General features: G+C 38.2%; 4 protein-coding genes across 12 annotated transcripts in view; 2 read left to right on the plus strand and 2 right to left on the minus strand.

Annotated features, from left to right (window-relative positions):
- Positions 1–5,575, plus strand: part of LOC111255518 (uncharacterized) — a 185,383-nt gene extending 179,808 nt beyond the window's left edge. For all 5 annotated transcript variants that reach the window (XM_086974890.1, XM_086974893.1, XM_086974880.1 and 2 more), the window contains exons 6-8: positions 2,058–2,378; positions 3,971–4,120; positions 4,503–5,575. In XM_086974890.1, coding sequence (XP_086831016.1) covers positions 2,058–2,378; positions 3,971–4,120; positions 4,503–5,102 — 1,071 coding nt within the window. In that variant the 3' untranslated portion in view covers positions 5,103–5,575. The remainder of the gene's footprint in view (positions 1–2,057; positions 2,379–3,970; positions 4,121–4,502) is intronic.
- A 3,885-nt stretch (positions 5,576–9,460) lies between these two features.
- LOC111255519 (uncharacterized) lies at positions 9,461–33,869 on the minus strand. Its single transcript, XM_022817564.2, has 9 exons — positions 33,672–33,869; positions 30,777–31,066; positions 30,479–30,628; positions 27,948–28,171; positions 27,000–27,279; positions 15,469–15,581; positions 15,035–15,170; positions 14,700–14,872; positions 9,461–10,845 (listed from the first exon to the last, which is right to left on the minus strand). The coding sequence occupies exons 2-9, from the start codon at positions 31,063–31,065 to the stop codon at positions 10,645–10,647; spliced, it is 1,566 nt and encodes a 521-aa protein (XP_022673299.1). The 5' UTR covers position 31,066; positions 33,672–33,869; the 3' UTR covers positions 9,461–10,644.
- Positions 33,870–34,280: 411 nt separating this feature from the next.
- On the plus strand, positions 34,281–43,298 carry PCNA (Proliferating cell nuclear antigen). Its single transcript, XM_022817604.2, has 3 exons — positions 34,281–34,467; positions 36,225–36,777; positions 42,718–43,298. The coding sequence occupies exons 1-3, from the start codon at positions 34,392–34,394 to the stop codon at positions 42,872–42,874; spliced, it is 786 nt and encodes a 261-aa protein (XP_022673339.1). The 5' UTR covers positions 34,281–34,391; the 3' UTR covers positions 42,875–43,298.
- A 28,436-nt stretch (positions 43,299–71,734) lies between these two features.
- The window catches only part of LOC111243197 (uncharacterized), a 144,160-nt gene continuing 143,805 nt past the window's right edge, over positions 71,735–72,089 (minus strand). For all 5 annotated transcript variants that reach the window (XM_086977492.1, XM_086977493.1, XM_022788399.2 and 2 more), the window contains one exon: positions 71,735–72,089. This exon is cut by the window's right edge and continues 338 nt beyond it. The gene's annotated coding sequence lies outside the window, so the exon portion shown is untranslated.

A 72,089-nucleotide genomic window follows, 5' to 3' on the forward strand; every position in this document is an offset into this window, starting at 1 on the left:
TGGTGCCCACTCCGTGAGGTCAGGATCATTATAAAGACTCGTAGTAATCGAGGTGCTTGTTAACCTAACGGTCCAAGCCGCACTCCAGTAATCAAACCGCGGTCGAGTTGCTAGTATGAATCAGCTTTAAACAATACATTCGAGTACTTTACTACTGTTTGACCGTACATAAATGAGCGACGCATAGCGCTCAACCGCGTGTCGCCTCATATTGTATCGACGTATGTATCTCTCTATTTTTGTATTCTCGTAATACGCGTGAAAATCGTCGTTGGCCTGTGTAGATGAAAAAGCAAACAGTGCACCACACACGTCTAACACATCCATAGACGTATGTCGTGTTGCTCATCGTCCTTCATCAGGAAGTCGCTGCTAGATATCGCATTGGGTGGAGCCGTCTGATTCGATGCCCCCTTCTGCACCTCCTTTCTTGCTTGCCAGAAGCGTTGGCTATCATTCGGTCCGGTCGAAACATTAAGACTAGTCATGCGTTCTGGCGCTAAGTAAAGGGAGGACTCATCAATGACATTTAGAAGTAAACTTTTCCTGACCTATTTACTAGCTGGTCGATACATCGAATGCCCTTTTAATATATCAATATTGTGCTCGACAGTATTAACATAAATTGGGCGTACGAATGCAGAGGTTGTGTGCGGGTTTGCCTGCTGTCCTGGCCGTATGGCTACTATGGACGAATGGTTCCTTGCAGGCAACGAAAACCTGTTTGGTACACTCCAGCCGGATGTGTTATTTTCGTCTGCATCGTCTACCATCAGTAAAGGCTTGTGAACCACTGGAAATCGGGCAAGGTCACGAGTCCAATACGTTATCCGAACTCCCAGACGGTTCCTCTCTGCTTCCCTAGGTATCCGTTCATTCGACCCAAGCTAGTTCAGTCTATTTTCGGCTCGTGACTCCTTTTACTCTGCTATTGACGAATCTCCCATAGACACATGTTTGTACAAGCGAGCAACTATATATCCATAGGAATATGGTCAGCTGTCAAATTATGAATGCAAAAACTTCTTTTTTCTCTCGAATGTACTGACAGGCTTATCAGCGGGATATCGCAAAAATACTAACCGAGCTAGACTGGAAACATTCAGCATTCAGTAACAGAAGGACACCCGTGAAAGTTTGATGGGCATTAATGCCATTGAGCAGTAACATTGACCGCGTATTGTATATTTTTTCTGCGGTAGAATTGTGAGCTAGGAGCAATAGAATCGTATACGTGAAAGATCGCGCGGTTAGTCGGAAGAGTGTACGTTTCTGTATTTGTTCCGTTATAATCCGATGGGAATAAAAGTGTTCATTAAATGTGCTATTCATTAATCTGACAGCCTACCGGATGACAGGCATAAAGAGCAATTCGATGATGTCTTATCTTGTGAAAAAGACTGCTTAACTGATCAGGACTTGCACAATGCCTCTGCAGTACTGCAAGAAGTTAGATGAGCATTTTCTCAAGACAGGAGTGCGAAGATAGCACTTCGCATCGATGACAACGGTATATTCCAACCTTTTCACTGAATGCAATTAATGAAACTTGCGAGTTTTAGGTGCTATATGGCCATGAACTATTACTTAAGAACACGGCTGAGCTCAGTTATGCTGACATAACTGTTCATAGCGGAAGAGTTTAGCTGCACATAGGCGCAAGAACGTGTGTGATCGGTATATATTTTTCTCACGAAAATAGCTCTTATGACTAAATTATATAATAATACACATATATATACGAAAAACATGCTTAAATATTGGGCTTACTTACTGTAGGTAACTTAGCAGTCGCAAGATGGCATACCCTTTTTAGAGGCTCTTCTATTTCATAGCAATTCAGAATCTAAATGTGTTAGAAAGCCAACTGATATAAACTGCTTTACTTTTAGACGATCCTTAATGTCCTTTAACTTTGAACAAACATTAAAGTGTAAATTGGATCAAACTTCAGCTTTCGTACGAATATTATAGTTTTCTGTTATTCAGACAGATTTTCCTAAACAACTCTTTTAGCTCGTGTTAATTTTGTCATTTGCTCTGGTCGTACGCTTAAGGGTGAACGGATGGCATACGAAGATAAGTTGTCTGCAGTTTGTTTCGAGAAACGACAGCTTGAAAGCCATGTGAGGGCACTCCACGTAAGCTGTGTGGCGGGTGGAGGTGGCACAGGCACTGCTGGGAGCTCTCTAGGAACCGTAGTTCCCTCCAGGAGTTTGGCCGCTGCAGGTGTTGTCACAGGTCCTGCTTCCGGCCAGGGATTGCCCGCAGGATCAACAGGATCTGCTGCGGCCACCAATTCTGCCAGCAGCGTTCATCCAGCGGTCAATTCTAGTCATCTCGGGTCGTTTCATGACTCTCCCAGCATAAACGATAAGGTTCGTTTATATGAATGCTTACAAAATATTATGTAATTTTACGATAGTACAGCTACTAAGTTATTTTTCGTTTTAGCAAATTTCTTTTACTTTCACCATCAGATGGTAAAAATATAATATGCTCCCGTGTATAAAGATGCTCTTATAGCGGTCACCTAGTCACCTAGCCAAATTGGGTCACATTTTCCGTTTGCGAAAAAAAAACTTCAGAAGTTGTTCGAGCTTGACGTGCAAAACTAGCTAAAAACCTTATTAGGTTTATTATCAATCTCGTATGCAAATAGTTCTTAGAGATTCGGTCTAGGTTTATCAAAATACTTAATACTTAATTTTAACACACCAACAAAGAATTAGAATTGTTATAACACACTCTTCGCAAATGTTTTTAAGAGATTAATTAGCTTAGGATAAAGACCAATAGTGCGACCCTTTTTATAGCAACAGTAAATGTTTAGCCGTAGAATTGTTAAGCAATCACCTTACTCAACCTTTACACATATACATTTGAAAGAATGACTGTCACACTCCAACATAGTACAAGGAAGCCATTGAGAACAAATGTTATTTGTTCTCAATGGCTTCCTTGTATTAATATTATAAATACTTTCCATATACGTGGTATAGAAGCAAACTTCGATGAAGGATTCTGTACATGGATGGCAGTACACATCCGTTGTATATGTCTGCTTGTCTATGTTTGGAAACGTTTCACCGAAGAGAAAGGCAACCTAGCGTTTCTATGGGTTGGCGTCAACAAGTCTGTTGCCACCCAGAAAGTAAAAATGTAACCCCAGAAAATGGATAATGCTAACTACACCTTGCAGGATATGTTCATTAAAGGGTACGTTATCACTATTATGCATATCTACGAAAACAGTGTGTTATTTTACTATGCATTTTGCCTCGTTAAGTTTGCCCAGTATCAGTAAAGCGGACACTTTCTCTCGGAAATAGCCAAACATTGATTTCGACAATAGAACGAAGCCTATTGAATCACGTGTTTTATTCTTGTAGGAACCGTCTAAACAACTGGTTACGTATAAGTAGGCTCTATATACGGTTGGACCTAGATAATATTTTGCCATAAAATACACAAGTAACATTATCTTCGGCACCTTGATACCATCTGAAATGACCCGATCCGGTGTACATTGGCGACATATTCGTACGACCTGTTTCACTCCGATTTCATGCCGCATTTTCCTATTTAGAATAACAGTCAAATACGGCAACATAGAATCTATGAGGAATTTTCGTGTTTACTAATGACGCTCGTAAAAAATGTGTCACGATGTTATTGGAGCCGGCAGCATCTCTCAGAGTATGCCAGTCCTAGTACAGAGGAAATTAAAAAAAAACGTGCCTTTAAGCACAGACATTACCTAGACAGGCACATGTACGTGTAGTGCTATTTAAACGAACACCCTATCTAAGTGTACAGGATAACTAACGTTATTGAGAGCTATAAAAACATAGAAATGCTATTAAAAAAGGAAAACAATACACAAATATGGAATAGAGGAATATCGTATGGTGAACAATAATAGTTCAAGTTTTAAGCTCGTGTAATTCAATTTCGATTGTATGTCTAGGTGTCCCGTGTCCTTCAGATAGACAATCCTTTGGAACTGCAACGCCAGTTGATTGAACACATCATGGATAATGCGGCTCTAATTGACAGACTGCGAAAACTAGAGGCCACGTGGGCGAAGCGACATCATGACTGGGCAAAGACCGAAGAGGTAGGTCAAAAACTATAGAAAAAAAAAAGACAATTTCTAGGTAGCAATATCTGGGGCTGCCTATAATAGATATTTTTCTTTCTAACTAATATATTTGATATTGCTTAATATAAAATAAAATAGATTGGCATAGGTTGTCCTGGTATGTCAGTTTTATCCATTTTTACATCATCTACGTTAATGCTAAAATATTCTATGCTTCAACTTTTGTCTACACTCAGCTGATTCGAATTTGCTGAATCTGTGTTATCTATAGTGCGTGGTAATCTTGTAATTAACGCAGGTTTTCTGTTTTTTAGACACTTTTACATTGTTTATATCTCTTTGTTTTCCTATTCTTATCGTATGCATCAATATACATCACGCTGTTATTCGCTTGTAGGCGCTGCAATCGCACGTAGATGACTTAATGGGTGAGCGGGACGAGTGCATATCCGCATTACGAAAAAACCAAGTTGATTTACGAAGACTTCGTTCGAGACTCACGTTTCTTGAAAGCGCCGTCCACAAATTTGACGGAGGACCGACGCACGGGACTCACGACGCTCGAGAGGCCCTCGATCAAATCGATGAGATGGAAGCTGCCCTCCCATTACCGCCATGGATGCAGAGTTCCTCACCCCGTCTCGTACAGAGCTACCATAATAATCTAGCAATCGGGCTAGGCGAACGGAAAAGCCCGCATCATTCGCTACCCCCACGGGTTGGCGTTAACCAAGCGGCCAACGCTCATCTATTCCGCAATGAAGGCCCGGCCTCGTTATTGAGTAATCAGTGGCGCCGACCCGGAGCTAATTCACCGCAAGACCTTATGTCGGTACATGACGATCTAACGTCGCATATCGATCAGATATGTTCCGAGTTCGACCCGCTCAGTGGTAAGGAGGGCCAAGCACCGGGAGCCACACAGGGTCATGACTACGACTCCTTAGACTTATCGATGCCGCTTCAGCCAACGAAGCTTCACAGCGCGCTGACTTAGTATACTTCATTGAATTCTGACGTGAAACGCCTGATTATTAAAATAGACAAAGCTCTATGGCCCATTTAGAATAGGTAGGTAGTAGATAGATGGAATCGATGCCTGCACCGTATCTGTGGTGATAGAATACCTCATTATAATTGAATCCTGTAAACAAATTTCCGAGGATCCGATGCTTAATGATCCGGTATCAAGCCTTCTTTATATCATCCTGATTGATCCTTTTGGCAATACGTAATCTTCCCCATAGGATGCTACTAATTCGTTTGATGATAAATTACACTCTATTAATGCAATTATTTCTTGTCAAAAACAAGATCTCGTATTGTAGCAAAACGAGCGATCTTGAAAAACTATGACAAGATGGAATGACACACCTTTTCCCATATGGTAGTTGTTCAGAGATGATTTACGTACACAGGTGATTTAATTAAAAAAAAAAAAAGGAAATGAGGGAACCAACTTGCGGAAAACTGATCCAAGCGAATATAAACCTCGGTATTGACCGTCGTACCATGTAATCTATTTTAACAGCTTTAGAACCAAATCGTCTCACACAGCAAAATGATCAGCGAGACATAAATAAAAATACTATAAGTAAAAAGTGAGTACGAGGCCGTATACCAAATACATACGCGCTTGACATGGGCGTAGCCGGTCGGCTGTCTGTCTATAAGACATCATGACAAAAACAATAGCTGTTGAACATCATGTTTTACACAGAAGCATACACATACATACACACTCATATATCAAATGAGGGAACAAGATATGAACTATAAATAAATGCTGTTAACTATTATATTCTGTTAGGACGACGACGACGACTAGATTGATAAATGAGCGGGTTCGGATAGACAAGACTTCGTCGGTCCTGAAGAGCCTACGCCGGATTTACTAGCATAACAATAAGTCTGCGGTGATTACTGTGTAGCTTTCATGTTAATTAATGTATATTTGTTGTTAAGGTTTCGGCGGCACTGCCGACAGGAGATTGACTGCCGCAATTTTCACTTTCGTGGCTGAATCCGATTCGTGGGTGGTGAGATATTGGTCGTTTGATTTGAATTTCTGCACGACTACTTTATATTATTTCTATTATTAGTATTATGACCACCATATTGATTCGTACTGTTTCTGCTTTATACGTATACCGTTAGAACTGTAGAATCGAAATTAGCGTAGCTTCATTCTAATTTGTGGATCCTGATCTTCTACCACACTATATATATATAGCTGTTGTAGCTTTGTGAGTTCTCGGATGTTAAATAGCATTTGTCATCTGAATCCTTTTACATATCTGCACACGTATCAAGGTACCACATATGTTGTGTCCATTGAAGATGCACCGTGGATGTTGTAACCAAAGACCTGCCGTGTCTTCACTGTCCGCTCTTGAAGCTTCGAACGACTTTTTTGGAACTAACTGCTCGAAATAGTTTTATCTTATTTTTAGCCATCAGATAATCGGGTTGGCGACCGCGTGGTTACTAAGCATCGGGTGAATTTTTCATAATGAACATCTGTTCAGTTAGAAAATAGCCATATTGTTTATAAATTTTCACCTTGAAGGAACAATTGTTTAGATCTTTTTTCAACGCCCGTGGTTCGCACAAATCAGTGATTTGCGTCGCTTCGTCGTATTATCTATAGTCCTACAATTACCTCACCATACCTGTATGTTGATTCCCCATCTAGGAACATACTTTTTTTTTTAGTGTTCTTAGATTGAGCCCGTTGCAATCACATGGCTGAGTGTTATTATTAAAAGTCGACTTGCGAGGTCGCCAAAACAGTCACAGATTGACATTATCCTCAACGCGCGGCGAATACTAACAAGCAATTACAATAAAACTGACACTGATGGACATAAACAAACAAAAATAAATAGGACACCCGAACGAAATAAGGACGAGTTTACTCGAGAATGTGACATGGCGACGCGATATATATATATATATATATATCGAAAAATGAAAAAATAGGTTTAGGTACTCTTGGAACCCAGTTGTACTGACACATCTGCTATAGTTGTCGCACAGCTTAGCCACAACCGCTGTTATGGCTTTTGTGGTTCGCCCTTGTGGGTAGATTATAAGCACTGAAGAAGCGTGAAGATTTACTCGTCAGCTAGAAATCTTTAGAAGTTTATTATTGAATAGGGCGACGACGATGATGATGAAAAAACGTGAAAGATGACTGTTATTATTATAATTATTATTGCAATACAGACCAACGAAGAAAGTGAGACAGGCGTATTTGATTTAGAGCGAGCGAGCGAGCGATAGAGAGGCAGGGATGAATAGACAGGCAAATACAGTGAACTGATATGGAAAATAGGACGACACAAGCAAGAATGAAAAAAATTTTAGAAAAAATGCTGTCATTATAATATGATGAGGAAGCTATTGACAACAAATACGAACAAGACGACACCAAGGCCAGGAATCTACAAAAGCAGAACTGCGTTTGTGTACCGTAGGCGTGTACGACACGTTCCATTGAAGAAATGGGAAATATCGTGGATTAGAAAAAAAAGAAAAAAACGATATTATTGATAATGTCATACTCAAGGAGATAACTAGCAGATGGATGGTCAGGACAATGATAGTACTTCGGTCACCTGCGCTGCGTCGCCGGTGTGTACATATTAATAATAATAATATAAAAAAATTATAAATACAAAATCAATAGACTAATAATAATAATAATGGTGAGGCAAATAAAGCGAATCAACAAAATGCCCGAAAGTCACCAAATAAATAATCACTTTTTTAGTGGTAGAAAACGTGCTATGCACTTATTGCATGAAATGTGTTCTTACAGATAGAGCTAGTGAATCGTTAATGGCAAAGTATTTATGCATAGCTTGTCCATATAGCACGTTCTGATAATTTTCATCATAGTTTTATCTTATCTAGACATAGCGTAATTTATAAACAGCGTATGGGTTTTTCAGGACAAAAAATTAACGTCTAGGCTACGAACTTTACGTCTGGTAGGCACTCTAAATAAAGGGCTAGACCCTAGTACGCAACGAAGTGTGTTTCTGGTCGGGTTTAAACATAGACCACAGTGTGTCCCTAAGATCAGCAGATAAACATGTTACCCCTTAAGATATCACTACGATCTCTTTCTAACACGCATTTAAACTAAGTATCGTTATGTAAATGTAAGTATTAAGCGATTTTTCTTACATGTATGCACAAAGGTATCTCGATACACGTATCAATTAGTTGCTATTCGCTTAGAGGACGACTTCAGTTTAGGACTAAACAGCTAAACAACTGGTACTTAAGTATTCCTACCTTATAATGAATTTTAAGTGCTTCCTCTCTGGCGCGACACTGTTATACTGACATTTATCACACTCTCATCCAATCAGCACAAATGCTCATCCAGTCTTATACAGATGTATGGTTGTCTGAATGCAAGTTCGATCTTGCTGAAAGGAGTACCGTGGCTTATCAGTTGACATGGTATCGAAAGACTAGGATCGTCAGAAATGCACTTTTACCCTGTTCTAATTAATGACGGGGTTCTAGAATTTGGCATACAGAAACCTGTTTCTATACCTCTTACAGTTGCGTACAATATGATAAAACATAAATTTTAGGTAACCAAGGATATCCTGGCTAACAAATTCTTTTGGTCTAAGGACACTAGACAGTATCTGCGCTTATAATCTAAATAACAGCCTCGTTCTTATGCGATAAACGAAGCACCAACTATTAACTACAATTTCTCGACGCATATTTTATACAACCGTAGTATAGAATGAAAAACAAGATGGCACGTCGTGGTACTGCTCTGGTACCCAGAGTTGTTGATAGCATACGCCGGTATTAAGCCGTAAAGATCGGTCTAGTTCCTACAGGATGTAATAAACTTATCGTGCTATGCCTCGGATTCATTTTCATTTTTCTAGCGAACATCGCATCACAAATTCATGCGGTCAGAACCCGGGTTATCATGGACGACTAACACTAGACAACTGGAACAAATGGACCGCTCTATAGCGTCGTTTTTGTAGCTAAAAAAAAAAAAGACATCAAGCAATTAGATTTATATAACGGCGCGGTTTTGAATGATCATTAGCAGTAGAAGGTACATTTACGACCTACTTTTTTCATATTTTTTTTTAACTCTTTACTTTTGACCTCGTAATTACAACAATCATCGAAAATTTTGTAGCGGGAGCTTTAATCACAGATTAAAGACCAATTGTAAACTGGGCGTTCTCTTGGCTATTGATTGATAGATATTTCCTGTAACTAATGCGAAATTACCGACTATGGCTAATGCAGTCTATGCAGGATTCATTGAAAGTGCGGCTAGTGGCCTAAAAGAAAAGATACTTTCTCAAGGTCACAACGGTGCCCCATTGTGTTTCATGTTTATTATATTTTCAAAAGTGACTAAATATCTCCGGAATTGTTGATAATTTGTCGAATGAACATAAAATAAAAAAACCTTATTATGAGTGATTTTCTGCAGCTGAATAGAAATCTCACGTTTGTCCAACCAGAAAGAAACGATCTTTTTTTATACATTATAGACTGCATGCATGTAGCAATAATCAATTAATACAACTGAAAATAAAACAGTTAGGCTCGATACAGACCCAAACAATGGAAATTCGTTTGTATGAAATAGGTCCTAACCGATACTAATGCGACTACTGTGAGGCGTTCTAAAATTAATGGGTGCCCCACGTACCTGACCCAATCTGAAAGTCAACAAACGAAAGGGGTGACAGCGGCCCTTTGACCTGCGAAACTAGCTTATAGGTTGAATCTGATCATACCAGAGCTTCTTACTTTTGTTATTAAGTGAACAAGGAAAAACCGCTAAACGGATGTTTAAACTGGACTCTTTTTTTAAATATACTAGTCAATTCAGCTTACTCAAATTCAATGACTAGTGAAAAATACAATAACAAATACCTTATTCTTTTCAGTTAAATGAGCCTTTTCCCACTTTCCAAGTAGATTAGAAATTGCGTTATGTCCTTCCTAAAGGACACTAGATCGTCCCAATATTGTCTATTACTGTTATTTATTACGTATAAAATAACTGTTACATACCTATAGTTAGCATTTCTCTGTATCGTAAGTTGGTATTCACTACAACATCAGCCATTCGATCCCACACCAAGTTCTGAGGCCGAGATAACAATGCAATAATACTATATATAATTTTCATTCAGCAGAAGACAAACGTACGTAATTGAGAAAAAAGCGCAACAAAAGCGCAAATTTGCTGGATGGAGCTAGGAGTTAATCAAATAAAATATAAAATACTTCCTCATTTTAAGATTCAATTGAAGTTCTGCTTTTTGTTTTCAGTTATCACGCATCACCTTCGTACATCACCACACGCTTATTAAGTTGACCCTATATCGATTGACTCGAACAGCCATTGAACTAAAGCGCTATGAACTGCTTAACATACAGCAGCTCAATCCCAATTACCGAATTTGAATATCTCTATCCATAGAACTTAACTACTGTAATTGTTACCAGCTTGAGAACTTTGACATCTATTTGCTCCGGGCCGCGTGTCGCCAATTCGACGATCGACTCAATCTGCTGAACTTGGGAGCGTGCGGTCTGTATTCACGATTACGGAAACCTGTATTATGTTTAGAAGCTCTGTTCGCGATATCTCTGAGATGCGCAGGAATCTCCTGATCAGCTTGAGCTAACACACTGATAAGACCCTTCGCGAATGGCGCATCCGCCTGAAAATGCAAACCATATTGCATATACTTACTTTTTGTTTAGCCTGCTAGTTTAGCACGACTTTTATGGCACTATTACGTGTGAATTTTTAGTTGACACATTGTAACGGGAAACGACTTTGTGTTTAACGTATAGACCAGTTCGTCTGTTAACACGACGGCAACTAAATTCAGCTTTACTTCGGCTTTGTTTGTCTGTCTGTTTGTTTATTGTTGTTGTTATTCTTGCTGTTTTTAGAGTCTTTACTGTGTCCTTGTATAAAGGTAATACTTCTGGTAAACTTCGTAATTCGTTCACAATGGCGACGCTTTGCTATGTATAACGATTGTTTAATATGGGTTCCTCCGCTTAGAATTTCGTAAAATCATGTTTAGCTTTGCTCATTTCTTTAATGTATTGCCAATCTAATATTTGAGTTCTCCCGGCGAGTTGCACACATCAGTGAGAAAAGTATGGCCTCTACAATCCTAGCCGATAGTATATCGCAATGAAGCGGCACCAACTGGAAATGATACAAATTAATGTACTGACGTTCACGGCCCCATATTTTTGCTGTCCATCATAGCTGAATATAGGTGAATTAGATCTGGGTACAGTATAATGATACTCAGGAAAAAATATACTTACATATATTTTATTTATTTAGAAAAAGATATTGGACACAATCCTATGGGGCCGTATTTGCTCTGGCAAATCTTTGCCTTATAATCTTTGTTTTCTTGAGATATCTAAATATGTTACACATTACTAAAAGATATCGAAACATTTTCCCGTACTGGGACGTAAACGCAATGTAGACCTTGCAGGTCACAGGGTGTACTATATTATGCTTGTATGTATTCCCATAGGACAAACACTCCTCGATCCAAGACCAGTCTAATCCGAAATTGCGTATTCATATAGAAAAATTTGACAATGAACTTTTGTGAAATTCCTCAATGTTAGTTTCTTACATCCCTATCAAGTTGCAAACTGATCCTTGAATTTACGTAAAGCAATTTGTTTTCTTTTTGGCTGCTTTTCAGGCTAGGCAAATTGCAAAGATTTGACCATAGAAGATCGATCAATTTAGCCTGAAAGGCTATGTCCTTCGATTTCGACAAAGTCGCACAGAGACAAATATATCGTATATTTCGCTGGCAAACGACAGTTTCTACAGACAGAGATCAGCAGCAGGCTTTTTACTTACACAGCTTCGCAATATCACTATTCTAACACTATTTTATGCTATGTACTTTAAAGTTATCTCTAATCGTCACTGTTTTATATCAGTTCAATTTCAAGTTGAAATTGTGGTTTACGTGACTGACCAGGTCGATCACGCATATTACAGATGTTTTTAATGAAAGCCTATAAATATAATTCAAAAACAACTACATCGTGCGAACTTAAACATTTCCTGTGAAACGTGTATGAAGCTCTCGATAATTTTACTTTCTAATCATAAAAGGAAGCTTCCCTTCGTTTCAAGTTTAATAGCAAGTTAGCTTATGGCTCTAATACGCGGTCATATACCAGGCACTGATCCTCTTGTACTACTGCTTCTAGTCCTGTCTACGCTATTAGAAATACTACACAGAAAAACAGTATACTTTGGTTGTGCTTAGTAAACCGCTACCTAACTAGAGCTAAAATTCTTCGCTGCTTTCTTCACTGACCGTTTAGCACAGTGTCACAGACTGAGCAGGAGGTTCCTATTACTTACGTTCTATGATTGTAGCACATTACTCATTCTTCTTTCCGCCTCTAGCCAAAGCCCCACTTTAACGCCTTTGGAAACGAACAACGGCAATAGGATAAGGTGTGTATGAGAAGAAGACTAGCTGGCCTTGGGCATCTAGACGGAATGAGAAGAACTGCTTGAGGACTTACGTAACAACACCTGACTATGCGCGCGAACGCAACAGGAACTCTACAGCCCACCTGTACAAACTACTTCAGAACGATGGACATAGGACTACACTGAAGTGAGCGGTACCCTCTGAAAAGGCACTATTTCATACGTCTTCAACGGTACTAGTAGCAACGTCCGAAAATGATGGCACCCCGCCCCCTTTCTCTCACATCTAAGCGTTTTTTTGCCAGTTTCCTTTTTACGATGTTAAGTAGCTCCAGTTAGGGCCTAACAGCGGGTTCTAAAAAGATGCCCCCAGCGAGAAGGTCTCAGCAGCGCCGTCGGCCGACTTAATAATAAAGCAGCAAGGCACTTCTCTGTTTTGCTTAAGCCTCATTAACATAAACGCAATGATATGCAGGGATGCACAGCGATATCAATTCACAACGAGCATTTAAAACAAACAAAGCATAACGTACAAAAAGTACGCGGTCGCTAGAACCGCATCGTTTAACAACTCATTGGTATGATCTTTTTAGCTTTGTTGCATTTTTTTCCTTTCGTGTAAAGAGTAGATAAGGAAAAATCATTGGAGACAAGAAAAAATACATACGATTTTGAACAAAGCAAATAATCCTAAAAGCATTGATTTTAGCATTGTCTAACAACGAAAGCAGTTAAGCGGGATTAGAGGGGAATGCGTCCATATATTACAGACTGCGACATAGCAAAACTTGAACAAACTTTATAAAAAGTTACTTGCGGATTTCGCCATCACCATCAAAAAGGAGCAAACTTAACAAATGTTTGCGTTACTTCTCTACCTACGACAAAAATATAGCTCTCACGAATAGTAGCGAGCAAGAAAGCATCGACTTAACACTCCTTAATAATGGTATTGAACGCGACACTTCATCTTCATGCCCGAATGCACTACGACGCTCAAGTTGTCGCTTGTTAAATAGGCACACAAAGCCGCCATTCTTTGTCTAACGTGAAGATAAGCACATTTAAATTCTATGCATTATAACAACAGTTAAGTAGATTTCAACGCATGTAAGTTATCCTGTCAATTAAGCGAAGTTCGATTAACAAGCAACGAATAAACAAAGTGGTTAAACGCGTAAGAATTGTGACGAAGTTCAATTGAATTGAACTTCGATTTCTTTGCTTTCTGATCGTTATGCTTGTCTAGTCCTCATGAATGATCCCAGCAATTAAGCTATCAAAGGATTTAGACCATTTTATTAATTGAAAATTGTCCAGAACATTTGTATCAGAATGGTCCGTATCCTGGCACATGACAGCCGGATTAGCCGGGCTATTTTCTTTATTATTTTAGCTCTTTTCTATGCTTCGTTCACAACAAATCCGCTGGGGTAGTCAAAGAAGCGTGCGCATGCTGAATAACTTTGTTTCTTCTAGACCGACTGACACTGTTCAATATTATATATATATATATAATAATAACCTATATATATATATATATATATATATATATAGGTATATATATACCTATAATATTATTTTTACCCAGTACAGGTGTTGCGTATTGCAAACTATGGTCGTACAATGCTAAGAGCAAATAGACAAATCTTAGATTAGAACCCATATCCATAGAAAGGTACATTGGCGAAGCAGTTGCCTCGAAACTTATCACTTTACGTGCTGTTTTTAAACAAGTTTATCGTAGCGTCAGACAAAACATTTGTTAGTGTAATGCTAAAGTGTTACCGTAAATTTTCAAGTAATAGAGACGAAACGAACTAGTGATAACGAATTTCGAAATTCGTAGTTCCTGTATCAGGCCTGGTAAGCTTGGCCTACTCACTGGCAGTCGGAATTCGCGGTCCAGGCCACGCTGGGAATTTAGGATAGCGCGAAACGTCATCTTCGATAACGTAAGATACAGAATTATATGGAACTTTAATTAATTATTGGCACAGTGCGCTTCCCAACTCAGAGCGTTCTAAGTTCAGAGCGTCATCCGATTATTCGCCATAATGATAGGTCACTCACCTCGGTAAAAAAGGTTATCGCCTCGCCCTTAGATCCGCTTCGGCCAGTTCGTCCGATACGGTGTATATAATCTTCAACTGTCTGTGGGAAATCAACGTTAATCACAAGGCTGATGTTTTGCACGTCAAGACCTCGGGCGGCCACATCGGTCGCGACCATCACATTCGTAGTGCCTACGTAATCCACATAAATGACAAACATATCATTATAAATGGTAACATATCCGGAATCACTGTGTAACAATCGGCAAAAACGACGAACACTTTTAAGAGCAGTAGCATAACGTCTAAGAAGAACCAGATCGGCCACTGACTACAGTAGAATATTCTATTTACCCTTGAAATGTTGAAGTGACCTCTCTCGTTTAGCTTGGCTGAGATCGCCATGAGATTCAACGCAACGAATTCCGGACTGAAGCAACTCTCGGGCTATCGACGAAACGGTTCGCTTTGTGCCGGCGAATATAAGGATCTGACCACAGAAAATAGGACCCAGTGAATTTCTATCTTGTGGTCCCTAAGGAACCAAACTTGACTTTAGCATAACAATGGAAAAATTGAAATACTGAGAGAGATCCTTTAATTTTATAATTCAGAGCACTGCGGGTTAAGTGGTAGTATCATTTCTATTCGAATTTTAGAAAAATTAATATCACGGAACCGAACCGAGCAACTGTCACTAAATATATTTGTTTTGTCAATTTGATTTACAAGTTGAATACTTTATACGATCGGCATAGAAAGCCAGTCTTAATTGTGGGCCAAGCTACCTTATGAGTGGGCCGTGAATGAACAATATCGAGAAGCATTGCACGTTTTCTGTTTTCCGGTATAACTCGGACTTCCTGCTTGATGTTCTCATTAGCACATAATTCGGTCGAGCCTGTAATGAGTACCAGAACAGAAATCACAATTGGTTAATAAGTTACCGCAGGCCCAAACAACGCCGCCACTGAACGCGCACGCGCAGCCCGTTTACGCTATAACAGTTTGATTTAAATTAATTTAATTACGCTAATTCAATACTTCCAAGTCGGACTGCCTTTAGCAGTATAGGAAAACGTAAATGGAGTAGAGATTTTCAAGAAATCACGCCAAGCTAATATTACCTTCGTGCATAAAAAAAAATTTGATAAAAATATTTAAAGCTTAAAAGATCCTTTTTTCATATCTGGCTTCCAATTGCAACGAAATCTTTCTGGCACGCCGGTTTTTTTTTTTCTGTTAGATATACATCAATGATACAAGTAATAATACGGAGCTACACTGGGCGTAAGCATTACGCGTGAGTACGGACTCTTCTAATATCACTGCCGCCACTTGTGTTGTCCGATATGAGGTAAAAATCCATCTCCATAAGAAGAAGTTCAATGGAAAAAAAAAACGAATATTTTTCATTGTTTTGATATGTGCTCCTTTGTTTGGGGAAACACACTCCGTTACGCTAAGAAGCATCATAATATGCGGCGCTTCCTTTTCCTGGAGCATTAGCTCTTGGATATTTGGAGATCTCATACATAAACGCATAGCTCATACTTCAGGACGTGTAGGCTATAATGGTTTGGATAAGGTTTCGGCAGTGATATTTCCAGCGACCTAACGATTAATTATGGTAATGCTGACGATGCTGCTGTCACAAATGGAAAGGGCTACAGTTTTGTTTTTTTTTCATTGACAAGAAATTAATGATTTTCAGACTAATGCTCATTGTTGTTCGGTAACGACGGCCACATGAGTAAATAGCATGACCTAGCGCTTCAAAACGCTGTTGCGTATTTGTTGTGTTGTTCGCTGTGAACAATGCTAACTTGTGTCCGACCTGTGACGATGTGGTATTATATATATCAGGCAGGCCTCCGCATAGCAGAAAGTGCCGCGCACAAAATCTGTACTAGATATTCTTCAACAGACATGAAGATTATTTAGCTTATTCTATTACCATAACTCTTACTGCTGTTACTATCATCAATATTTTAAGCACCTAAGGTATGAGTCATTCATTCCTGGTGTTTGAATATTATTCCGCCGCACGGAAGGTGCAAGTGCAGACAAAGTATCGTCCACAAAAGCCGGTAGAGAACTTGAATCGAGGGGTGGACTCATTAAGATCTTGAGCAAAAACGCTTGTTCCCAAGCCCAATGTTTACGGCACTATCGCGCAATGCATGGTTAAGTCTATCGTACTTCTTTGTTCAGAAGGGCATAGGCATCGTAGGTCCACATCTTACTGATGCCGCAGATCGAACGGCCAACAATCGAAGGAAAGGGACACGAAATACAGCAGTTCACGTTAGAGGTGACAATCTGCGACGTAAATTTGTTCTTCACGAGTTTTTGGCGGGTGACTGAGTTGGGCCCGATTATACAGTGCGCTTCCTTCTGGATGACCCCCCATTGTAATACCTCATGCTTCAAATTCGGGGTGTAACAATACATAAGGAGAAGAGATTGAGAGCACGCTGCGGATTAAAAAGCTTATTACGATTGAAGCATTGCAGTCTTTAAGGCCTTTATACCTTGTTTTGTGGAAAAGTTTGAAAAAAAGACTGATCCTGTTGCCTGTGAGCTTGAGCGCGGTCGGATGGTCGGTGGGGAGAAGTCGTTCTGCAATAGCTGAAGATATTTTAGGTCGTTTTAGCTGAACTTTTTTAGTGAACGAATTTAGCTGCTTCACATGGGCGTACGAGAAACCTCACGTCATTTGCGAATAATAACTTTACGGAGCTGCAATAATCAAATACTGTGTACTTTAGACAGGAAGTACTAATGTATTGTAGATAGCAGCAATATGTGATTTCGACGAGATGCTGTCGCCAAATTTCTGTCCATGTTCATATCTTAGAAGTCGTATCCATACGAAAGATGTCAGGCCACTACATTTTTTACAGAAAAATCGAACCGCCGGAATTTACCTATGTGTTTTACAAAATCCGCAGTGGTACGATCGGTGTGAAAGAATAGATAGAATGCCTGAAAAAATCGTACGTCTCCCAGTAAGGCGGTGCATATGCGTACACTAGCTAAATCGTCCAAGACTGACAGCTTGTAAGTCTCACTATGTTTTAGAATTATCACATGTGGCCGCCGAACAGCCCAGATTAAAACCCGTTTATTATTATTACGCTTATTACGTCAAAGCATCCACACAACTGCGACAAAAGAAAACTTTCGAGCGAGTCTAAGGTGAATTTAGGTCCAAAAATCGAAGCTGAAATCAAGACGTACAAACGCCATATCGAATACGCAAGACCGTTATACCACTGGCACTATTAACGCATGCAAAAAAAGTCGTTGCATGAGCTTCTAGGTGAGCACGCCAGCGAATTATTATGTAACGCTGTGTTCGACACGTTTAAAGGGGTTCTAAAATTTGGTATATGTAACTAGGGCTAGTAGCCTGTTGTACAGTTAACTCATGTAGCTGCTTAACCCAGCTACTTCCTACGACTAATATGATTACTTCCATAAATGATTTAAATAAAGGAACAGGTCGACTTTATCCATTAAGCTCTAGATTCTGCCAGAGAAATTAATCTCTCAATTTGCACCCAAATTCAACGACTATAAGTAAAATAACGCTGACACAGTGCATAACTAACTAACTAACTCTTATTATTTTCCACTGATCAAAAACATTTCGGTTGGAAATTAAGATCTAACTAGACATCGTAGACAGAGGATATCAATATAGCCCTGTTCACTACTGGTGGAAATCAACACGTTGCTTCGATTCGTATGACTTACAAACCATATATATATATATATATATAAGATTATCAATTATATATAAGGTACCAATTTATATATATACCAATGGCAAAGATACAAATTATATAAGATACCAATGGCAAATATGTGCGTAGCGTCTTGAGGCCACTCAATCGCAAGCCAACCAATAGACAATGATGTAAGATATACAATATTTGTCCATATATAGCGATATATAACATAGGGGTATTTGTCCTTCACAACAAACATTTAACAGCGATCGCAAATAGGTACATTCACGTATGAAGAGGTTCTGAGAAAAGTCTTCAGTATAATTGACTTTTATATGATTGAAGCATATATTACCGTCGTAACGAGCTGCATACCTCTTGAAAAGCCTTTAAACTTTAAATAAATTTAGTGTACATATATATTAATCATACTATACAAAATTTAATTTCTCATCTTTAGACCAGCTACATCTACTGTCAAACAGACTACACCAAGGTACCTAAATGAAGTCACACTTTCTTATGGAAACTGGAAATGGATATATATTTCTACCGCCGTCTTTACACTTTTGTTAAGTCTATTGCACAGCATAAGTTCCACTGCACACCAATTCGTAACTAGTGTCTGGTCTTTGTCGCTTCACAATCATTATAGCTCGCTTTTATGGGATCGTTACCTTGTCAAAAAGTACACCTCACACCTCACTAGGCTGAACAATTATCTTTGCTAGGCTTCCTTCCGAAGATAAAGTACTTATAAGGTACCGTTTTCAGTGTTGAAGGATGCACTCAACCACCAAGCATGTCGTCAGAGATTTACGCTCGTATAGATTCAAGCGTTTTGGCATTTTTCCATATAAACAGTCCGCGTTTGGCGTCACTTGGTAAGTCGAAAAATGAGCAGACAAGGTCAGAATGAGGGTGGGCGAAGGGACCAACGAAACTTACCTGTTCGGCTTGGCGAATTACCTAGCCCCAATTTCGTCGTCGGCGGTGCGGAGCACAGAGGATTTCCTCTACTGCTGACGCCACTGAAGAAATTCCTTTGAATATTTCTGGCTTTAATAAGCTTTCTTGTATAATATGCGAAACCTATGCTTCATAAATTGTCGCTATCAAAACGGACAACGGCTGTGCCGAAAAATTATCATTCAAGAAACTAATTTTACTTAAATCAATAGTCACCAAATTATGAAGAAACATTCACATCGAAATATTCATCGGCACCGCAAGCTCTAGTTATTTAATCTGAAAAAGGCACCGCTTGTAAAATAAAGCCTTATTTCAATCTATGAGAAGCTGGATTAAGTAGTCGGTAGTTGATTTGATTATAAAACTTTGATGCATACGATTAGATATGCATCATTAAATGTCTGATAAGCGGAAGATCGTGCTATGTGAGTATACAATGAAGCTTATCTGTCGCATGTTTATTGAACAGAAAATAATGTTAGTAATATGAGGTCAATGCTATTATAAATCGTTCGCATTATATGTACGGCATCAGATTAAGTATACGTAAGGCCATCCGCTTCGACAATGCTCGATACGCCACTAACCCACCCTACAGTCAGTCGCTGCCGGCCGTGCCTTACTGGTTCTCTATTTGGACCAGGCAGGGGCCGCTAAGCAGGGAGACGTTACGTTCACAGTTTGTAGTCACGCCATAAAGCGGAGCTGAAGGTTGTCTTATCTAAAGGCTTCAAGCTCGTCGAGCCTTGGCCTACGTCCTTCAACTGCTCATCGCTGTTCTTTATGCATAACGCATACGTCCATAATCCGTTTACAACATTGGCAAAGTCAGAGTTTCAAAACGAGAATAGTGCAATATGTTTCATTAATACTTAATAATTGACCTTGTTGGTATGAGCAATACGCACACCGTACTTTAAGTGTCAGGCACTTCAAAATCTGTTTATCGATGCTTTTTTAGTGTCCCGACTGGTCTCCACAATAGATAAGTCAATAAGCCTTTAGTACTACTATGAAATAATATCAGCCAATTTTTTTTTTATTTATTATTATTTATAAAGACTTTGCGCTTTCTTAATTAACAAAATACAAGTCAACGCTAAAAAACATTGACGATAATGTTTGTATATTTTATTAGCTGTGTCAGCTCAGCTCGTTCATAGCTTTGCCTTATTGTTCGACTGCGAAATGTCCTCTAGAGCATACTTCATATATTTAGCACTTGATGTCGTTTCTTCAAGCCCTCACTACGCCTCAAAGGCACATCGCCTCGTTTCTCTATACATTAGGTCTATCACAAGCATACGTCAGGACGTGATTCAAGGGAATCACTAGCATAGGACGAGGCATAGAACAGCTCTTATAATTCCTCATAGGCTTATAGTAAAAAAAATGTATTTTAAAGCGCATTTGGAAATATAAAAAACTAGTGGAAGTACAGAAACAAAATCGCAAAAAGCTTTTCATTTACGTGACTTACAGCTAAGAAAGTAAAAAATAAATTTGAAACAGTAAACAACGTTCCGGAAAACAAGTTGTTGGCATTTCCAACAAGATCTTAAATGAACTTTTTTTTTCTTGATAACACAGTGGAGGCAATGAACTAAAGAACTCGTTTAACCATGCATTCGGAGGGAACAAATGATTGAAGACGACAAGTTTTATTTTTAACAAGATGAAACACTGACACGCTACCATCGTGATGGAAGAGCATAGTTTAAAAACGCAGACCGGTTTTACGAAAGGGGTACATAGAATACCCTGCTATTGCATGAACCAGACCAGACCTTACACCAACGGATTTTCTTGCGGAGATACCCTAAATATAAAGTGTAAGCGAGAAAACTGACAGCATTGGAAGGTCTAAAGGTCGGACCTGAGCAAAAGAGGGCAAAAAAGGAATGTAATTTCCCTCTTTTTTTTGGTGCAATGCCATTCATATATATATATATATGTATATATATATATATATATATATATATATATATATATATACATATATATATATATATATGTTTTTTTCTTTATACTTTTCTATTGTACATAGTCTTTCGACAGATGTTATTTTTCTGTCTCTAGAATATACTATCTTGAACAGCAGTCGACCTTTACCAAAAAGTAAATGCATCTGAAGGGGCCCACAAAAGACATTGGCATTGCGCCATAAAACCCTTCACCTAACCGTCGTTTGCCATTGATAGCCCAACGACGGCCATTAAGGGTAGTAATGTGAAGATGGACAGTTTTAACAGACGTTACAGACGGCAGAAAAGCTTAAAAAACAACAAGTTCAGAAAAACTTGTCACGCGGCAAAAATCGCACAAAGCAGCACCGATTATTGTATGTCGGTGAGATAGCAAAAAAGCATGGCAGTAATACATAATATATATATAAATACTCTAACTGACACAATTAGAGGTCACGGATTAACGGTGGAGGGGCAACGAGTAAAGTGAGCACACTAACGCAACAAGGATTAGTATCGAATATGAAAATAGTGGTTTGTTCAAGTTTGATGGAAAAACGCCACTCTAACAATATGAGTCTCTAATGCATGCATATTTTTCTCAGTACACGCATATGCTATTGTAATTAGTTAATATATAATAAGTTGTAATTAGTTGTAATAGGAGTTCTTCTACGTTGTCGGTAGGGACGATTTGATCTCGAGTGCGACGCTCAGTAATACTTAAAGTACAGTACCTTTTTTACAATTTGTGTGCATGTACACTTTAGCGATTTTGTTATTCCACAAGTTGCTTATTTTTAACCTCATTATATACTTTTTATCAGATAAAGCCAATACAAGCGATCTCTTCGATTACTAAGATGTTTGGACTGCATCGTTACAGCCGTTATTGATTTATTCTCAAATACACGCGTACATGTTTAAGTGGCAAGAAAAACCGATCAGAACTGTGTCAGGGTTCAAGTCTTAGGCAGAATTGGTTAACTATATTTAGTTATAACCTGAGGCAGAGAGAAGAACCCACATAAGCAAAAATATAGTAAAAATCTAGTTATAATAATTCGATTCCATAAGACCGACATTTGCAATGCTGGGAAAGATGAAAACTGAATAAGATAGAAGGTAGGTGTGCCTGAAAAAGAGCAGGTCGAATTATACGAAAAAAACCCAATAACATGTAGGACAGCGAGCACATTTTTATTGCGGCAAACAAAATTGCAGACTTTTATATTTACAATAAGACCACCCCGACGTTAGGGCGAAGGAGGAAAGAGGGTGCGAAACATACGACTGAAGGCCGAGTGCTCACATCTGTCGCTTCTCGCCATTAAACGCACAATGGTTAGGAATGAGAATTATCTTTCCACCGGCAGAGCTGTCTACCCGCATCACTGCCTAGAAGAAAATGGGCGAAGGTGACAATGGCCGCCCACATGATGTAATGCGTCATTGGATCTACAACAGATCGGATATCACGGACACCATCAGTTTTCAGTTCAGAACATAGCAAGAGAACTACACCATTATGGCGGAGAGACAGCAGTCCGACGCACTGAACGTACTCGAAGCCATAACCCTTTGATGCCGCCGGATAGGTACTCTCTCTCTCTGTCCCTCTCTCATTTTTCTTTATCACTGCCTCGCAATTCCTCCTCGTGTTTCCGGTTCTCCTAAAACTCGTTGGAAATTGGACCGGAATGTCAACGATACCATGGGAAGACATTAGCCGCTGAAGATTTGTTCATATTTGCCTGCGCTTGTACAGCTCAGTTTACACTACTCGTTGTACCGCTTTGTGAACGGGACAGTGCCACCTACCCAAAAATTGTCACTCTTCCGATACGCTTACTAATTTGCATTTAAGCTGCTGTAAATTCTGTCCAAAGTAAATCAGGATATTTATGATCCCTTAGACGATAAACGATAACATCTAACACAAGATCCTTCCCTAGCTCACCCAATTTAGCTTCTGATATCATGATACAGATTGATTTTTTTCCCGTATATTCCGTGTTGATGGTGAACTGATTTTAAGTGGGACTATTTATTTCCAAGATAAAATCATTAATAGTTATTTTTACGTTTGCATGTCACACTATAACTTGGGTTACCTTAGCTTAATAATCATAATTAAACTTAATCCTTCGTATGTTGGACCGATGTTACCCTTTGCTATACTTTTGCCTGTACTAACGGCATTTCTCCCTTTTATGACGGCTTGATAATTTCCATTTGCAGCAAGTTAATAAGCAACGCACAGGATAAGATCGGCAATTGCTTGCAGAAATAAGCACCATCCATTGGAGCACGTCTCCTTCTCGCTGCATCGAACAAAAATGATTGCAAATTTAAGCCTAGCATGCACTGTAGACAACAAGCTTCATCAGGTACGCTATCCTGGGACAAAATACTTGATTGCTAAACCGGACGATGAGCCGTGGCTCTCAAAAAAATTCGAAATCTAGGGTCAAAACCTTTCACTTTACACAAAAGTATAGGAACCTAGCGGAAATCTTACTTTTGTTTAACTATAACTTCTGAAGGATGCATAAGTTAATATCTGGACATGAGGCGGAAACCGCAACGAATGCAACTGGTTCTCCTCGATGTGTAAGTGATAGCCATGCTTCGCATACTAGCTAACATCTGCAATATCAGTCGTAGTCCGGTTGGCAATTAGCCCATCGCCTTTGCTTGTACGCTTCGTTCCCAACTTTATCTGGTGGTATGAATACAATCTTATGGCTGTGTATAATCCAATATTGGTGTTTTCCAAGACAGCAGGGAATTCTAGGATAGTACAAACATTAGAAGATATAGGAAATGTCGATAGAGGTTTTACGTAATGTAACTATGTCTGCTGAAATGCGCCTCTTTGTTTTTGCCAGTCCGCGATACACCAATATACCCGGGTGACTTCCCTCCCAGAGAAATCTTGTGTGGTTCACTTTCTTTAAGGCGGCAATAAATACCTTGTGATCTAATATACATTTGCATAGAACCAGCAGTCAACGTTATCGTCAAGGAACGTACTGCTCGGAGCTGATGAGAAAAATTCCTCTAATTAGTGTTCGTTATAACTGGGGCTCCTTGGCGTTTTTTGATTTTTGACTGAATCATAATTTGCTACAGGATACTTACGCACGACTATGTCTATACAATTCCTGAGATTTTACGTCACTCCACGGAATAAGGAAGAGAATAGTACAGTATACGTAATTTATCTTACTAGCTATAATACAGTAATTTTTGATCGTTTTCTCTATGTATCCAGATATATCGTATGCTCTTTATCTGGTCATACTGTTAATGGTAAACATACAATTTTCTAAATAAGTATTATACCCATTCTACGAAATCCCCATCTGAATTTCGGACGTCACTATTGCATAGATCATTATAAATACACCTAAATTCAATCGTCTCGCCCATACAGGTTTACGAAAAGAAGGGCGGAGTACATAAATTATTGACTGCTCCCACTCTCGTTAGTTTTTTGTTGTTGAAATTCATTGCATTCGTTACACAACCGTAATGACTCAGGTAGTAAGAGCTTTTCTTAGAATCGTAGTTCTATTTGCTATATTGTGTGATGTTATATGGACTAGAAAGCAGGGTGTTATTTAAGCAAATTCTTGTAAGAGTTAAAGCTATAACTGCAAGAGAGCCATAAATACGAGGATGTACACATAATTCATATATCTATTAGGTATATCACACGTTGAATGCGTTTCGTCATATAAGTCTTTACATGTGATTAATTTTTTTGTTTTGAGGTTTTTTGGGTAAACCAAGCACTCATAAAGAAAAATCGTTATGGCCATCGTCGAGTGGGAAATATGTAGATTAACGCGCATCGCTGGCTCAAAAGTACCACTTGTATTTCTTTCAGGCCGTTATTATTCATCGGCAAACCAACCACGAGGGTATGCCCGCGAGCAGCAAGCTGACACTTGCAAGTCGTTTTTTTTGGTTATATAGCTGATTATGCATTCTCCTGCTAAGCAAAAAATTACTTCTATTCGTCATGTCACCCAGTCCTATCCAGAGAGAAGGTCGCAAGTAGCTTTCATCTCATTCGCACATCGAGAGCCGAAAATAGAATCGCTTTAAAAACATTCATGGCATAATTCACATAAAAAATAAAACGTTAAGTTTCCTGCTACTTTCGCCTTGGCAATATGAGAAGAACCTGCGAAGACTCTGAGGTCACATCGGCCCCCTATTTACGTTTACATCTCCACGCTTCGCCATCTACCTACCACAAAGTAAATGCATCACAACCACTCTATAGTAGTATATTACTTAAATCGTAATGATATACAAAGGATAATATTATTAGACTTTTACTTATGTTAAACTCATATAAATTTGAAACATGCTCCATTGACACGTACGGACTTGAATAACATAGGAAGACCTCAATGGCGTATATCCGATCGACTTCTTATATAAACCTTTATATATATATATGGCCACAAACTGCAATAATAGGCATCGAGCATAGAATCAAAATGTACATTCTGGGTTCTCGTATCCAGCGTCTAAATCTTATTTCAAACACAGTATAGTCTAGGATGTATAAGCTCTTATAACATTAAATATTGTATCGATTAGAAAAAAGGCCATTGATGCAACTAATATCGCTCTACGCATAGTTTCTTCTTCCTTTATGTTAAGGAGATGTAGACTTCTAAACTCAACGCAGTTACGGTCTATTAGAATCGGTGCTACCGGTTGGAGCATATTTGTAACCAAGAGTCCCTTTTGCAGTGCTGAAGACCATGACCCACCTCACAGAATAAAGCGGGCAAGGGCCAGCTTCTTAGGGGCCACATGCATGTGAATTTTATCCATTTAAGTAAACAATCTTTGACGTGGAACAGATGAAGTGAAAAGGGAAGACAAACAAAAGTTCCTTTTTCAGGTTTATTACTTTACAGAGTCCACAACGCAGTAGCAGACCAAGGCAAAGTTAACACGGCGATACCGCCACCAATATGAACGAGACCGGTAACAAAGGAACTGGAAAAAAATCCGAAGAGCCGGCTGCAAGTAGCAACGTTCCGAACATCTACCACTAATAGTTAAGGGGGTCGATTTTTCATTATCGCTGACAGAAGTTCCCCCGGGACAGACTTGCCGTCAAGTCAAAAGAGACCGAATCGTTAAACTATAGTGAAGCCTCTCTAGGAAAAATCAAGAAACTTCGTCCCTCATCTTTCTCTATTACCAGTGGACCGCGAAACGGTTCACCACTTAAGAGTTTCGAAATGATGAAGCATGGCAACGCTCGAAAAAGGATGGGTGTTCACTTTCACCCACCGCAGACGTAAGAAGTTTGGAGTTGTGGGAAGAGTCATCACAACAATTATCTAATTATAAGGCAATACACTCATTATCATAGATGGTTGAAACTTTAATTACATTTCTAGATTCTATCCTTGAAGAGTGATTACCGAATACATGTTTTATGAAAGGGAAGTCTTTCACGTGAAATTGTAACTAACTAACTTGTTATAGTTATCATATTGAGCCCGAAACCCTGCTAAAGCAATACATACTGCATAGAATTTCCTCTCGAATTTTGAGCTAGCGTTTTCTTTGTTGATCTACTATTACTGATGCTGTTAATCTTACCGATATTTATGCGGGGAGAATCTCGCTCCATAAAATCCGAAGCAAGCATACGAACATCCGCGGGCCACGTGGCGCTAAACATCAGTGTTTGTCGATCTTCTCTCATTCTTTCAACAATTTCACGAATTTGAGGTTCAAAACCCATGTCAAGCATTCGATCGGCCTCGTCCAGAACCAGCATGCTGGTATTAGCCAGGGTAGTCACACGATTCTTGAGTAGGTCAATTAAACGACCAGGTGTCGCTATACATAGTTCGGACCCAAGTCGCAGTCCCCTTATCTGTGATGGTACAGCAATAATCCCAAACATATATTCTAAAACTTATTTTATTTGGAAACTGATTTTACGCCCACACACTGACACAGTCTTATTATAATATTCTAAGCACTTCTTAGTACACGATGTGATTTATAAAATCTTGGTATCTATCTCGAATTGTCACGCAAATAGGCTACATAAAACAATGTACATTATATCAAACACTAATTCTGCTTTAAAAATTCGCCAAGAGAAATCCAACCAATGAAAAATAATACTAGAAAGGCCAAGGGGTAGTTGGAACAAAAGAGATAGTTCTCCCTATCATTTCCTACTTACCATAGTGACCAGAATAATTTCTGGTCACTATGGCTATTATCACAGCAGTCTTTCTCCTTCTTCATTGGTTCAATAGTACAAAATCACTTCATATTCTCAAACATGAAAAATGTTCGTTATCACTTCTCTATACTATAAATCAGTTACTTTTAGGTATACATATATTCTCGATGTTCATGGCTTTTAACTATGACAAATCCGCTAGAGTGGTAGACGATCATTTAAACGCATCAGTGTAATTTTTTGTGTAGAAGATATTTCAACGTTCGCATTTGATTTAGTACATTTTGCTGGAAGTATCGTTGTAGAAGTATAGCGTTGAATCGAAGTTGAACGAAATGATGACTTGCCTGGAAATGCTTATCAGATCCACCGTAGACGCAAACATTTCGAATCCCAAAATGGAATGATAGCCACTCCTCTGCTACTTTGGCGATTTGCTGTACCAGCTCTCTAGTTGGAGCTAGAACAAGGGACGTGGGTCCTTTTAGGTTGCTCTCAGGTTGAGCCTTGATGTGCAATGCTGAGGGTAGTAGGTATCCGAGCGTTTTTCCCGACCCCGTCTGAGCAATACCTGTCTCGGCAATTCGACAAAAAAAACATTTTTCAATAACGTAGCAGAATTGGAATGAATAAAGTCGAGTTTAATCTAAGAAATAAGCAACTTGTTGATAACGATTAACAAGATTAATCCTTAACTCGACATTGGTAGGTCAATTATTATGGAACGTTGGAACACTTCAGGCGCACGAAAATACGGTAAAAACAGCTGAAGGACAAATTCACTAAGGCAAAGTTGTTCTACAAGTATTTGGAAGTTTATGTCCAAGAAATTTTTTATCAGTACCCGATCGTTCTCGCTAGTGAATTCGCCGGTGAAAAAATCATTTAAGACCATACGTTGTCGGGGCCCAATTTCACATATTTCAGCAAATGTCATGATCTAAGTTAAAATGAAACCATAACTGTGGCATTTATTGCACTAAGGGACTAACATTAAGCGTCCAAAGGTATACATTTAAATAGCAAAAATGATCAATGTGTAGCTTAGTACACATCTGAACTCTCAACGAATCTCAATGCATACAAGATAGTCAATTATAACGCGATCAAAGCTCATCTTTCAAACTTTGCACCACTGATTTATTTGTGGCTGAAATTATACTGGCGATGCAGTAACTTTTTTTTAACAGTAGAATTTCGCAAACTTGCATGATTTTACTTCGAGCACCAATAGGACAAGTCAAAAAAGCCATTACTTTTAATCGCATTTTTCCTAAAACGGTTAGCATTCTAGCACGAACGCTATTTCAAACTCCACAGACTCTATTTCTTTCAATGTAAAATTTCGTGCAAAAGAACGTTTCAAACGTTTCGGTAAGGCCAGAACGCTATGCTTTTCAGTTTGGTCATTCAGGTGTGAAAGCTTCAAACCACTTCGTTTGTTTAGAATATTTTAATGAAGCTATTCAGTGTGTATGTATTTGCAGCCATGAAGAACTACGAATTCCAGTAAATGTGTACGCTAACAGTACCCTTTGACATGTGAGTTTTCCTTTTTGAAACGAGTGTACGATATCATATTTTCACTGCCACCCTTTTAAGAAGACTAACAGGGGACGCTTCATAATACAAAAAAAAATACCTAGTGGAATAATTACGCACAAAATAATGTTTGAACCCTGGCCTAGTAATAGCTAAATGTGTTATATTATACAATGAAAATCTCTGAGTGACCTCAAAAAACCCAAGTCAAATTTATGAATGCTGGTTCACAAGGAGGAAGAATTTATTTTAAAGATTTGTGGGCTTCCGATTTTGCGGCCATCCTTGAAGCTAAATAAATTTAAACAGGTGGGCTTGCCGGAAGGTGCCACTTCCCCACAATGTAGCTTCCAAATTTGAAGTTGATTGGACTCCACTTTCATTCTATTTGGACCATTTAGAGAAAGTACAAAGCAACGTTTGGCAATTTCATTAGTCATCTTATTATATATAAAAATCAATTAGTCTTCATAAAAAGTTGCTCGTAGAATGTACTAAATGTTCCCAGATTAAGTAAAATATTACGTATGAACACTGGAGCTACAACGACTTGTGGGCTGATTTCAAAGACGGTCTACAGTATATCATGTTTAATTTTGAAAGGCATTTAGCAGCTCTAGCTAAGAAAGGAGTTGATTCGCAATTTTTAACACCATAACAATATTTTTTCATAGAATTTAATGATTACTGAAAAGAAATTTCATGAAATATTGACTGAACAGTCGGAGAAAAAGACCATCTCTATAAAGTCCCACTGTGAGTTTTTGACCATATATATGTGCTGTCCTTCAGTTCTTTGCTATTATCGACTTCTGGCTCAAACTTGAATGTCTATTTTAAATCAATTTTAATGATAACCGCAATCAGTTTCTAGTAATCTTCCATGCTTGCAAAATAAGGCAAAAAGAACACGAAAGAAGAAGCTTTGACAGGTTAGAAAAAAAAATATCAATTAACATTAACATAGATATTAACGAAAATCGAACTATAAAAAAGCTTTTAAGGACGAGAAATGTAACCAACATATATTCCATCAGATGAAAATTGCTTCAAGAAGGCAAGAAAAAGATCTATCATATACCAGGCAAAGCATTCATTTGTTTGGAGCTTTGCGAAGCCGCAATTTCCCTACGTCAATAAAATCATCCTTTAACCCACTTTCCTTAACGAGGGTAACGCTTCTAGGCTCCCCTTGTGCTGTTCCTCTGTGACACAATTTTACTTACTTAGTAAATAATCAAACCTTTAATTAGACCACAGTGTCTTCATTGTACAAGCACACATTAGACCACATCAAAGAGCATTTTGGGCTAAAAGTGAAGGACAGGAAACTTACCAATCAAATCTGTACCAGACATAACCATGGGCCAGCATACACTCTGGATCGGTGTGGGCGCTGTGATTCGTTTTTCAGTAAATTCTTTAAGTACGGGTTTCGGAAAGACCTCTATTTCATTGATGGTCAGAACAGGTTTTAATAGGTTACCTGGGGAACAACAAAAATGTTCCATTGTACGTCTTATCAACACCAACTACCATTAATACATGTTTCTTATTGTTTGCCTCTAAACCTCATAGGCAGGCGAGGTCGACATCTCTATGTATGTATACTTTGTTAGATCTTTCTCATTTACCATTAACGGTGATGTTGTGTTTCTTCATAAATGTTTTTATTTCTTCGTCAGTTCTCGTCGATGTTGTGAGACTTTCCTTATAGACATCTTTAACGACCTTGCGTTCGTGAGCGAAACCTTCAGACTTCTCCATCTCCTCGTCATAGATTTCTTCATCGGACAGAGAATCATATTTGTTGCGGCTAAAGGATTTGTTATCATTATACGGCCGTGGTCTATAACTGGCAAACGCTTCAGATCTTGTGCTCCACAAAACTGGCCGAAATATGAACGCACGAAACTGGAACATTCTGTTTAAAGAATAAATTACATATGTCAACAACTAATATTCTTTAAATTGAGTTTTACATTAATCCTTTACATTTAAAACTTTTCCTGCGGCTGACTCGTAGTCTCTAATTTTTAAATATTAAGTCAATTCTGATGTAAGCTAATCACTTCTCACATTAAACTTCCATTCAAAGCACCAAGGAAATGAATATCACTTGTTTCTAACTATATCATTCGTACAAATAGGCATTGATTATGACATAAATCTTGGTTTGCCTTTTAGGATTGGAAAAGCTCATACTAGTCCACTAATATAATTAAACATACTCTTTTAGCCATATACAGTAAGCTGAATGCAATACGACGTCAGAGGCATTGATGCCACGTGGTGGATATGAAACTTAAAGTTTCATAAAAAAAAGTTTCCACACATAAAACACACCTTCGCGTTGCGTGCAGAGTAGATTTCTACCAAATTGTTAATTTATGTTCAGTAATCTCGTAAAGTCAACAGTATGTTCCTGAGGGCCGTAGGAGCACTCGTCATAGATTCAGTGGGTTCGTCGGTGAACTTGATTAGAACCCCAACTAAATACCAAAACAATGTGAAGGATAGTTGGCTATTTAAAGTATCATATGTACCTTAATCATATAAAAAACCTTTTTAAACATTTTATTATTCAAATAATAGTAATAAAGTTATTAAATTACAATTTAAATAAACAATGAAAGGGAAAACTGCTTTACAGCATTGCATTTATATGAATAAGACCCTAAGAACCAAATATATGCATATGGATTTTTCTATTTAAGCTTTTTGTTATAGATGTAAATAATGAAACCCGCTACACCAACTGTATTACGAAACCAATAAAATCTGTTCCGTGAAGTAAGTACCAACAACAACAACTTTACAGGTTTTATATATAATCCATATCTCATTTCAGCGACTCTAGTGTAATAATGTTTTCGGCGGCAATAGTAACGTCACTTACTTTTGGTCTGAAGTGTTTCTACTAGAGAGAAATAAAAACTTAGGTCTTGCTTGTGAACTGCTTTGTACATTATTGCAATTAAAATAAAAAATGCACAACAAATATAAACAACACTTTTTTAATCTTCTATTTAACTCCGCAACTTTTTACAAAACTTTTAAGAGACCGATTAATTTGACGAGGTCTGGAACTCGGGACTTCAGCTATTAGTATTCGCCTTTTTTTTTTTGTAACAATTATGGTAAATGCTATTATCAACGTAATGAATGAAAACGATCTCTAAAGCTAGTCGGACACGAACCTAAAAGGAATATATATAAGCAATTACAATCAAGTGGGTTAATAACTGACCTGGTTAACAAGGTAATCTTTGTTCCAATCTAAATTTCTGGAATCATTCTTATAGGACTTGTTGTTTATCGGTATATCAAAGAGGGGAAACTGATTCACAGTGCTGAGTGGGTCGTTTGTAAAATCATCGGGCATGGATAACATCACGATGTAAGAATTAGAGTTGCTGAATAGTGTAAAGAAATACTGCATTTGCAGACGTTCTAAGAAACTGAACAGTGTCAATAGTCCGTGTTGCACTGATGCAAATTGCTTTAATGGAAAACTAAAAAAGTTGTTTTTATATATAAATCTATTTTTGAAATATGTAGATGTCTAAGAGCGACGCTCACCCATCGAATACTACGCGAGCTCTTTTTATAGTCTTCGACTAAATTTCAGCTATGTACGAAGTCTATACTTCAAAGAGTAATCCATTTTTGCATTATTATAACTGTGCATAAGCGCAAAACTCGAATCATAATATAATTACTATTCTGAAGAATTTATTCACGGTACATTATGGTTCGTATTGTTGATACTGCGATAATTAATCGCTCAAATATTTAAAAAGAGGATTCTTTGCTGTAAAACACAACTCCTACCTATCTAACCAATCTAGGTTCATAATTATAGTCTGATTTTTGTTACATGGTTCAATATTATCACACCGAAACTGCTAAACCTGTCGGATGTCGTGTTAATTGAAAGTGAACTTCAGTGTACTTCAACGCCCATCGAATCCAACTCACCATCGATGTTTTCTATGTTATCAACATATCTAGCAGCTACTATTGTTATTACATATTAAATAATCGTCCAATTTCTAAAAGTGCTAGTAGATTTCTCGTATCTCAAAATTGCATTTCGTATATCGAGCGGCTGGAATAAGGAGACTCAATGATAAAGATCTTGATATAATAGTTTCTCTAACAGCAATACAGAACGAACATATTTTTTTAAATCGTAGCTAAAATCACCATTTAATACAATGCATAGGATGGAGTCATATTAGTGAAATCGCACGAATGGGTCTGAATTGTTTGCGAACATAGATGCAAACAATTACAGTTCCACAGAACACTTCCCGTGGCCGTAACAATTGAAAATCTATATATTACGTTTATTTTTTGGTATTCAACATGCCACCGTGAAAATATATTGTACGCTAGAATGTAATCTATATTTGGTGGCGTGAACCATAGTCGCTATCATTTCATATGTACTAGTGCTCGAAGTCTCTATACTGTTTTTTTGGCGTGAAAGTGACTTTCACGTTTTTTCATTATACCGTACTTACATTGCTATTAACTGCTGTTTACGGCTGAGTTGTTGAAAAAGTGCCGCAATAGTTCCACGCACACACAAAGCACAGGAATATTTACAATTAATATAATTATTATAAGATATGAATTAATCTTTTATTTAGTATTAATGTAATAATTGTTCACTTCACTTTAGAAACATCGCGCACCTTGTTGTTCTATTAGATTCGGTTAGACACGAATTCTGAACGCTGAATTCCAAATGGTGCCACAATCGTACCACAAAACAAATTTATCTAGTTTTTTTTTTAAGATTTCCTTACTTTACTCGCATTGCGTCAAATTCCGTATATGATAGTGATAGGAAATTCTGATTTGAATCTAAAAGATATAATAAATGAATAGTAATAAAGAACTTTTATATAATGAATAGTATTTGGGGTGTGCATTGGTTTTTTTCGTATTATGGTAGCACTCAGTAGCAAAAAATTTTCTACACTCGATCTTACTCAATAGATACCATCATACCCTAAAAAATTTTTAAGACACTTTACAGTTTTTTTGACTTAGAATAGATTATGTGGAGGACAGTTAGTGTGGTACCGAACAGTACCACACTTGTTTGGCGCCAAATTCTGACATGTTCCGGTTTCGAAGTGGGTTTTGGCGGATAATAGCGCGCTTAAGTTCACATCGAATTGCCAATTAAAAGTCTAAACGTTTCCGCGGTTTGAATTTTCCACAAAAGTAGCAAAATGTTTGAGGCGAAACTTAACCAGGGAGCTGTCCTCAAGAAGATGCTCGACGCAATCAAGGACCTCATCAACGAGGGCAAGTAGTTGCTTGCTAAGCTCTGTATACCTGCATACTGTTCAATTGTGTTTTTTAGTAAAAATATGTAGATTAGAGCGCAAATTTAAGTTTTCTTATCTAATATCTACAACCACAAAGTAGGTGCGATACTCAAGATCTGGCCAGTTATGACGATATCGTGTCTTGTATTAAAAAGTAAACTAGCTCCGGTAAAATAGCCTACCAAAGGTGAAGTATGCAATTGGTCTACGAGTCTTGGTCAGATGAGTCAAAGTCGCTTAGTTTTGGCCGCTGGCAACAGCAGATGATACGTGAAGCATAAGTTCGATGAAGTATTAGCTGAAATTTGATTCAAACAGTAAACCTCGAATTTGCAGAGTAACGTCCGCAATTGAAATGGAACGAAATCTTACGAACTGAATCATATCATATTGTCTAATTGTTATTCCAACCTATAGGTTTATAAGGTATAGGTTTGTAGGTACCCCAAAACTGATATAAGTCATGCTTGTATCAATATTATTTCAAAAATAAAGAAATATTTAGAGCTGTAGTGTGCCTTTGCGAACTGCACATTTACTCAGCGGTTGTCTGTTATAGTACTATATAGAGTTGGTGGCCTGGATAGGCTGACAAATGTGCGTTGGCCATTCCGGCTATAGGAAGGCACTGGTTGTAATTCATTTTATAAATGCAGAGCGATCGATGTCATCATTTCACCTTCCCTTGGCGTTAGAAACTTCACTTATTATTGCATAGTAATATTACTTGGGGTGATCTATTAACTGCAATGGCGAAATTACCCGAACCGGCCTTTTTACGATCAGAAAAGGCATTGCCTCGAAGAAGAACATTCTGTAATTGTCTACGTTCCGCCCCTGAGGTATTTTTTTGTTTCTTTTTTATCATTCGTTTAAATCGAAGCCTGACTAGGCACAAAAATACTATAACAGCTGAAAGCAACTAGTTGTTGAAAGCAATTTAATTAAAAAAAAAGCAAAGTAAAAAACGGCGTAGCAAAGTAAAAAAAAGTCTTGTTGTCTTCTAACGCAGGAAGCTGTCGAGGCATAGACTTATTTTCTAATTTCTATCAAAAACATATGTTGCACAAATAAGTTATATAAATATCTAGACACGTTAGAGCATGTGCAGAAACATTATGGTTCGATTCTTTATTATTATAATTTATTATATTATTATTTAGCTAAACATATTATAACTCCGCAAACCCACACGTTTATGCTATAGCTCCATATATTTGCATCAAGTAAGTGAAGAACTTAACGTAGTGACGAATCAAGCCTAGCTCGGCATTAATTAATATCAAGATACAATAACTAGCTATTAACAAGAAGGTCCTAAACTGCGCGTTTTACGAAATTGAAGGACTTCTAATGAGAGTATAGTCAGTAGTATTTTAGGTAACCTAAGGTCTAGTCGCAATAGCTGACAACGGGTTGGCTCCAGAGGATTTTAAGACGGAAGATTCATGTTATTCAACTTCTGTAACTTCACACAACTTAAAAAAGCAAACGCACATTTTTCCTGCTTTCCTGTCAACCTGATAAATGAAGTGGCACTCTTTCGTATGACATGCTGTAATTAAATACATTCACATACATTACTAATAGGCTAAAAACCATTGAGACGTTAAATAATATCAAACAAGGGTGGTCCAAAGTTCACTCCGTGAACACATTTTTTGTATGAATAGTTGAAATAATGTCCACTTGTTTACACTATAAGATCATGAAGTGTGACTGATTATATTGCAGGAACATGGGACTGCAGTGCGTCGGGTATCTCACTGCAGGCAATGGACAATTCTCATGTGTCTCTCGTCGCACTTAACCTGCGCGCCGATGGCTTCGACAAGTTTCGCTGTGACAGAAATCTTTCAATGGGAATGAACCTCACATCGATGGCGAAGATCCTTAAGTGTGCTGAAAACAACGATATCATCACGTTAAAGGCGCAAGACGATGCCGATACGGTCACATTTGTTTTCGAGTCGCAGAATCAAGATAAGGTATCCGATTTTGAGATGAAGCTTATGAATCTCGATTCAGAACACCTTGGGATCCCTGAGACTGATTACTCAGTTGTTGTCAAAATGCCATCAGCTGAGTTCCAGCGTATTTGCCGCGATCTCTCGCAGATCGGCGATTCGGTACAGTTGACTTGCACAAAGGATGGTATCCGATTCTCAGCTTCTGGTGATCTCGGAACCGGCAACATCCAGTTGAGTCAGACGGCTGATGTTGAAAAGGAGGAAGAGGCAGTGATCATCGATATGCAGGAGGCAGTTACGCTCACCTTTGCTCTAAAGTAAGAAATGCTCTCAGTGAAACTTAACCGTTGCGCAATATATTACTAGTAGTTAGCTATTATATTTTGCCGCTTCCAGCAATAACTAGCTGTAGGAGCAAAGTAAGGAGCAATAATACAAGGGCATTTTGACTGAAGATACGTAGAGGTTGGGAATTGTGCGTGTTCATACTTAACTCTTGTTATTGCATTTTATAGTCGGCGTTTATTGTTTCGACTACCGAACAGCTTAAGACGGCTTCAAACCGTGTTGTGTCCTTTATGACTTACTGCCGAAACTGCATAGTCTCTTTATCAAATTTTCGAAATCAATTCGTATGCCAGTGCGTTGACTGTTTCTAGTTTTATTCTACTGGTCATAAAATTATCTTCCTGCAGAGTTATTGTCCTTAAAACCCTCTGCGACAACTGCCGCTGCTACCTCTAGGCGGGCTGCATGAAAGCGGTGTGTCTCTATGGAGGCTATGGGAAAAGAAGATTGACACGAACGAGCCGAAGCCGCTCCCAATACAAGATTCTAGAGCAAATACGAAGTTACATAATTGCGTTAAAGAATGGTGTTGTCTAAAGTTCTCTGGTAGAATATAGAATTCAGGAAAACCAGAAAAGTTTGCCTAGAATTCTAATGTTTATCTTTCATTTTTCTCTCATATTCAGTATTCACTACTACATTCAGTATTCAGCAGGCTTAAACGCATCGGCCTGTCTTAATTGCATCAGCACTCGTTCAGTTTCGAGATTGCAATGCCGTAATCCATGTGCAGATAACAAACAAACGAACATTTTGTGTCTGTTTGTAAAGACTGGAATTGTATTCATGGGCATGATTGAGGAATTTATCACATATGTCGCACATTTTCAAACATTTTCATGGAACTGCCTCTATTTTCAAAGATTGTATCGTTATATCGTTCGTTTATACTTTTTCTCCGGCAAATTTTCACCGTTATCGGATCGAAACGTGACACAATAAAGAATGACAATGCAATGCACAGCACATTATCCGTTATACAATAAATACATTGTATACTTGCGGCAGATACGGCTACCATAATCATTGCGAACAATCAAGCTTTCAGCATATCGTTGGAATTACCGGTGTTTCTCCTGATCGGCCGTCGCAGCCAGCTTGTATGTTGATTTGATGGAGCTTAGGTTGTGCTAGAATATTAGTTGACTTGATTAGTTGACAGGTTCCCCTGCGCCGAGATGTGTCTATCTGTGTGCAGGTTTACTTGTTTTTGGGAAAATCCCTCTCACTATTTCTGTTCGTTTGACGTTGTCCTGTTTGTTTCCTGCTTCGCACCGTTATACCATTCGTTTCAAGTCGACAATTCAACTGATGGACAACTTTTCATCTACTTTTTCGGTCGGTAGCGCTTCGTTTTGTCGAGCTGGCCCACTAGTGCCCTCGATCTGCCTGTGAACAGCAAGATGCACCAACAGCAAAGTGGGAATTGTTCCATTTGCTCCCTTCCCACTTCGTCGATGGCTGCCCTTGCTGTTGCTTTTGCCTCTGTACTGTTTTTCGGTGTATGAAAGCAGTGAAAACAGTGATGTGATAGAATGGGCACGACGCGTGCAGAGAGTGCGCGAACCATCACGGTGCGTGAATTTTTAGTTCGGCTGTTGTTTGGAAAAAGTTAGAGGGTGGTTGAAGTAGCGGGATTTTTACTTCAGTCTTCTCGATCCCCGCAGCAACGATCTTTGCGCTGCGGTGGAGGAGGGAAGAACACAACAAAAACGTGCAATCATTCTGTTTTCGATTGCAAACCCTACGCTTCTCTTCTCCCTTCGCAAACTTTCAATACCTTCGCTTTAACCCACGTCCCGTGTGCGACTAGGAAAAGGATGGCAACGGTGGAACAACAGCAATTGGAACCCACTTCTGTCGTATCGGTGCTGTTGTGAACATTATAGTCGCCTTCGCATAATACCAGTAATTCTTGTTGCCTCCAAACAAAAGAAATCCGCCGTTGTAAAATCCAATCGACTTATTTATCCCAACACCGTACCACTTATTGTTTTTTTATAGCATGTAATTTATCGGTCTTAAGACAATTTCTCTGGCGGATAGATCCGAGCCATATCTAGTATCCACCTTCCAGATGCCAGGCAGTGTTTCAATATGCAAGATGTGTCTTCGAATACAATGGCAGCACCGAGCACCATAGAAGCTTCAAACACAAGACCCAACTTATGAAAACATTTCCCAAGAAGCACTGGCCAGCACCTCAAAAAATGATTTTAGCACATCTGGACGTGCGACGCTGAGTAAATCGCGAAGTCAAAATAACCCGAGAAGAGCGGATGAAGACAATACAGATAGATCCAGTAAAGGAAATGATGATAAGACCAGCGGCGACAAAGTTGGTGATGAGATGAAACGTGACAACTATGGCGAACGAAATAGGAGCCAAGGTTCAAATAGAAAATCTAGAGATAAACGAAAACAAGAGTAGAGAAAAGGCAAATGGACGGTACACTGGAGTTCAGCTGCCAAAAAGAGCCAACAGCAAAAACCATGACGATATCTCTTGATACTGAGAGTTTTCCTATATGGAATTGTTGTTCATATGTAACCAGAAATCTACTTCTACTAGATGATGAATTATTTTTGTATGTACGTAACATTTAAGTACGCAACAAGCTTACCAAACTAAACAGACAATTGCCAGCTGTCTCGAAGTGGAAATGAGTACACCTCTTACTGATATATGCAACGAGCATGCCTCTTGAGGAGAAAGCGCTTCATCTGCAGTGGAATATATCTTGTCTTTCTATTCCCACATTGATGTATGATTTAGACAACTTAATTGGTAAGTTGTTAAATTAAGTTCACAAAGATTACCGTTGCCCTTCTAAGTATCCGTGACATTAGAGCAAAGTGCCAATATAAACAATTAGCACAATTATGGGCAAAACAGGATTGACGTTACGCGCAGCTCGGGAACTTTTCTACAGAATTATAATGTTGTTGCCTTTATGATTCATAAATTTCAACAATTTGCGATAGATTGCCCCGTGCGGCGGTGGTGGTATGTCTCTGTACGTCGGCGAATCTTTTGAAGTGCGCTGTCTTTCGTCACTTTTTCTTCACAGTTATTTTCGTCACTGGATGTGCATGAGTGTTAAAGTGCTGTTTGAAGCGGCTATCGTTGAAGCGCATCGTTATTGGAATTTACTCCGACAATCGACAGAACTGCTACGTATTGATTGGAATGCTTAATGTTATAATCACTCTCACAAGAAATACTCACTATTATCTCGAGTGACTCGAACATAAATGTACCGGTTGCAGATGAGAAATTATCAGTTTGTCTACCATGTTTCTCCTTTGAAAGTTTACTAGCTGTAATTGATCAAATAACGATAGAAGCATCTGAAACGTGTACATATCACATATGTTTGCCTTTTTTCACCAATATTTTGTTTTTTTTTTTACAACCGCCCTTGAAGTAAATCAGAGAAGTATGAGGAGAACTTTTAAAGTGCAAATCATTTTAACCGATACTAACATCAATAAACAACTTTACAGATGTTGATTTCACGTTCGACTCTTTAAACCGTACCCTATATAATATTTATCATATTTTCCCTTTTTTTTTAATTTTACTCATTGTACATGGCCCACACCTAAAACCTCTTCGGCCAAGCTTTATCACTTTAGACGCACTCTTAACAAATTAAGAATGGCATGCTGTCAACAAATTCCGCGGCCATACTTAAAATACTTGTCAAACAAGTGCTAAAGAATCTGATGTCATGACTTTTGAAAGCTATAATGAAGAAGCTAAATTATCTGCATTTTTTTTTTGCATAAGTGGCTTTGATTACGACAGCTCAGCCAGTTTCACCACTACCGCATGCCTCGACGCTCCGTTCAGAATGTTATTTAGGTACTCCAACAAACCAGAGATCTATACCCATGACATACCTCAATCTGAAACTGCGTGAAAAGTGTGTCAAACATTAGTTCGAAGATAATTTTTTCAACATGGTTCTGTCTTAAAATTGCACTGCTGTTTTTCGCACCTATGATTTGGTTTATCATATCAATATCTACATTATTCGCTCCTGTAATAGATACAATATTTATAGATGTCGCAAGGGCTTTTGATCCGATATACCACGAAAATTTCATAAATAATTTTCTGCTGTGAGCTTTTACTGGTAGTACTCGATTGGCCCAAATCTTACTTGACCAACCGCTTTTCAACTAGACGCATTGGTCTTGAAATACCCTCATTCATATGATTATAATGAATCATTAAAACGTGAAATTCCGCAAGGTTCAGTTTTAGGCCCGTTTATATTTACCTATTTATATGGATGTGCATTCCTCCTTCTCTACATCGGGTCCCGTGAATACAGATTGCATGTAATTTATTTTTCTGCCAATCTGACCTTTATAAGACAGACTTGCAATTTGTCTTCTAATGCAGACATCTGCTGAGAATGAAGTGGCTAACATTAAATCTATCCACACTGGACCTTTCTGCAATCATTTTTAAATCGGAGTGTGTCCCTTTCAAAATATTTCAGTGCTCCATCAACATACAAAGCAGATCAATCAATCTTAACAGGACAGTCAATTAATTAAGCTCATTCGCAAGGTGAAGCTTTACCTTTGGACAACGATTAGACTGGGAAAGTTACTTCTTTAATGTATGCCTAATGTGTTGTTTTTATCTAGTCTTTAAGCTACAGGTTTCCCTCAACACATACTTTTATGCCTTTATGGATTGCGTCTCGAACCGATGATTACATTCACTATTGTGGTTTGGGGCAACACATTCTTTTAGCATTTAAATATTGTATCAATGTTATAGTACAATGCCATTCGGACCGTCCTTGGATTATTAAAGTTCATTTATATATCAAGGTTTTTCAGCGAGTCTAGAATTCTTACTATTTTACAGTTTTACAAGTCGAGTGATGTACTAATCAATGTGCACATCCAGAGTGAATAAACTACATTTAATCTCCATCGCCGCCAACTTTTTTGATATTTTCTTAAAAACGACTATAGGGCGCTACTAGCTCAATTAGCTGAGCACAGAAACTATGCAGTTAATTCGCTCAGTTATCAACAATAATTTATTTGGAATTCTTTATCACCCATATATCCGTTGCATAGAAAACCAGAAAGAGTTGCTGAGACTTATTAAGCATGGTACGCTGATTTGCTTATTGCTATATGTTAGTTACATTACATGAAACTGGAATTAGTTCTTGGTTGACCTCAGCTTCTTCAAATTTTAACAGCCTTAGGCTTGTATATTTGTATTTCCTATTTAATGTACATGCTTATCTTTATCTCTCTCTGACGTAAAGTAGAAAGATTAAAAAAAAGAGATTTTTGCACCGCTTCGTAGCCAATTTGTAACAATATGTTAGTGATCTTTAACCATAAGGTAGTCCAGATAATGGAAGGACGTGTATAACAACGCAGAGAAATTTACCCCTAATCCAAGGTTTCGCGATTGTCCAATAACGATTGTTACTTATCGAAATCTTGTTTCCGCCGGTTAGATGGGCTTACCTTCGTATTTAACAGATAACTTATTGAGTGTTGGTTATTTTCGAATTGAAACAAAAAGGCGGTATAGCTTACATTTTGATTGTCTAAACTACTAGTACTTAGATTATTTATTCGCGTTTCTGACAGGTATCATTGAGTCTTTGTAATCTGTGGCACAAGAATTGTCTCATAATGGCCATTGTATTGCGCGTACTGCAAGGCAGCCATATACAGTAACTACGTAGACACTTTGAAACCTATCCAGACCCGGTCATGTTTAATAATCAACATGCAACTCTACTAACACCAAACTAACCAGTTAGATACTGGCGAATACAGTTTACTTTTAGTGTGTGCGAATACATGTTGCGATGACTTGAAATAACCTTGTTATGTTGTCATCATTCACGTTTCAGATATCTAAATTCGTTTACGAAAGCAACGCCTCTTTCGACCCAGGTCTGTCTTTCAATGTCTGCTGACGTACCGCTCGTAGTTGAGTATAAGATTGAGAATATGGGACATCTTCGATTCTACCTTGCCCCGAAGATCGATGACTCCGAGGATAATTAAATAGGAATAATTGCGACAATGATGCTAGAAGTAAATGGACTGGTTATTAATGCCCGTCAATATTAGGTTTGGTAGAAAGCTGGCAGTTTCCGATAAAAGTTTCGATCAGTTCTGACTGAGGCATTGTTTTCTGGTAACACAGATTCGGGCTACATAAAAATCTTCCCCGACTGTGTGAACGATAAATCAGCCGTGACAGGATAGCGAACGGCGGGGTCAGCATGAACCTGTTGAAAAAAGAAAACTTGAGAAAAATATAATCATAGTTTTGTTTACAGTGGTCACCGATATTTTATATAACTATATATTTACACGATTTCTTAACATGCAAGCGTTCCACAATAGTTTCCATTATTGTCGAACAACAACGCCACAAGTACCAGACATAATGAGAAAATAAAATGTGTGTATATTTTTGTAATTACTTTTGTCTACTTATTTTCTTGTGTAATTTGAGTTAGGGTTAATTAATAAAAGTGGAATTAGTTCGTACAACTTTGACTACCTGTTTGTTCTCGGCAAACAAATGAGTCCGTTTGTGTTACTGTTCAAAATACTCGAAAGAAGTTCGCCGAGATTACACTGTTTTGTTAGGCTTACGTTCTTAGTGGCAGTTAGCCGTCACGTTAAATTTAAAATAAGTTTTTTAAGCCCAATTAGGCCTTACCATTGCACATACATGGAGTTTACATGATAATTTCACCCCAGAGATTTTTGATGCTTCCACGTTTTTCGTTAGGAACCGAGCTAAAAGACGTCCTTTTTGGAAACAGAAACAGAGATACTTCACAATGTACTTACGTCGCCATTAATTAAGAATAGTTTTTGGTAACTTCTAGCATAAAAATTAATTTTCCTAGACTCGATTTTTCAGTAAACTATTTTTTCGTCAGATAAAGCCCATTAACTTAAATTGTGCAAATGTAAATCACGGTTTTTGTAATTTTATGTAAGTATTATACAATATATAATAACTTGGTTTGGAGATATATTTGAAAACATTATAAAATCTTTTCTGCCTGTGCCTTTTTATTTTTACACCTTGTTCAACGAAACGTATCTAAAGTAAGTAACTGCTTCTAGCTGTAAGCTCTAGCAAACTCTTTTGGCAAAATAGGCGGTGGAATTTTCTTTATCGGTTTCTTAGAGAAGAGATCGCAACCTACCCGATAGCAAATGGGTTCGTCTGTTTAAGTAGCCAGCTCTCTCTTCTCAAGCGTTCCCTGAAAGCCCATGGATTGCACGCTACACTGCGTCGACGAAATTGACAGATCTATCGGCTCGCGCTGCATGCTGTCCAAATGCAAATATTAGTAAATTTTTCAGGCGACATTCTACTCAATATCCATCTATCAAATAAATTTCGGGGCATCTTAACAAACGATTAATCGCTATCCCTCTTTATCTTTTACAAAATTCTGCAAAAAAAGGTAATAAAATGTAAAGTAACTCGTGATCTATGCTTTACTTAAGGGACTGCATCGTATGAGCCGCATCTTACTATAAACTATAATAATACCAACGATATTAGTACTAATAGGCTACACAAAAACACATTATGGCCTAATTCCATATTTGAAACCATTTGTACATAATAGTCCCACCAGCGATACATACTGCATAACCAGTATAAATAAAAAACGTCATTTGTGTATAATAGAACTTGGTGTAAAGAGAAGTTGATTGGCAGACCATCGTTAAGACTTAATTTACTCCACTGTTAATTTTTCTCTGTCTGCGCTTGAAAATAAGGCAAGTAGTGGATTTGTGAGGAAACACTACGCTTCCACCATTTAATTATGTCGTGTCCTACAGAATTAACGCCCCAATAAGCCCCGCCGCGAATCTGTTTAAATGGAATTCAACTGGGAGCTAGTTTCGTATGGCCTATGATACGATCACTGACAGATATCAAAATATCTTAAGATAACAAATTTCCGTTGTTATGAAAAGTGCCTTTTAACGAACGAGGTATGCATTGAGTAGAAAATCGAATTCGTTGTGCTAGCCTGTATATAATCAACGAAGGCTTATAATTAATTCTTAGTCTGGCTCCCGTATGAATTTCAAAAGAAAGGCCGACTCAATTACTTTACTCTTAATATAAGCATATGGTTTTTTAGTAATCGTAAGAACATTAGTAATATGATCGACCTGAATCCACCGGGATGGAATTCAAACATTATGTACGAATCAGAGTCAAGTTATGTACGAGATATCCAGTTAAAGCTAAAACAGATCTATCCTATTGTTTCGATCTACTGTCACTTTATAGAAAAGAGCCATTTAGATCCAACTGTATTCGAATTATTTATGCAGAATTTATGCGCAAGCAAAGCATAATCCAAACTCGACTAAAAACAACAGTCATAATTGACAGCGCTAAGAGAGTTCAGCTCTTAAACCCAAACACATTGAGCCACTCCGTTCCCTCAAATCATCAATCCATTCCACGAGTCAACAAAACGAGTCTATTGATTTTAGAGACCCATCTTAGAGACTTAAAGTGATTACCAATTAGCGCAATGAAGTTCTCAGTACTAGGTCTTGATGAGATATATGTCTTTACTATGGTTGTATCAACCTTCCGTATTCGCCTTTTACAGACCCACGTATTCGGCGCGGCACAAACAAACTTATGATTATAAGTATATCAATGCGCGCAAGTGGAAGATATTTCATGGCGTTCAAATAGTATAACAGTTTCTTTTTACACACTTGTATTGCAATATTATTGCCTATGAAATTGTCGATTATGTTTTTTTAGTTTAATTTACTTTTACCAAGTCGTAGCGACTCGGTGATGTGAGTTTCAATTTTTAAAATTTCAGAACTTAAAGTTGAAGATTTTAGTGAAGTTATCCAGGAGTAATTAAAGATCTCTTTGCAAGCTTGTATTAAAGTGATTCTAAGGTAACTGGACATGTAAGGCAACGAAAAATGGGAAAGAACGTAATAAAGAAAAGAAAATGGAGTGCTTCGATGACTCACATGGACAGTGCGGCCACAACCAGTTTTTATCAAGCAAAATCCAATACAACATGTGCGTCTCTAGTCTAACGATTAGCGTAGCTCAGAATAATCAGGACCTCTGCTTGTAAATCCGACTTGTGTGTGTCGCCGTCGAGGTAGCTCATGCACGCACAATGCAGTCACCACGAAGTCAGTATCTTGAGCTGTACATTCTCACAAGTTGCTGTCTTTGAATGTTTTTATCCAATACAAAACAATACTCACTTAAATAGACATCACAGCATAAGTTTATTGACGTCATTTTAGCTTATTCGTACGGCCTACATATAACGAAGCGCGAATTTTTTAAAACAGTACACGAAGAATTCTACATATGTTATGCAATCTGTCATGTTTAGAATAACAATGTAGATGTAGAATAACAAAATAAATTTAATCAAAAAAATAAAAACCGTTAATTTTTTGTTTATGTGCATCATTTAGTTTTACAATAGCCGGCCGCTACTAGTATCTGTTTCTAATGTTGACCTAAGTCTGCTCGGTAATTTTTTTCGAGATCTGCACGACCGGTACAAAACAAATTATTAATTATTAAACAAAACAAATTATTTTTTTTTAAATGTGGTTACCATTTAGAAAATGTGGGTCTACCGGCGAAATTGCTCCTATAGTCAAAGAACAATTTCCCTATATACTTAAGAAATTAACCCAAAGAGGAGTTTAGGTATTTCGGATACAATGGACTATTAAGATATCAAGTACAAATTTAAAAACTGATTTTTATAGTTTTTTCTAGTGTTTTTATGTATTTCGGGAGTAGTCATTGTATCATATACAGCTTGAGTGCCATCGAAAATACCGACAAGAATAGATATAGGGTATGTTTTCCAAATCATTTTATAGGATTTTTTTATTTAAGCGAATAGGTGCTTGTAGTAAGACATTTTTAATGAGACTTTTTTCAAATATAACCCCAATTGATCGACCAAAATTATTTATTCCTCAATTAAGCAAATTATTAGGTATAGGTTCTCAGGAATACGTTTATCTCTTAAAATATTCAAGATATCTCCGCCACCTAAAATTTCTCACTATTCAGAAATGCAAAAGCGACTTCTAATTTCCGGTTCCTGATACTTTGTGACTTTTTTTTTTGGCTCTTAATAAATGAGAAACATGAATGAATTGGATCGCCATCTCTATTTCATCACAAAAGGTTTGAAAAACTTATTTACTGTAATTGTGCCAACGAGAACGTGCGTGCAGGAAACACGAATTTGCCTTTGGATTTGTCTGCATACTGAAAGCAAGTTTCCAATCAGTTCCTCTGACTATTTTACGTCGTGCTCTTATTGATGCTCCGCACAGTATCAGGTCGTCTGATATGGCTGTATTTTAGTGTGTATGTTGTTCGACAGGCAATACGGGTTCAAGTTTCAACTAAAAACAGTAAAAAGTTCAAGCTAATTAAATCTTCTGAAACCGCATGAATGTACCGTCCCGCTGAGTGGACGATCGATTCTTCTTAGCAGAGATGAGGACAATAAAATACGTAAAAACAGCCTGAATATACAATTTGTTCAGTTCTATCTCTAATTTAGGAGAGCTTTAATTTAGTTGAATATACTTCCTCTACGATAATTCTATGCCCAAGGCTTGTTACGGTAAGTGCTCCTATGTGCACAGAAGCACACCGTAAATACAGTTTTAAGCTGTGTGTGGGTCTTAGTAAAAACCTGATGCATTGTACCTCGGATTAGCAGTAATAGGATAGAGAACATTTAGGGGTAGCGATAGAATTTTGACAATACCTGTTATTGTGTCGATCGTTTCGCAGGTATTATATGACCTACAAAAAAAAGCTGTAATCTGTGACAAAATACGACAAGATATGCCAAGCACGATTATAGTTCTTCAATGTATTATTGTTATTACAAGCAGTAATTTTTAAAATTTTGCCAAGGTAATAATCTTTCGTCAGCTATCGTTGTATTCGTATCGATGTACCGTAGAGCAAAGTGGTGCACAGATCAATCTATTCCATGCGTGCATATGAATGCAGAAGTTGAAAGAGCGCACTTTCGTGAGGTACCTTATTATTAGCGGGTAATGATATAACTCTGTTTACTTAGGCGTTTATTCATACGCATGAGCCGCTGCCAGCCACATGCTAAAGAAGGTTTAACGCAGTTGTTACATAGGCATAAAATAAGACACTATCAGTTGCATAGTAAAATACCTATTGAAACAATGCCCGCTAAATACATTATACATAACTCGTTTTCACTTTACGAGGACGAAAGTTATGTTTTCGTAAAGCTAAAGACGAGTTATGAATATAAAAATTGTCACAGTATAGCTTTGCATTGGAATAGCTATTCTGGATAAAATGTAAGTTTGTGGTTAAGTATATATATATATACGACATCTAAGGAATCGACATTGACTTCGAAAAATCTATCTGAAAAAGGTTATGATTGCGTGCAAGTTTTTTATACACTCAATATTTTTTCAACAGCTACACCTATCTATGTAATGCATATTGATATACCGCAAATAATGGTCCGTACGCAGTATTAACTAAACTGCCCGACTCTCTTATATAATGCGATTAGACAATTACAGAAGCTATACCTGTCTGAGTCACTTTTTTTCTTTTTATCCAGGTTGTTTAATTCGTCTTTCCCGTCAAATGTACGACCTGTATTTTATTTATTATTTCATTTAGATAGATGAGAACTATTGAAGGGTATCGAAGACGCATATTGCTACGCGTCATCTATGGATACGTACTTATTTCGTTCTTAGATCCGTTTAAATTCCTTCATACAACTTGTGCTTATTATGTGCAGGTATATAAATATTATATGATGTACGCATCGATGTAATAATTAACGACTTCATTTCTTAAAGTTCACATTTCCGTAACTTATGTGAGTATGAGAATATATAGATTATATGTATTCTCTTCTTTTTGTACCTTCGGATCCATATTCCATATAGCAGCTGTTGTTTCCATATCAGGTTGTTTTATCCAGTTAGGTATGTTTCGAAATACTGATGAGTTCCTTTGTCTTCTTCGAGTCAAACAATCGCTTCTAGCGTCTAGCTGCTTTAAAAGTACGTTTCCCTTTTACCAACTAAGCACTCAGATCGTCCGTCTAACAGCCACAGGAAAAACAAGTTGGTTTCTGCTTTTCTGATTCTAGCAGTCTTTCGATTGATTTATCTTAGCCTCATGGCCGCGCTTGTCTACATCTGTGTGTAGAAGTTGAGGGTTGAGGTGGCTGGGCGCAATAGGCGATTTGTAGTCCGTGCGGCGGTGAAGTGATCTTTTTTCTTTTATTTGTTTGATTGTATTCCTTTCACTTTGTACTCTGCTTTCCACCACACTGTCTTGCGCTCTTTATTCCCGTCTTTCCGATTCTCCTTCTCGATTGTTTTCTTACATTTTCTCCTGGGTTCTCTTTGATTCGAGCTGCAGCTGGCATTTGTTGGCCGTCGTGTCACTCTGTCATATGCGTTCTTAAACGAGAACCACTGCTGTAACAGCTGCTCATGTGTTCCGCCGCTCAACAGATTCGAAAGGATCAAAGGCTTCGCTTAGAAAATTGTTCTATTACCTGTTTTTTGACCGCAGATGACGTTCAAAGCAATCGAATCAGAACTTATCACACTGTCAAAAATCTAATCCTTAATAAAATATTGGCTAACACGGAAAGTTAGAAAGGAGATTTTGAAGATTTCCAGAAATAACGAAATATCTATTTATCTATCTAATATATATCTAAACATATCTAGAAATTAGGGAGTTAGCGAATTCGATGAAGGTTTTGCTTTGTAAATTATTTTTATGAAAATTAGAGGAAATACAGCTTTGCAGTGTCGACTGGTTTTACCGTGATATTTTTAACACTGCGAGCCCTTGAATAAATCATCGATAAGCGGACGTCTATTTCCACCATAGGTTTCGTGTATATAACTATGTTTTCCTATTGCGTGTTAGCGATTTATTTTGTGTCAAGGGTAACATTTCGTTAACTCAAAGAGAATAATATATGACATAGGTAAACGTATGGGCGAAGATGCTGCCCAAGCAATCTGATCATATTCCCGTCTGACTTAATGTTCTGTGACTGCATTCAGAATACCCGTTCCGTAACCTCCTGTTCGTTTTCTCCCGTTTCTGTGTCAACACTGCTATTGCACTCTCAACACGTATGTTTGTACGTGAGACGAAATATAATTCCCTTTCAGGACTGTTGAGAGCATTGGTAACTGGCCTATCGAGCACCTAAAGCTCGAACCGTAATAAAACAAGCGAAGAAAACAAATTCCATCTCGAAGATACACACGCTATTGTTTCGTCATCAGTCGTGTCTCATGCTGAGATGGAGCTGTTAACAGCTAAAGTTGAAGATGATCCTTCGAGCGGGCCAGACGGTTGAACGATTGCACTGACTGCGACGCTTTACTAGACTGAGCCAGACTCGACATCTGTTTTCTGAGATACGGTTGGTATATGTACTTACTAACAGCAAAAGTTCGAATGCTGGAATCTACCTAAGATATTAGCTTGTAATACATCATCCAGTTCTACATGAGCGAAACTAGGTATACCGAAAAATCCCAACATGTTCAGTCGTTAAGAAAAGAAAAAAACACATTATAATTCGTCTCGTATTGAGTATGAGAATACTATGTCGGACTAGACTAAAGGTCCTGAGCGAGTTGCCCATTGTAAAAGTCATATTTACGGATGGCCGCATTTACAGGAAAAATACTCATTGAGTTTTATTAAAATACGTATTTAGATAAACCTTTCCCGTGCGGCTTTTAAATATAGTTACTGTCGTGCTAAGTTTCAGAGACGAACTAACGCGCAGATTTAGGCGCAGTGTTTAAGAACACTGAAGTTCTAGCTTTCAGAGTTAATCTGGTGTATTTAGTTATTTCTCATTAGCGTATTTTCATTATAAGCAAGATATTGATAGGACTTTTCTGATGAATTCCATTCGGACGAGCAAAGCATTTGAAAGAACTGTCCGAGCAGCAAATTTTGAGTTTCCTTATGAGAAAATGTTTGTGTGTTCTATTTGTTTTGCTGTGACACGCTTCATTGTATGTGTTCAAGTTCCATCGCAGCTGATTTCCGGCACGAAACAAAGTCCGTCTATACTCGAGTTTGAGCCCAAGATGGCCTAATTGAACCTAATTTTATTTCGAACATCAAATCGTTATGGGGGCAGTTTTGAGTCGCACCCGGCAATATCTTCTCGTAGCAATTAAGCTCGGAAAAAACAGGTGACATCAAATCCTTATCGGTTATTTTCGATAATTCGCTGAGTCATTTGAACGACTCCAAAACTTGGCTCTCTATGTACATCTGCTAATGATTCGATGATATAAAATAGGATTTAATAACGTGTGCAAGCTCGTCCTTTCCTCGTCTTGCTACGGAGTACTCCTGAACGCTGCAAATGTTCTAGGCTACTACTGCATACATTTTTGTAGCTGAGGTAAAACAGGATATTTATGAAAAGGAATTAGAGTATATATATACAGCTAAACAGGGGACTTTCTCATAAATTGTTTTTATGACTGTGTGTAAAAGGAAATAAATAGTTGAGCAATTTTTTTCCATGTGATAAAAGTGTCATTCCTACTGGTGATATTTATTTAATATAATTTTCACTCGTAGCAATTACGTCTTCAATTCATCATGTTTATTCAATAACTAACTTGTTAATGGTAATCGTGCGTTAAAAGTTATTGGTAAATTCGTTAACGTATCGCTACATATGCTACATGCTGTTTGGTCACCGTAATGTTTTATTATATATTCATCACTTCCTAAATGTAAAATTAACCAAAACACGGCCTTTATCAAATGCTGCCAGTAGAAATACAGCTGTACCTATAATAAATATTGAATACTGTTTTGGCAAGCTTTGTTCGTTCCGTATTCTCTTCGTTTCACACGTTGAGTTTTCAAATCTCGTTTCTATACATATCCCATTTAGGCGCCCTCTGACCGCTTTTCTTCGACGAAGCGGCCACCAGGCAGAACGCAAAACATATGGAGCTGCTTGGCCGTCCGTTCCTGCCTTGGAATCCTTTGAGGAACACCAGCGATGGTACTGATCTTTTTCTTTACTACGTAAATACTGTTGACTAAGAAAATAGAGCCTGTACATATCTATGAAACATGGTATTGCTTGTCCTTCTAGGGACTTTTCTATCCAATTATCATTTAGGTTTTTACTGCTGCTTGTGCGAACGTCGACATTTGCCGCGCCACTTACGCCGCCCTTCCCGGTCTGACGATTCGGACGCTTTTAGTTCATATGCTAATGATACTGGTTTACGTATATAATATATGGTTTATTAAGGATGCCGACACTGAATCCTATATCCTTAAATGATGATACTTAACATACTATTGAAAAACATGTATCGAACGTATTATCATGACTTTCTCATATGCATGCGGCATAACTAAACACGTTTCTGGTTGAGTATTTTTACTCGCCGCTAGTGATTGGTTCTGGCAAATTAGTGACTGATAGAAGCAAAAAAATGTATTTGTATACCTTAAATTGCTAGCGGTCTGCTTTAAGATGCGATACCAGGTAGCTCTTCCCTGTAACCATGCATCTACCTATAAACTGAATAGATTTAAAAAAATCTAGATAAAAGAGGTTTAAATAGGCAGATGTTCAACTGGGATCTACACCTGTTACATTGTCTAATGATCAAAGAGCATCATTTAGATTAAATGCTTGAGTGGAGCTGCAATGTACCTGATCTCAATTTGGGGCAGTGCTGAAAAGAGGTCGTCTTACAGGTTTCTACCGGGATGCTGATTTGGCCCTCTTAAACGAACTCGGATCAGGCTGACATGTCCTGCCACTTGTAACTCTAGAGTGAGATAGATTAGCATGACCTTCGATTACATTCGGCTCGGCTACCCAGTCGGCCTGTAAAGCGTTGATCAGAGCGCGTTTGAAGGCGATGCGGCTTAATCCGTCCAAGAAAAGGCGCGGTTACGACGTGCAGCATGTTCTTGAACAGTGACCACGATGTTGTTTCTATTGGTTGAAATAATATTGACGTCGTGTTCTAAACAAACTTAGACGAAAGAATGTCTTATAGTCGAAACCAGAAAGAAATCTACAACATAACTAGATATATATAATGGATGTCGAATGTGCCCCTTCCCCGTTCCGTGTCTGATGATATAACAACATGTCTCAGATCTGTTTCAAGTGAAGCTACACAGAAAGACATATTGATGCAAAAATCGATACTCGTAGTTTTCTTTAAATGCAAAGTAAATAATTATTTGAGAAGAATATTTTGAAATTGAGTAAAAAACTTGAATACCTCTCTGTATCTGATTCAACTAAAAACACATGCAAACTTTTTGCCACTTTATCCATAAAACCATATTATAATCCTTATTATAAACTCGTGTATATATGATATTACTATCTTATGCCATATTTAACTTGTAGATTTACTTGACAAAAACGTAGATGATGACGAAATAAATTAAAAGCTAAGTATTATTTTTAAGGGAAATCTCTCCTTAGAGTTTATCGGTTAGGCTAGTCTCAGCGTCTTAGAGCACTGCACCATTTTACGGCAGACTTCCACTGTATACGACGATGCCTACATAGCTTAGTTCTAATCTCTTGTCTCCTAATCACTTCGAGCGGTCACACTCAACTCGTATGGCATACAAATTTTAGAATAAAATTCTGGTTTCCTATGTGTCCTTATCAAGGTCACTCGTAGGATATGTGTCGTACCATTTCTGTGATAAAGTTTTATTTATCATTCTGTGATAAAGGAAGGCTAAACGTTAATTTGATACCATTTTCTTTGTCGCTGAGCTGAGAATGGCGGTAGCGTCTGCTACCATTTCAGAGGGGGGCCGATAGCGAGGTGTATGGATGACATTTTACATATTTTTCTAAATTGAGCACTACGCGCTAACTTAAACAGAATTAGTACTGAGCAAAACGTAGCGTAAGCTATCATAGTTTTTAGCGCATGCGTTTCTAGAGCATTACAGTACTACGTATACGCTGTGACTTTTCAACACGAATGATGAATTTGTCAAAAAAAAAAATTGTAAACATTTGCATCTGAACATTCGCTAGTTTTATTGATACGCATAAATCGACGTCTCGATATTTTTTATCATATTTGTGCTTCAAAGAACTTAAAGGCATTTTTGCGAAATATATAAATTGTTAATGTGATGTAACACTACGGGCGCTAAGTAACAGACTACGATTATTCCCTCCTCAATTCGCAGTTAACTTAGCAAGTCCGCATTCCCGTTATAAACATGAAAAAACAAAGTTCGGCAATGTATTTGGTACTATATGTACTCCTGAACGTGATTTTTTTCAATTATCCACTGTTGTATGCATAGATAATTACCTCAATAATCTCCATTGATTAAAGTGAGGAGTACAACGTCAGCAGACAATTACATGTTATCGTTTCAACTGCCTACAGAAATACCATGCCCTCCTTTGAAGAACTGTACACTGCACACCTGTTGGGAACGATCACACCTGATCCGAATCTGTGGCAGTAGTTATTATCTTTCGATGGGGGTTACGAACAAGGATTGATCCTGGCTCCTATTAGAGTAACTGCAATGTCAACACAATGGAGCTATCTATTAGTGACTTCATGATAGGTTTTTTTCCTCTCGATTAACAGTTTCCCGCAGTGCCGCCATGTTTTACCTTGCTTCATTAGTACGAGAGAAAAACTTAGTCGCCTGAGCCTCCATTTCTTCAAGTTTTACGTGCAGTATCGGTGTTAGGCATTCGATCAAACGATCGCTCCAAACACGAAACGATGTCTGTCTATGTCCGGGTTCAAACCTAAGATTAGTAGGCACGGGCCTATCAAGATTGGCGCAGGGAAGGTCAATCAATGAGGCAAAGCCTACTAGGACGTCAACGTGGATTGCTATCAGGCCGTTGATTCGAATATCGGTAGGAAAGATGAAGTCTGTTTTGGTACATTCATATTTTGGCTCAGCTCGAAAAGTAATTACATCACAGCAGATGACAAAGTTACCAATAGTCGAGATAATCTGATTCTAAAGAACAGCTAACGGTTATGAAGATAAAAACTCGCACCAAGAAAACTATAGAGAAGCAAGATGTAAAAAGTAATGGTAGTTTTTTGCGTAGCATGTGTCGAACTAGAGAGGGCCTTGAAGATCGGAGCAACACAGTACCGATCTTGCATGCTCTAAAAGCAAAATTATGGAGATTCACTGTTCATTAGTAACTGATGGATAGAGATTAGATAGGAATTAGTCGAGGAATAAAATATACTGAATGAATAATATCTGTAGAGGGTATGATTTCAGGATTAAATGCGTACATTTTTGGGACTACGACCATTACTACTGCTGCTAACGCATAGCTGCAAACTAAGAAAAACTATTTGAGGTTAAAATTGCCAACTACGCGGAACCGGTCTCCAGAGTTCTGCAGGTTCACATTGATCGAGTGTTGAAATCCGACGACATTCAATACCCCAGCGGTAATTTGTTTTAAGCTCTCAGTCGGTGACTTAAAATATAAATGGCAGGCCAAGTCAAAGATGATCGCAAGCGTTCGAGATCCTTGACGCAATCGCCATTTCCAATGACGAAAAACCATGATCATTTCGAATGGATAAAATAACTGAATCAGTCTATATTTTGATGGTCATTTATGGTGTTGCCTTCTGCAGTCGTATGATTAGATTAGAATTTCGGAATAAGAAAAAATACTGGAGAGAACCGTTCTATCTCTAATAGAAGTTTTTCCTTTTTTTTTTCCTTTCCCCCTGGACGACTAAAGCCTTTTTGTCTATGGCTATCATGTCGCTATATGTTTCAACTTTCGCATGAACCGCAGCTTTTTATAATGTAGAATACTTAAACGAGAATGCAATTTGTATGATAAGCTTACACGTAACCTTGCGTATGCCTATGTGAGCTTGTCTGATAAAATTCACTGCTATGCAATGAATTTAGAATATGTGACAGCCGTTCTACTAGCTGCTTAGAATCAGGGCGTTCTTATAGGCTGTTTTTTTTTTGGCAAAGCCAATAGCCGCGTGTCGATGAATGTCGACTTAGTCCATAGTGTATGCCCAAAAGGTTCCTATGTTTATATCCTCTCATCGTTGGAACGGATTGGGTTAAAAAAAGGTTGAAGCGCCAGATCAAACGCGAAGAGAACGGAAACATGTGTCAGAAGTTTGACTCAAAATTGGCAAATATACTTCTGACTGCGATATTTTCAATACAGCGTTCTATGCTGCCTATATACGATTGGACAAAAGTTCTGCATAGCTGAGGATGTGGGCCTCGTTGTGCATGCAATGTCAGGCAAAGGGTGGTATGCATCACTTGTGGGCAAAGACTTATGTGGTACAAAGAACCCTATACACTTGAAGAAAGCACGATAAAACACGTTGGAATTGTCACCCTACCTAAAAGCTTCAGGGCACGCCGTCTTAAATCAGTTTTACGAAAATAAAAAAGATGCCCGTTTCATAGAAGCAGATCAGATAAGCAAACCTCTTCTTTTTTTCTTTTTTTTATTTTCACAGAGATACGGCGTGAAGCTACATCTGCTCTCAATAGATTCGGTGAGTCATTCCCGAGGTAAGCGTAGGTTCATCCAGGAAGCTGACATCGAAGGATTTCGCCATCTATACGCACGAATACCCGCCTACTAGGGCCCAAACATGTTGCTTTCCTAGTGGGGCTTGCGTGGGTCTCTGTACGTTAGTCTATGCCGGCTGCATATAGCTCGTCAGGGCACGAGCTGTTACGTGGGGAGACCTCAACTTGCTTATGTTGCTTTGCCTCAAGTGTCAAAGCTTTTCCGCAGTTTGCCGTTGGTGGCGCTCCTAAAAACCTGAGGGCTGCAGCGCTACAATCGATTTTTATCATCCCGCACAACTTATGCAGAACGTTTCAAAGATCATTCTGCTTCTCGTACAAAAACACATCTAAGGAAATTTTTCTCGGTATCGCTATTCCTAGCTCACTTCCAACTTCATGGACTTTCAAGGCATATAGGAACTCTAGCCGGCGCGTTTCTACGTATACGCGATGTCGTTCATCAGATGTCCCCATCTCCATGGTTACAGGCCATTGTTAACGTTTGAGAGCGTGTGTGCCACTTTATCTTGTATTGTTGATATAAACCCGAATGGTGGACAAGTGGAGACATTTAAACAAAGCCGTTGAACGTTGCTGGAACACAGGTGCGTATAAGAGGCGATTTGCACGCAACGATTAGTTTGTCTTAGGTTCGGCTTTTGTTCCAAAATGTATTAATCCGATTGTGATTTAAAGACACGTTCCACGGGCGACACAGGCGAACAGTTTTAAGAACATTCCTTTAGTATAATATTCATCTATGATTAAGTATTTCCTTCCTCTGTCGTGGACATTTCTCTCCAATTCTTTCCGTATTTTTCCCAAGTATTTTTGATACAGGGCACGATTCAGCAATGTTGCCACCTCAGATGAGCAGATCTTCTGTTGGCGTGCTAGGAAATTTGTGTTGATCCTTTCAAACTTAAAATCAGGTTAATTTGAGAGGTATTTTTGTAAGACCTGTAAGGACGACGCTGTTTTCGAGGTGCACATAGTTAAAGGATAGTTAGCGTTTTTAGTTGTACATTTTTCAGTTTTTTATTGTGTGCAAGCATTTTTTGTATGCCTTCTAAAATGTGAATATTGACATCAGGAGGTAGTTCGCTTTATCCAATAAATTTCAACATATTTGACTAGTATTACATCTAAGAATATTGGCTGATATTGAAATTAAAGAAACTATATTGTAAACGTTGCAATCGATTTATCTAGGATGGGCGACTCGGTTGAGTTCTCTTGAAACGTCTTAACACTTCAATAAACCTTATATTTGCAATTGGCTACTTGGTTACAATGAGGTTAGCGTGCTTTGAAGGCACGATATGCGATGTATCTTTTTGCTGATCGTTACTCCTTATCAGTATCTTTCTGGTGACCACCAAAGCAAATGAGAGTCAACAAGTTGTGAAAACAGTTTTTGTTTATTGACACATAGAATGAACCCATTTTGTGCTATCTTGCCAATGTAGCCATATGCCTACGCTTTACGACACAGGTATGTATTCCCGTAGTTCTGGTTAATATTTATTTATTTATTTATTTGTCCGCAATTAGAATGGCATCAATTTTTTTTTGCTGATAATTTTGCACTCCGTACATAACTAAATAAGTCTTAGACAATTGTCTACTACTGCCTCATTTTTAGATGTACTGTCAGGTTTTATAAAGGCCGTTCTACACTGATTTGACTGCTGGTCATTTAGCTCGAGTCTGTAGCATACCAAATACCCGTACCTAGCATTTATTATCTATCAAAAATAGGTCATCGAAGCGTTCATTTTCGTTTCTCCGAACTCTCGTTTTCGGCGTGTCGCGTAGAAGGGCGTTATGAAAGGGGCGTAATTTCGTGAAGTATTCTTCAACACGCTAGGGGTGCAAGTAATGCCAATGAAAAATTGATTTTTTCTTATGCATGAACTAATTGAATCCAACAAAATTTATACAACGTTCGCTGAGGCCAACAACAAAGTTTCAACAGGCGATAAACAATAACAGCTAAAAGTTGCTGAACGTGTGCCTTGGGCAAAACAAAACTCATAGGTTATCGATATTTTGATGAACGAATCCAAGGCTTGCGAAAAGCCGCGTTTAGTGAAAATATGCCATTGCGCTCATAGTGTTAGGACAAACACGGTTAGAATGTATCAATTCGAGAATTTTCTCCACGTAATTAATTAGCCTTTGCGAGAGCTTGTGTCACAATTCTTATGAATGGCGTTTTTCTAAAGCTTCAAAAGATTCGAGACAAGTCCTATCATCGTTGAAGTTGGGCATTCAAACGACATTAAGAAAGGCAAAAGGGAAGGGTTTCTTCCGATAATAAGTTGGACGTTGGAAGAAAGGGGAAGAGCCGACGCGTTACAAAACACTGCTGCTATGTTCTTCGATGCGAATGAAAAATCTTAACCTTTCTTGAAGTTTGGGAAAAGACCAACAACGGTGGATTGGCAATGTCGTTGCAAAACATTTTTCGACGGCCTTAAGGCGGTGTTGTATGGCGGTATGATGAACTTCCATGATGTAAATGATTTATTAGAAAGAATGGAGATTCGAGAATAGACTAGAAGGGTCCATTGCAGGACAGAAATGGCCGCATTTTCTTGCGGGAAGATATCTCGCGGATTTGAGTGTTCTACAATGGAAACAAAACATATGCAACAAGAACGAGAGACTGAATAGCGGAACAGCCACACGAAAAGGGCAGCAACATTTCAATTCACGTTTTGAACCCTCACGTACCCTCAATCCGAATTGTCATCTATCGACAATTTGATTTTGTCTCATTGAATAACAATAGTATATAGTCGGGTGCGATTGAAACAAGCGGACTTTTCGATACCGGTCTGAACTGATTTAGAAGAGCGAGAAATACAGCAGTTGGGTAGTTACTGTTCGCTTTGCGTAGAGGCGGCAGTCGAAGTTTTCCAAGAAAACCCGTGCTGTTTCGATCGTTCGAAGGCTACTTTTCCTTGTGTCACGTGTTTCCCTAGCTAGAGTGAAGAGTATAACGATGGATCATTTATGTCCATTGAAGGAAGCTACGCTACGATCAAAGGAGATCAGTCAGAATAGGAGGCGTCTATCGGGGTCTCTCTATTATTTCGTGCTGCTGACACACCCTTTAAGGGTTCTAATCTGACTTTTTGCATGTTGTTTGTTCGCCAAATCCGGTGCACACCCTAACAAAGCTTGACGCAAACTTCACGAACTCTAAAAATGTACTCTTGAAGAAACCGAGGCAATAAGCTAATCGAAAAATGTTACCGATGAGTGAAAAAATCTCTTCACACCTCTACCTCGAACAGCGTGTCGTAGTCTTGCGCGACGATTCTGTTTCTCTATATGTACCCCGACGAAGCTCCCATGCTAGTAACCTTTAAAATGGATCTTTCTTTTTCTGAGTGCTGTATAGCGTCAGGCTTTTTGTGTCCTCGACTAAAGTCAGTGGCTGGGACTTGTGAAAATGTCAACTTAAATGCATTAGAGGTTCGAAACGAGGTGTAAATAGGATCTGTTTCGCCATTTAGAATAACGCTTAGTTAGCTTAATACCGATTCCTTTATACAATGAATCTCCTTAGTAGATATTATTTAGAACTGTATCTAAAAGAACACTACAAAGATTTGCCTTGAAGAAATTATCATTGCCGGTAGAGCGCATATTATTATTAAACGACAAATAGGACCTCAACCGAACGACAATGGGGCATAGCTAAATCTCAACCTTTTTTAGCTGAAATGTAGGCTCAACTGTAATCGCTGCTAATATCGCTGATAAATAGTGCTATCGATGAAGGGTGTTCAATTTGGGCCCAGCTTCTGTCAAACCCCATTCTATGTAAAGTATAGAATGGTCTTTTTCATGATTATTCAAATAATCTTGCTATTATATAATAAAGAGAAATGTTTTGTTCCACGGTCAGTTATAAATATAAATAACTGAAAATGAGGTCTGCAGTTTTCCAGAACTTCATTTCTTGCATTGTCAATGTTTTATGATTGACAAACGTAGAGCGGCCCAGGCTTAGCCAGAGCAGACAAGCTCTTTGATATCGACAATTTTTACCATATAGGGTATTTATAAATTAACGCAGTTCAAACAATTTTCTTCTTAACAACTTCTTCACGCAGCATCTCGTTGTGTACTTTTTCTTTTTATTTTGCGTCAGCCTTTATGTAGCTATGAGACCTGTCGAATGCTTCGTATTTTAGAGAGCCAAGTGTCCTCACTTTGTGTAAAACGTATAATGAAGCTCTTGGTAGTACTGTTTCAATTTTGACTTCTATTCTCTGTCCTACCAAAAAATCCAGTGACACATTTTTACTCCAAGTCCTTGAATAAATTCGATGCAAATCTTAAGACTGCGTTCGAAAGCCATGTGTTTGTCAAGCTAGCTAGACAAGGGTATCGGCCTTTATTGGTCAGGTCTATATTGAAAAGTCCTGCGGAATACGAGCCGTTACCAATTAACTACGTAAACTAACTACTAGATACGTAATACCCAAAAGTGCTTTCGTTAATTACCGAGCTCGAGACAGTAAGAATTTTATAAATAATTAATAGTATAAGGAAAATCGATTTTGAAGTAGAGACAAACAGTAATAACCTTAGCCTATTGATCTACCAACCAGCTAATTGGATTTTGTTTCTGTTGAATTGAAAATCATCAAATCTACAAGGTTGAAGATATGCTGAATCTTTCTGCAGGAGCATGTCCATTGCTATGTCAAAATGAGAAAGTGGTGCCGATTAGCAGCTGGCTATATTAACGCGTTTGCGTTTTTTACAATTTAATTAGTACCTAAATTAGAAATAATGCGGTTGCAAACAATGATTTTCAGATCGGCTGATCCACTTAATTTGCGATACTCTTCCTTGCTCTTCCCTGCGACGCTGAGTGAAACACCGATTAAGCACATTTCATCAATTAAATAAGCACACTTTCAGTTTATTTAGATCGGTCATGTATGGCTTTTAATGTCATAACAGCTAGCCGTACATATCCCAAGCTTACCGAGCTTTTAGCGCGCTTTATTTGCTATCTGTTGTGCGGAACTGCAAAAAAAACACAGACTGTTAGGGCTGATTGGTGGCAAGGTGCGCATAGTGGCAAAACAAACAAGAAATTTAGCAAAAACAAAAGTCTTACACATTAACTATCAAATATTTGTTTTTTTCTTGTTTGAGATCAAGTAATAGAACGTATTGCCACCATTCAACTAGTCATTTGTAGTTAACTTGCGACCATTCTTTGAGAATGGGCCCACTGCGGGGAACAGTTGAGTGTTATTGATTGTAGAAACAGACACAAGAGCACCATTTTCAGATAAACAATGTTTTGGGGCTTCCAAATCGCTTAAAAACGCTCTTAATAATAGTCTGCAGATGCTCCGGGAATCGATTCCGTTTATTACCTGTTTAGGCGACAAACGTTTCAGTAGTTTGTCGAATTCAATATGTCGACACGAACTATGCTAGAACACGTTTAATGTTTTCGGAATAGATATAGAAAATTGTGAGTATCTGACAAACATAGAAAAGCAACACAGAAGTGTGGACGACGAAATTTGTGATAGTTGTATATGAATCCTAAACTTCGGTTTGAACCAAGTCCATTGAACAGCGTTTGTGGGGCACCACGTGTGTGAATTCTCCAGTCCAAGGACTACATGTAGACGGCAAGGATAGTGAAATGTCCGTGATTCGCCCCGCTCGGCTCAGTCGAAGCTTCCTGCTGGGGGCAAGATTGATATTACTCAAACTGGAGACGATTTACGCATCAATTTGTTTTTTCCAAATTTACCAGGCTTTCCTAAAGTCCGCATTAAATTGTCCCTCTGAGCGCGACTAGCTCTATAGTGGAGTGTGTTCATATACTTTAGACAATCATTTTTAAGCTGCGTATGTAATATATGTATAACTTTGTTCTATGTGACTCTAGCGGCGCTCGGCTTCAGTTACACGCCAGCTTCAAGCCCTGAATGCTAACGGAGATTTAGGGAGTTAAATTTCCTCGATAAAGGAAAAGGGTCACGTGCGAACACTTTCACCATCTTTTTGTACGCATCCATTTACCTGTTTCACTCGGTTTGCACGTTAGGCTACTTAAATTTTGTACTTGGCCATGATGTCCTCCGATCTCGGTTGACTGGGCCTTTTGGTCCTTAGTTGTAAATTTGGAGCTGACTGAGAAGGAGGTTGAATATTTCACAGAGTTTATTGAACCCTGAAAACGGTGTTCGAGCAGGAACTTCAAATTAAGGCTAGACAGCAGGATCTCAGCAAAGCTAAACGACACTACCATCCATAGAGGTTGCTTCATAAATGACTGGTTTGCCAAATCTTCATAGACTCACATTGTATATTTCTATTCTTGACTACAATACACCTTAATACTGACGATGAAGTTCGTGAAGTTATTTGATGTCGAAAGTAGCACTCGGTCCTGTTTCACTGACGGCGATCGGTTACTTGTACTATGTGCATCCATACAACTGCGATATTTTTATTGCTGGCGTGCACACGCCTGCAAAAGTATATTTTTTCTTAAGCTCTCGCTGTTATTTCAGCGACAAAGGAAATTACCTCAGCATAAGCCGCTATTTTTAGACGACCTAGTCACTTAGATCATGAGCTGTCCGTACACGCAATCATAGGGTAATGTCTGTTGCATTTAGTCTATACATATTGGGTTCGCAAGCTGAATAGAAAGACTCGTAGATAAGATCACTTCAACACTAGCAAACAAAAAAGACGACCGAAGATCGGCTTTGCTACATGCTCGAATGCCTGATCCAAGTTAGCCTCTCAGAGTGTTACCTGCCATTGAAAATGACTATCGATAGGTTTAGCCTTGCTGTATTCATTTAGCCAACAGTTCTTCGTTTATTCTATCCGAGTGAACGCTAGGTCCCTGGCACGTCTTTTGCGCCGCACAGTCTCATGCTAACCCAGCTAGTAAACGGAATGGCGAGAAAAATAGGCGACTTCCAAAGGATTAGGGAGACACATATTCAACAAGGATCCACGTGCCCACATTTGTGTACCCGCCTGTCAGCCACAATAGACCCCCGTACAACTACAGTATACATATACGATTGTTATCGATGACCCAATGTGACTAAAGTGTTTATCTTGGTTTCGTTTTGAGACACGCACTTAAGAGTACAGACGGCAACGGACAAACGGCAATTAAGGGCAATTAACTTTTTGAAATGGACCAAGATCCATTTAGGCGATCGATGTACGTTGAAGCAGGCTATCCACGGGCCGGGGCCGTTTTGACCGGCGCTAGCTTTTTAACCATTTCGCACTTCATTGAGCTACGAGCTTTGATACATCTTGCGATTACGTTCTGTAACATCTCACGCTTCTCGGACTTAACAGATCAAAACTGTGGGTTTTAACTTCACTGTAGGAAGCGCAGATGCTCAGACGGTCATATTATTGTTTCTAACCTGATTGTCTTATACATTGCGTATCCGTATAAACGAATAACTATTTAAGTTCAGCGGAATTTGAACAATGGAGGGTGGCCAACTATTATGATGGTACACCTAAGCGCGATGTTGCTATTGTCGCTCGCTCTTAGCAGCTGATGATCGTGCCACCCATGATATGTACGTTGGCTCGGCTACGGACACCTCAGCCTGTTGCTGACCAAGCGTGCCCACCAAAAGCTATTGTATTCTGCAGTTCGACGCATAAGAAAGGGGTGGTGAATGTATTTTTTCTTTTTGTATAGACAAACTTTAATTGCTTTGAACTGTAACTCGCTATGTTTGCTGACTGAAACTGAAAATACAAAACAGCCAGACATCTTTGGACTATTATACAATGTTCTTACGTCGCCTTTTAAGCCTTTACTGAAGGAGCTAGGATAATATCATCTATAACAATAGTTTATGCAGTTGGACAATACATTTTTTTCTAAAGGAAGTCTCCTTTAAGACAGTATCGTTGCTGCATCACAGAACCTTACTGAAACGGACTTGGACTATATGAGGCACTTATCTCTGATTTTAGGAAACTCGAGCTTTTCTACCTGTCAGATAACATTTCCTACTTGCCTGCATCGACGAAACTTTTTGAAGTGTAGGCCTTTGCAGGCCTATTACGTCTCTCAATCATCCATTGTATTGAAGTTTTTTGTTCCTTTACGTAGCACTGTAGCCTCTACTTACCGTACAGATGGAACCGTCATTCGGACTGAACATACAGATAACAGAATAATGCAGACTAAGAAATGTACGCAATATTTTCAATGTACGTCCTTTTAGTCCAAAATAATTGAGAATAGTGCAGGAAAAGAAATTAAAAATAGAAACTGCGTCCACGTTATACGGATGCAAGGACTACTGCCTATTCTTTCCAGCCATTTTCTATGAAGATCTTTCATTCATGCTGTTAATGTACGGGTACCAGCACTGTATAATAATCCCAATATATTGTATCAAGTGCATTGTACAATGATCTCAGTATAAACGCATTTCCGTTCTATTAGCTCCTTATATGAAATTGCTTGCCACAGAAATGCTATAATGCAGCGAAAGTTCCAGTTTTCACTCAATTACAGACCCAAATGTAACTTCAATTGTGATGTGAAAAAAAAGGGTAGAAGTACCTGCTATACGAATCGGTGGCCCTAAGTTTGGCCTGTACAAGGAGTATACCAAACGTCGTAAAACACAACAATGGGGCTGTTCGGTGTAAATCCATACTCTATTTACTGCACGTGTAGTTTGGATCAAATGAAAAATCCGGATATAACTTCGAATCCAAACATTATGAACATTCCCAATGCGCTCAGTCAAATAAAGATGCAAGTACTTTGTTAAAGTACTGTATTATAGAAGAAGAATTGTTAGCATTATACTGTCGGTGACGATTTTAATAAGCCTTTGAAAAACTAGCGTAATAAGGAAGTTGATAGCAAATCAGGCATCTTATAGCAATTTTTTAGAGTTAGCATTGTTTATAGCCTTTCCCTATAAGAATCGCGCCCAACTTTTTGTTAAAAAATCATTACATTTGTACCTTAACTGTATGGAGCAGTAACTTCCAAATGTAATTGGTAAATGAGCCGAAAGGTATTGTGCAAACATTACTAATATTAATCGCGCTGCTTTGTGATCTAAGCGTTGGAACTTGGCCCTTGAGGCAAAATGTAAGTTTAAAAAAAATAAAAATTATTTTAAAAAGTAAGAAAACGACCAAAAATGATCGACTGTCTAGAATTTTGGATTACCCAAAAAATGCCCGAAAATTAATTTTCGGGTTCTATAATGAATAGGCTTGATCTTATCGGTAAATTTATTACGGGTGAACCCTCGACATTCCTTTTCCCTGTTCCTATAAGTCTTGACGATGTTCCTTCTTAGGGGACATGAGTAATACTTTCACGTACTAACCCAACGCCACCAGTGCAAGCCCACCTCGTGGGGTCGAACGAACAGCTCCATCTATTGGACCTGCTTCTGCCAATCACTGCTGTTATCCTTTACGCCAAATCAACCTGGGTCCTCTTTTATTAGTATTGCGAGCAGTTATGTAGTACCATTGGGGTAGTGTTTGGTTAAATTTTATAATAATTTCCTGCTTGCAAATGCTTGCGCATAAGATTACCCCACAAAGGTTTCGCTTGACTACGATTCAATGTAACTAAATTGTTTACTTAAAGCTTGATATCGTCACATAGTTACGGCCCCGTTCATCTTAACCAGCTCCAAGCGCGTTTCCGTTCTTTTGTTTATAAAGTAGTTGTCACAATATGTAGGTTTGGGAAGTTTCATATTGCATTGTCATTACTACACATATATCTATCAATATGAGTAACAAAGATAAGACGGAATCGCAGAGATCTGAGCATCGCTGATCTTTGTCTACTTTATGTTCGTATACGTGTAGCATGCATAACGATGTACAGTTGCTGTACATCGTTATACACGCTAGCCCCCGGTGACTCTGAGCACCACAAAGCACAACAAGTTGTATTATGATCTACTTTATAAGCAGGAGTTGTCGTCTGTCAATCGTACTTTACGAACCATGATCTCGATTTCTCGATAGTCTCAGAACCACTGCGAGAAATGGAATTGTAAATATAAAGAAAAAAAAAAAAATAGAATGCGCGCTCCGCTTCATGGACGCGGTACACCCACCTTTCTGCTAATTAAATGGTGTATGATATATGCTGCATGATGCTTGTTTTATGTATAGCACATTAGCTTCTGAGCAAAAAAATGTGTTCTCAATTCAATGCCCTATTTTTACTAAAACTTTTTATGTAACACTACAATTACTATACTATGCTTGCTGAGCTTAGTCTAATAGCTTTACTCTGGTTGGAAATCTAACAGAATTATAATATATATTTATATATATATGTATATGTACAACAGAGCTAGTTACTTTCTAGGATTTACTAAATAAGTAAGAATAACATGAGCCAGGCACAGGTGTTGACAACTGCATTTTTCGGAGCGGCATAGAGCGATATTAAATTTGATCATTTATAAGTCTATATTACAGCTGTTCATGAGTGCCTAATAGAGACGTTAGTTCTTGGTTTTAGTTGGCCTGAACGACACTGGCGCTGTCAGCCGAAAGCGTACTCGAACCTGGAGGATGAGACTGATCCGGTGAGACTTAAAAAATAAACGTAACTAGGTGTAACGGCGTATTTTACCAGATGCTCGTTTTCTCACTTGCAAAAACTATTTCTAGCTATTATGAAGCATCGTACCTGACCCTTAACTACAGGAGACTAGAGCAGACGCGTCCGTCCTGAGGGATTGCTGCTTATATTGGAAAATCTACGCAGTGCAAGTGGTAATCAAGTGGGTAGAACGATGTAACTGCTAGTCGCGATGAGGTAGCTTAGGTCACTAATCGGTGAAAAAAGCACCAAGGTCTTCTTATGTATGCAGCTAACGAAAGGCTACAAAGCAGGCAGTATATACAATTTTATAAGGTTATTTGTAAACGATTTAACGAAAACGAAAGCAAGGTTACGTTAGAGTAAGATTCATCTGAAATGGTGCGCTGGAGACACGTTGCGGTCTCGTCGACATACCGTTCGTTTCGCGCTGGGTAACATTTACAGCACAGAGAGATATGACGCAATCTTTGTTCATTCTAAATTGAACATTGTTTACGTTTACATCGATTATACTATAATTGTATTAATTGTCTATATATGTCTGTATATATAAATGTCTAACTATAAGAGATCCTATATTATGTTGTACCCGCAAGGCATGTTTTTTCCTAAAAATCCTTTTTTCCATACTGGAAAAACACATTATCTAGAAATAATGCTGGCCTTTTAATACGTCAATAATGTGTCAAAAATTATACGCAGCTATGTCAATATTTAGGATGGGACTAGTGATTTGTTTTGCACTCTGAACCCTATACCGATTAACACAAACATAGAGGACCACATATTGATTCAAACATGGATAAGGTACATAGGCATTTTATGTAATCGTACCGTAGACCTAAATTGCCTAAAAACCGACACATACGGATCCAGGTTATTGCACCTTCTAGCTTAACCTCAGCTTTGCATTTTTTATCTTTATGGTTATTTAGATGAAAACCCTATTGGCGTTTGGACACTTAGTGCTGTTGTATCTATTAAGCTATAGCGATTTAAAGCATGTGGGATTGGAAAACTTTGGTAAAGAATAAGGCTGAACACCTTCTACTGGCATTCTATTCTATTAACAACAGACTATATCATAATACAGAGTACTGAATGGTGAGCTGAATGGTGGACGTACTATCAGTACGCTACTAAAATGGGGTACTAACGGATACCTCATTTTTATAGACCGAATATGTGTTTTCATTGCCGTCATTCGAGCGAAAATCGACAAACCAAGTTCCTAATAACATAAAAGCTATTAGAGCTTCAAACTTTACATTTGTTGCACTCAGTTGAAAATCGAAAATGTAGTTTCATCGCAGTAGATTTTCTAGTTAGCCAACATACAACCTTAAGGGTTCTTCTATCATTTCTGTACTATGTTGCTCACACCATATGCCAAATAATAGGCCATGTGCTCTTATGGCTCTGCAGTAGCTAGAATTACTATGGTCATCCTTAAATTTTTTGCCTAGAGTAAAGCAATCCTTGACAGAGACCTATAATGTTAATTGATCACTAGCCAGTGCGGCATTATATATATATATCTTAATGGGTTGTCTGTTTATTCAATCGTCACGTCCGGACCTACTCGTAGGCAACAGAATTCTCGCTTCACTTCGTTTAAGCACTCGGGACCATGTGTCCTAGTGGCTTTGTGGTACCTAATATTAGCTACCTAATAAGGTTAACCAGGCGTAATGAAACACTCATTGTTATCTTCAGGATGACGCGCCCTGATAAGGAATATTTTTCTTTTCCAAAGGACATAATCATATTTAAAGGTAGGCTTCGACCTGAAGGTCAGCGCGTATCAACTTGAATTGGCTTTAATGCACGATTACGGGTCGTGAACGGGCTATTGTTGGGAACACGCATATTTTGAGGAGGAAGGAATTCGACGGTATTACCTGTTTGTCACTCAGACCGTACAATTATATACCGCTAATGGACACCCTGTCGTTTTATTTTGTACCAGATTTTATCGAGATTCCTGTGCCAAGAAATATGAAGACCGTTGCTCCCTCGATGATGCTATGCTCCATATACGTTGCCATTGTACGCAACTCAATATCTACCCTAGAAACAAATAAATCCCTATAATTCACAACTCTCAATAATATATGTATGTTGTGAATCAAAATTTTAACATTTGAGCAGTATCTTTCACCGATTTCTCAGTTCATCAACATCGGAATAAGATTTACTTGATGAAATCAAGTAAATTCTAATAAATAAATATTAAATAGCAACAAGTAGACAATAAACAGCAGATCGTTAGTTTCCTTGTGTATAAAGACCCGACGCAGTGACACTTTAGATGCACAATATTGTTCAAGTTCGTTTACTTTTATAGAAATACAACTGTCCAATCAAAATATCACTTTGGATTGCAAAATGTACGTTTGCAAGACTAGATAAGTTTACAAGACAAGTGCGCGTCTTAAATGTTCTACTTTGCAGAACTGTATTTAACTTTTTTTTCAAATATGCGAATTTCCTACTGACAGATATGAGATGTCGTGGTCCGTCCGTTGATTCCTCGACGGGTTAAGTAAATGGTGATTCTAGTTAAACTTATCTATCTGTAGTTTTTTGTCGCTCGTCTCAGAGCAAAGGACAACCATGCGGTTATACCGTAGCTCAGATGAGACTTAACGTGGCCTTCCATCTTTGACAGACACTAGCTATGGATAATCCAGGAGCACAGAGCCTTGATGTACAAGGACAAACGAAATTCGGTTTATTCAAATTAGTTCTCGAACCTATGTCCGTAATTTTCAGCCAGAAATTCCAATGTAAAAAATAAATAGGTGGTAAAAAAGCGAAAGGTGTGAAATGATGAAGTGAATGTGCCTAACGCTGGCAGCACCAAAAAAAGACCAGAAAATGCCGCTGTACTTAAATGGCTTTTCAAGAGCTAAATCGTTATTGTTTTCAAATTGCAAAGCTCCATCTTCAAATTATGCTATTGTATACTATCCATGTTTTTTTTTCAGGCCATTAAGGTGTTTCCCTAAAAGAATACAAGGAAAGGCTTTGTTGCTAGTACAGATTTATAAAATTTATTTATAAAGATTTTTAAGACTTATGAAAAAAAATAGCATTATAAAATACATTTATGGACCGTTGTTGTCAAAGGACCGAATAGTAACTATGGGCCTAAATGAAATGTTCTAAACAATAGAAGTTTAATTGACGTTTGCTAATCTAGCTCCCTGTATTTTACGTTCCTCTCTGAATAGGTGGACTTTGCCGTAGAGCTGCAATTTTCCATCAAGCTACTGTCAACGCATACAAAACTTCTAAAAGTAAAACCTTCGAAGCGTCGTCTGAGCGGAGTCTATGGAAGTGGAACTTGGATGAGACGATGGAAAATTTCTCTGCTCAGACACGCCAAGCCATTTAGAAGGAAAAAAAACGTTATTACATTGTACACGCTATAAATAGCACTAGGACTAACGAAGCTGGTCTAAATAGTCCTCAATCAAGTCGGGCGTTCTTGTTTTTGGCTTCTAGAAGGAGAACTACTCACCACATTCCCGACTAACTTCCTAACTTCGTTGGTTCTTGGTTATTGAAAGATGATGTCTACTTCGCATTACGTAGCTGTCGGACGTCGCAAAAGCCACTCCGACCATAGAATGGTCTAAATTTAGAAAGTAGGCCGAACTCACATCAGCTCATTATCCGTCTATGCCGTTAAAGCTTTCTCGCTGAAGAATTTGGCTTATTTCGTAGTTTTGCCATGCATTCCATAGAGTTTTATTGAGCTCGTAATTGGTCCGGGGGCAGATGCTTCACCTATCGAATACTACCATCGATAGTCCTTTGTTTGTGATATATAAGCAAAATATGAATATTGCTATAATAGTGTTGAAAAATTAAAAGGTGCCACTATTTCCGTTGGCTGACAATGGGAAGACATTGGCGGTAGACCTCACACAGGCCGACTAAAGTCAAAGATAAGGCAAATTACTAGGACGTTTAGTTTAATGAAGCATTCTATTTGGGGTTAGCAGAGGTCACGAATACGCCTTTGGTTCTTAGCTGGCTTCAGAACACAAGCCAATAAGCGCGCCGAAGCAGCGATTACGGAATGGAAATTTGACGGTCTCGAACGATCCGCCGCAGCAACGCAGCATATGTTCCACGTTAGCAAAAAGCTTGCGTTTTCTCCAAATAATGCGAGCGGATATTTAATAAATAAATAGAATTTCTATAAAAAAGCGAAACTGTACCCCCTGTCTACTTTGCACAGAAGAAAAGTCATTTTCTCAACCCGACCGTAAAGGGTACTCAAAGTCAGCATATTTAGATATACATACATATATATATATATATATATTTGGTCCCGAGTATTGCTTCTTTAGAGCTCAATTGGAATGATTTGGTCATAAATGAAGAAAGAAAGATTGAAAACCTTATAAAGTCGCTCCGCTCTAACGCGACTATAAGAGATACGTTGTAACTGGTATATACGCAGAAGACAAATGCGACTCATAACAGAGGAAACGTTTTTCTAAAATATATTCTGTCTTTATTAATATCATTGTCAGTATATGAATGTAACATATCGCATGAAACAAAAACACGTCCGCTCTTCATTTCATCACATGGCTAGCAAGACGATAATGTATATACTTTTATATAATGGAATTACGTAAATAGCATAAATAAAACACAGTACATTTGTTTAAATATGGTAAATACGTGGCTCAGTATTATACGTATAACCTTGTCATAGGATTTGGGATTGGTCTTAAATAATTTATATGTCAAGCGTGTGTTTCTAATGTGTGTATATATAATAGCTATATTCTATTTTTGCTGTCTTGAATATAATAGGATCGGTTTAAGAATAGAAAAACATGCCTAAATAGATCACCTCG

This window comes from Varroa destructor, unplaced genomic scaffold (genome assembly GCF_002443255.2).
Source record: "Varroa destructor unplaced genomic scaffold, Vdes_3.0 BEIS01000001.1, whole genome shotgun sequence".
Taxonomy (NCBI): Eukaryota; Metazoa; Arthropoda; class Arachnida; order Mesostigmata; family Varroidae; genus Varroa; species Varroa destructor.

Coding starts and splice junctions, on each gene's coding strand:
- PCNA (XM_022817604.2), top strand. CDS start 34,392: ATGTTTGAGGCGAAACTTAACCAGGGAGCTGTCCTCAAGAAGATGCTC. Junction 34,468..36,224: donor CAAGGACCTCATCAACGAGG/GCAAGTAGTTGC, acceptor ATTATATTGCAG/GAACATGGGACTGCAGTGCG. Junction 36,778..42,717: donor ACGCTCACCTTTGCTCTAAA/GTAAGAAATGCT, acceptor TTCACGTTTCAG/ATATCTAAATTCGTTTACGA.
- LOC111255519 (XM_022817564.2), bottom strand. CDS start 31,065: ATGTTCCAGTTTCGTGCGTTCATATTTCGGCCAGTTTTGTGGAGCACA. Junction 28,172..30,478: donor GTCTGGTACAGATTTGATTG/GTAAGTTTCCTG, acceptor TTGCCGAGACAG/GTATTGCTCAGACGGGGTCG. Junction 14,873..15,034: donor GTCACTTCAACATTTCAAGG/GTAAATAGAATA, acceptor TGGATTACGTAG/GCACTACGAATGTGATGGTC.